This window comes from Schistocerca piceifrons, chromosome 6 (assembly GCF_021461385.2).
Source record: "Schistocerca piceifrons isolate TAMUIC-IGC-003096 chromosome 6, iqSchPice1.1, whole genome shotgun sequence".
Taxonomy (NCBI): Eukaryota; Metazoa; Arthropoda; class Insecta; order Orthoptera; family Acrididae; genus Schistocerca; species Schistocerca piceifrons.
The window spans coordinates 187,315,743-187,367,987 of record NC_060143.1 but is presented as its reverse complement, the minus strand read 5'-3'; the positions used below and the strand labels follow the sequence as shown (position 1 = coordinate 187,367,987).

Here is a 52,245-nt window from a genome sequence, read left to right as displayed (position 1 = left end):
CTGTGTGAGAGTGGACGCAACAGTTCCACGGAAAATTTGGGGCAGAGAAAGTCTAAAGTTAGAATTTTTGTAAATCGCAAAGGGGTATGCAACGTTTTGGCACATGATGCGCCGAACTTTATAAATGTATATAACTATATCTATACACACGGATACATCAAAGGAATAAACACAGACAAACACAAAAAAAACCTACAAAACAACAACAAAAAAAATGATTATAGAAGAGAGAGAGAGAGACAGAGAGAGAGAGAGAGAGAGAGAGAGAGAGAGAGAGGGGAAAAAAAAACGTACCTTGAATGGAGATGGCGAGAGTACACATTAATTACATGAAATACACTGTTTGACATTTCGCTGTTACCTTGGAACACGTCTTGTATCCTTTGCACTAAATTAAAAACTGATCATTTCCTTTTGCCTGCTTTATTTGGCTATTGGGCACTGGACACTGTATGGCTATGATTGGCACACGTCACTCTCACTTTGGCACTGCTACACGTACCCACTTTCACTCTGCGCGCATTTTCACAACACTTTCGCAATGCACCACTCTTGCCGTCGGGGCTTTGGAGGGATTGGTGGGCGAAGTCCTCAGCGACTGGGGTGTGGGTGTTGTGGGAGGGCGTCGGTCACGTCGTGTTGAAGGCGTCTCGGAAGGCGGCGTCCAGCGGGACCTGCAGGAAGTTCTGGAAGGTCTCTCGGTACTTGGAGCGTTGTTTGGCCCTCCTGTGTTCCTCCCACAGGTCCGTGAGGAACTGCGCCTTGTCGGTCTGCCGTTTCGTGACGATGGCGTGTGCCGTCATGGCGATGATCCACATTGTGGCCAGGCGTTTCGCTTTGGGGAAAGGCTTCGCGTCCGGGACAGTGACAGCTGAGACATGTATCGCCCTCCTCGTCGGTTCTGTTGATGTGGGCGATCATTTTTCTCGCTGCCGCCCATATTTCCCCGCTCTCTCTGCAGCCAAAACGATGCTCGATGGTGTCGGTCTGGTTGCAGAGCTCGCAGTTTGGGGATTCCCGCATTTTTATGCGTGCCAGTTTTTCGTTTGTCGGCACTGTTTTGTGGATGATTTTATACCACGTGTCCCTGGCGTGCTCAGGAAGTGTCCGTTCCGAGACATTCTTCCAGACCTGTGGCCAGTCATGGTCTGGAAAACTCGTCTCTATTTTGGACTTTCTTGCCTTCCCCCTCAGAGCGCTGTAGATGTTCCTCGCCGTTCTTTGCTGTGGGTTGGCAACGACCGCGGTGATGTAACTCTTGTCGATTGCCATCTGTTTTATGTGCCGCAACTTGAATGGTATGTTCGTAGTGTCTACAGGAGCCTCTTCAGATTCAGGTTTATATTGGTTTATCAGGCTGGACGTTATACTGTTGTTGTTCTGGTTTGCCATTTTCATCGCACGGTGTAGAAGCAGTGCCGCGCATTTCGTCTTAACGTCAGTCAGACCAAGTCCGCCTTCGTCCCTTGACAGGAAACACGTCGCCTGGGAGACCTTGAAGATTTCCCGCCTCCACAGCAAGTAGTACGCCGCACTTCCTATCGCTCGCGCAATTTCCGTCGGAGCACATAGTATTTGCGCCATGTACCACGCTTTCGACAGGATTGTTTCGTTTACTAACTGCACTCTTTGGCTCAGCGTCAGGTTCCGGTTCGCGTGTATCCTCACGAGCCCTCTCGTTGTGTTCAAGACGCCTGCGCCAGTTTTGTGCTGCCATTTTCAAAGGGCACTGCTGTAGTTCCACTCCGAGTGCCCTATGGTTGTTTGTCACTCGGTACCACTGTCTCGCTGGTCGCAGTCTGCCGTTGCCTATTGGTAGTAGCACTGTCTTCGTCGGATTCGTTTTGGCACCTGAAGCCTTTTCGAAGGATTCCATGATAGGCTGGATTATTCCTAGTTCTTCTTCGTTTTGGATGAATATGCCCATGTCGTCAGCATAGGCCGTGCATACGATGTTTGTTGCACCCATTGTGTATCCTCCGATTTCGGCTGTTAGTTTTCGTAGTAGTGGGTCGAGGGCTATTGTGAAAAGTGCCATCGATAATGGACATCCTTGCCTGACGGATCTTCCCAGTCTTATTGACTTGGAAGTCCATCCGTTTACTGTTATTTTTGAGGTGGCATTTGTAATGACGTTCTTGATTGTTCTTCCGAATTTTGGTCCGAATCCGAGGCGTGCGAGCACCCGGTGTTCCCAGGCGGTCACCCATCCAAGTACTAACCGGGCCCGATGTTGCTTAACTTCGGTGATCGGACGAGAACCGGTGTATTCAACATGGTATGGCCGTTGGCGCCCTTATACTGTAGCCGCACGACAGAAGACGCCTCTGCCTCTTCTCCCAACACACACAATCGCAGTTTTCGGTGACACATTTGACGCAGAGCACGTCCTTCCGCAACAGCTGGAGCCTCGAAGGCGGCGCCGAGTGCGCGTCCGGCGTCTCAGAGGCGTCTGCCGGACTGGCGGGCGCGCCGCGCCGCCACTTGCGTGAGACACGCGGCTGCTCGGTGCGCCGCCCGTCATTCGTTTCGCTTGGTGCGTGCGGCGTCCGACACTCGCGGGCGACGCATCTTGTTCCCGTTATCCGGCGGGGGGCTGTGCGGGGTGTAGCAGTGTCCCTGCTGGAGGGCGCCCCCGGCAGCTTCCTCACCTGACACACGCCGCGCGGCTCGCGTCCAGGTATTTGCGTGATCTGTGCAGTGCATTCGCACCTCTCCCCTTCCGTCCCGACTTGTCCCGACTTTGCTCGACTGCCGCTCGCTGCCGCTCGGGTCGTGGCCCATATGACAGCACAAGCACGAGAAACATCTGCGAGACGGCCGTGGGCCTAACGGGCGTGTCCGAGACGCCGTTTGCGGCCAGTAGACCTGTGCAAAGGTGCGAAAACAGGGACACAAGGCACAGGAGGGTCGCCAAAGCATCCTTCTCTTCTAGCGACGAAAGATACATTTTTGTTTACAAGTTTGCAGTCGTACGCTGCTACAAAACAATAAGCAGCCCTGACGTATTTCAGAACATATCTGTCGGTTCATACCGTTTTGTTATCTTCAGGCACTTTTAAGAAATCTTCCTTGGCACATTCTTCTTCCAACTGAGGCCATTCATATCGTATGTTATGTTTATTACAGTCATTTATTTTCATTTTTTTTTTTTTTTTTCCTTCAGTGGAGTTTTGCACTGCTACGAAACAGTAGGTGGCCCTGACTCATTTCAGGTCACATCTGTCGATTCGTAGTGTTTCGTTATTTTCAAGGCATTCCTAGCACGTTGAAAATGCTTAAGGAAGCACGTTTGTCGCAAAAGAAAGGTAGTATGAAAAGAGGGCTGGCAGGGATAGCGGCGTAAAAAGGAGAAAATGAAGGGGAGCCAACAGCACCTTTTTTTTTTTTTTTTTTTAAACGTATATAAACTTTTATTTACAATTTTTAACAATTACATATCTTTACATGAAATTGTATATTTTCTCGTTTTCAGTTCTGATTGTTCTTTTAGTAGTCTCTTGGCTTAGTTACAACACTTTTATTCACTGAGTGTCCTTTATATAAGTTTTTCCCTTCAATGTTTATGGTTTTTTATACATAAAAAAGAAACTGCATTACTTTGATTTTTTTTATAAATTGAATTTAAATTAATTTTAAGTTTTGTTTTTTTTTTTCCCCCGTATGGTATTTGAATACACCTATTTTGGCATGTTCGCTATGTGTTTGCCAAAGGCTAAAGGAGAATATGGGCCAGAACATCTATGTGCATAAATGATGAATGGGGAAGTTATTTAGTGTACTGTGTGAGAGTGGACGCAACAGTTCCACGGAAAATTTGGGGCAGAGAAAGTCTAAAGTTAGAATTTTTGTAAATCGCAAAGGGGTATGCAACGTTTTGGCACATGATGCGCCGAACTTTATAAAATGTATATAACTATATCTATACACACGGATACATCAAAGGAATAAACACAGACAAACACAAAAAAAACCTACAAAACAACAACAAAAAAAATGATTATAGAAGAGAGAGAGAGAGACAGAGAGAGAGAGAGAGAGAGAGAGAGAGAGAGAGAGGGAAAAAAAAACGTACCCTTGAATGGAGATGGCGAGAGTACACATTAATTACATGAAATACACCTGTTTGACATTTCGCTGTTACCTTGGAACACGTCTTGTATCCTTTGCACTAAATTAAAAACTGATCATTTCCTTTTGCCTGCCTGCTTTATTTGGCTATTGGGCACTGGACACTGTATGGCTATGATTGGCACACGTCACTCTCACTTTGGCACTGCTACACGTACCCACTTTCACTCTGCGCGCATTTTCACAACACTTTCGCAATGCACCACTCTTGCCGTCGGGGCTTTGGAGGGATTGGTGGGCGAAGTCCTCAGCGACTGGGGTGTGGGTGTTGTGGGAGGGCGTCGGTCACGTCGTGTTGAAGGCGTCTCGGAAGGCGGCGTCCAGCGGGACCTGCAGGAAGTTCTGGAAGGTCTCTCGGTACTTGGAGCGTTGTTTGGCCCTCCTGTGTTCCTCCCACAGGTCCGTGAGGAACTGCGCCTTGTCGGTCTGCCGTTTCGTGACGATGGCGTGTGCCGTCATGGCGATGATCCACATTGTGGCCAGGCGTTTCGCTTTGGGGAAAGGCTTCGCGTCCGGGACAGTGACAGCTGAGACATGTATCGCCCTCTCGTCGGTTCTGTTGATGTGGGCGATCATTTTTCTCGCTGCCGCCCATATTTCCCCGCTCTCTCTGCAGCCAAAACGATGCTCGATGGTGTCGGTCTGGTTGCAGAGCTCGCAGTTTGGGGATTCCCGCATTTTTATGCGTGCCAGTTTTTCGTTTGTCGGCACTGTTTTGTGGATGATTTTATACCACGTGTCCCTGGCGTGCTCAGGAAGTGTCCGTTCCGAGACATTCTTCCAGACCTGTGGCCAGTCATGGTCTGGAAAACTCGTCTCTATTTTGGACTTTCTTGCCTTCCCCCTCAGAGCGCTGTAGATGTTCCTCGCCGTTCTTTGCTGTGGGTTGGCAACGACCGCGGTGATGTAACTCTTGTCGATTGCCATCTGTTTTATGTGCCGCAACTTGAATGGTATGTTCGTAGTGTCTACAGGAGCCTCTTCAGATTCAGGTTTATATTGGTTTATCAGGCTGGACGTTATACTGTTGTTGTTCTGGTTTGCCATTTTCATCGCACGGTGTAGAAGCAGTGCCGCGCATTTCGTCTTAACGTCAGTCAGACCAAGTCCGCCTTCGTCCCTTGACAGGAAACACGTCGCCTGGGAGACCTTGAAGATTTCCCGCCTCCACAGCAAGTAGTACGCCGCACTTCCTATCGCTCGCGCAATTTCCGTCGGAGCACATAGTATTTGCGCCATGTACCACGCTTTCGACAGGATTGTTTCGTTTACTAACTGCACTCTTTGGCTCAGCGTCAGGTTCCGGTTCGCGTGTATCCTCACGAGCCCTCTCGTTGTGTTCAAGACGCTGCGCCAGTTTTGTGCTGCCATTTTCAAAGGGCACTGCTGTAGTTCCACTCCGAGTGCCCTATGGTTGTTTGTCACTCGGTACCACTGTCTCGCTGGTCGCAGTCTGCCGTTGCCTATTGGTAGTAGCACTGTCTTCGTCGGATTCGTTTTGGCACCTGAAGCCTTTTCGAAGGATTCCATGATAGGCTGGATTATTCCTAGTTCTTCTTCGTTTTGGATGAATATGCCCATGTCGTCAGCATAGGCCGTGCATACGATGTTTGTTGCACCCATTGTGTATCCTCCGATTTCGGCTGTTAGTTTTCGTAGTAGTGGGTCGAGGGCTATTGTGAAAAGTGCCATCGATAATGGACATCCTTGCCTGACGGATCTTCCCAGTCTTATTGACTTGGAAGTCCATCCGTTTACTGTTATTTTTGAGGTGGCATTTGTAATGACGTTCTTGATTGTTCTTCCGAATTTTGGTCCGAATCCGAGGCGTGCGAGCACCCGGTGTTCCCAGGCGGTCACCCATCCAAGTACTAACCGGGCCCGATGTTGCTTAACTTCGGTGATCGGACGAGAACCGGTGTATTCAACATGGTATGGCCGTTGGCGCCCTTATACTGTAGCCGCACGACAGAAGACGCCTCTGCCTCTTCTCCCAACACACACAATCGCAGTTTTCGGTGACACATTTGACGCAGAGCACGTCCTTCCGCAACAGCTGGAGCCTCGAAGGCGGCGCCGAGTGCGCGTCCGGCGTCTCAGAGGCGTCTGCCGGACTGGCGGGCGCGCCGCGCCGCCACTTGCGTGAGACACGCGGCTGCTCGGTGCGCCGCCCGTCATTCGTTTCGCTTGGTGCGTGCGGCGTCCGACACTCGCGGGCGACGCATCTTGTTCCCGTTATCCGGCGGGGGGCTGTGCGGGGTGTAGCAGTGTCCTGCTGGAGGGCGCCCCCGGCAGCTTCCTCACCTGACACACGCCGCGCGGCTCGCGTCCAGGTATTTGCGTGATCTGTGCAGTGCATTCGCACCTCTCCCCTTCCGTCCCGACTTGTCCCGACTTTGCTCGACTGCCGCTCGCTGCCGCTCGGGTCGTGGCCCATATGACAGCACAAGCACGAGAAACATCTGCGAGACGGCCGTGGGCCTAACGGGCGTGTCCGAGACGCCGTTTGCGGCCAGTAGACCTGTGCAAAGGTGCGAAAACAGGGACACAAGGCACAGGAGGGTCGCCAAAGCATCCTTCTCTTCTAGCGACGAAAGATACATTTTTGTTTACAAGTTTGCAGTCGTACGCTGCTACAAAACAATAAGCAGCCCTGACGTATTTCAGAACATATCTGTCGGTTCATACCGTTTTGTTATCTTCAGGCACTTTTAAGAAATCTTCCTTGGCACATTCTTCTTCCAACTGAGGCCATTCATATCGTATGTTATGTTTATTACAGTCATTTATTTTCATTTTTTTTTTTTTTTTTCCTTCAGTGGAGTTTTGCACTGCTACGAAACAGTAGGTGGCCCTGACTCATTTCAGGTCACATCTGTCGATTCGTAGTGTTTCGTTATTTTCAAGGCATTCCTAGCACGTTGAAAATGCTTAAGGAAGCACGTTTGTCGCAAAAGAAAGGTAGTATGAAAAGAGGGCTGGCAGGGATAGCGGCGTAAAAAGGAGAAAATGAAGGGGAGCCAACAGCACCTTTTTTTTTTTTTTTTTTTAAACGTATATAAACTTTTATTTACAATTTTTAACAATTACATATCTTTACATGAAATTGTATATTTTCTCGTTTTCAGTTCTGATTGTTCTTTTAGTAGTCTCTTGGCTTAGTTACAACACTTTTATTCACTGAGTGTCCTTTATATAAGTTTTTCCCTTCAATGTTTATGGTTTTTTATACATAAAAAAGAAACTGCATTACTTTGATTTTTTTTATAAATTGAATTTAAATTAATTTTAAGTTTTGTTTTTTTTTTTCCCCCGTATGGTATTTGAATACACCTATTTTGGCATGTTCGCTATGTGTTTGCCAAAGGCTAAAGGAGAATATGGGCCAGAACATCTATGTGCATAAATGATGAATGGGGAAGTTATTTAGTGTACTGTGTGAGAGTGGACGCAACAGTTCCACGGAAAATTTGGGGCAGAGAAAGTCTAAAGTTAGAATTTTTGTAAATCGCAAAGGGGTATGCAACGTTTTGGCACATGATGCGCCGAACTTTATAAATGTATATAACTATATCTATACACACGGATACATCAAAGGAATAAACACAGACAAACACAAAAAAAACCTACAAAACAACAACAAAAAAAATGATTATAGAAGAGAGAGAGAGAGACAGAGAGAGAGAGAGAGAGAGAGAGAGAGAGAGAGAGGGGAAAAAAAAACGTACCTTGAATGGAGATGGCGAGAGTACACATTAATTACATGAAATACACTGTTTGACATTTCGCTGTTACCTTGGAACACGTCTTGTATCCTTTGCACTAAATTAAAAACTGATCATTTCCTTTTGCCTGCTTTATTTGGCTATTGGGCACTGGACACTGTATGGCTATGATTGGCACACGTCACTCTCACTTTGGCACTGCTACACGTACCCACTTTCACTCTGCGCGCATTTTCACAACACTTTCGCAATGCACCACTCTTGCCGTCGGGGCTTTGGAGGGATTGGTGGGCGAAGTCCTCAGCGACTGGGGTGTGGGTGTTGTGGGAGGGCGTCGGTCACGTCGTGTTGAAGGCGTCTCGGAAGGCGGCGTCCAGCGGGACCTGCAGGAAGTTCTGGAAGGTCTCTCGGTACTTGGAGCGTTGTTTGGCCCTCCTGTGTTCCTCCCACAGGTCCGTGAGGAACTGCGCCTTGTCGGTCTGCCGTTTCGTGACGATGGCGTGTGCCGTCATGGCGATGATCCACATTGTGGCCAGGCGTTTCGCTTTGGGGAAAGGCTTCGCGTCCGGGACAGTGACAGCTGAGACATGTATCGCCCTCTCGTCGGTTCTGTTGATGTGGGCGATCATTTTTCTCGCTGCCGCCCATATTTCCCCGCTCTCTCTGCAGCCAAAACGATGCTCGATGGTGTCGGTCTGGTTGCAGAGCTCGCAGTTTGGGGATTCCCGCATTTTTATGCGTGCCAGTTTTTCGTTTGTCGGCACTGTTTTGTGGATGATTTTATACCACGTGTCCCTGGCGTGCTCAGGAAGTGTCCGTTCCGAGACATTCTTCCAGACCTGTGGCCAGTCATGGTCTGGAAAACTCGTCTCTATTTTGGACTTTCTTGCCTTCCCCCTCAGAGCGCTGTAGATGTTCCTCGCCGTTCTTTGCTGTGGGTTGGCAACGACCGCGGTGATGTAACTCTTGTCGATTGCCATCTGTTTTATGTGCCGCAACTTGAATGGTATGTTCGTAGTGTCTACAGGAGCCTCTTCAGATTCAGGTTTATATTGGTTTATCAGGCTGGACGTTATACTGTTGTTGTTCTGGTTTGCCATTTTCATCGCACGGTGTAGAAGCAGTGCCGCGCATTTCGTCTTAACGTCAGTCAGACCAAGTCCGCCTTCGTCCCTTGACAGGAAACACGTCGCCTGGGAGACCTTGAAGATTTCCCGCCTCCACAGCAAGTAGTACGCCGCACTTCCTATCGCTCGCGCAATTTCCGTCGGAGCACATAGTATTTGCGCCATGTACCACGCTTTCGACAGGATTGTTTCGTTTACTAACTGCACTCTTTGGCTCAGCGTCAGGTTCCGGTTCGCGTGTATCCTCACGAGCCCTCTCGTTGTGTTCAAGACGCTGCGCCAGTTTTGTGCTGCCATTTTCAAAGGGCACTGCTGTAGTTCCACTCCGAGTGCCCTATGGTTGTTTGTCACTCGGTACCACTGTCTCGCTGGTCGCAGTCTGCCGTTGCCTATTGGTAGTAGCACTGTCTTCGTCGGATTCGTTTTGGCACCTGAAGCCTTTTCGAAGGATTCCATGATAGGCTGGATTATTCCTAGTTCTTCTTCGTTTTGGATGAATATGCCCATGTCGTCAGCATAGGCCGTGCATACGATGTTTGTTGCACCCATTGTGTATCCTCCGATTTCGGCTGTTAGTTTTCGTAGTAGTGGGTCGAGGGCTATTGTGAAAAGTGCCATCGATAATGGACATCCTTGCCTGACGGATCTTCCCAGTCTTATTGACTTGGAAGTCCATCCGTTTACTGTTATTTTTGAGGTGGCATTTGTAATGACGTTCTTGATTGTTCTTCCGAATTTTGGTCCGAATCCGAGGCGTGCGAGCACCCGGTGTTCCCAGGCGGTCACCCATCCAAGTACTAACCGGGCCCGATGTTGCTTAACTTCGGTGATCGGACGAGAACCGGTGTATTCAACATGGTATGGCCGTTGGCGCCCTTATACTGTAGCCGCACGACAGAAGACGCCTCTGCCTCTTCTCCCAACACACACAATCGCAGTTTTCGGTGACACATTTGACGCAGAGCACGTCCTTCCGCAACAGCTGGAGCCTCGAAGGCGGCGCCGAGTGCGCGTCCGGCGTCTCAGAGGCGTCTGCCGGACTGGCGGGCGCGCCGCGCCGCCACTTGCGTGAGACACGCGGCTGCTCGGTGCGCCGCCCGTCATTCGTTTCGCTTGGTGCGTGCGGCGTCCGACACTCGCGGGCGACGCATCTTGTTCCCGTTATCCGGCGGGGGGCTGTGCGGGGTGTAGCAGTGTCCTGCTGGAGGGCGCCCCCGGCAGCTTCCTCACCTGACACACGCCGCGCGGCTCGCGTCCAGGTATTTGCGTGATCTGTGCAGTGCATTCGCACCTCTCCCCTTCCGTCCCGACTTGTCCCGACTTTGCTCGACTGCCGCTCGCTGCCGCTCGGGTCGTGGCCCATATGACAGCACAAGCACGAGAAACATCTGCGAGACGGCCGTGGGCCTAACGGGCGTGTCCGAGACGCCGTTTGCGGCCAGTAGACCTGTGCAAAGGTGCGAAAACAGGGACACAAGGCACAGGAGGGTCGCCAAAGCATCCTTCTCTTCTAGCGACGAAAGATACATTTTTGTTTACAAGTTTGCAGTCGTACGCTGCTACAAAACAATAAGCAGCCCTGACGTATTTCAGAACATATCTGTCGGTTCATACCGTTTTGTTATCTTCAGGCACTTTTAAGAAATCTTCCTTGGCACATTCTTCTTCCAACTGAGGCCATTCATATCGTATGTTATGTTTATTACAGTCATTTATTTTCATTTTTTTTTTTTTTTTTCCTTCTGTGGAGTTTTGCACTGCTACGAAACAGTAGGTGGCCCTGACTCATTTCAGGTCACATCTGTCGATTCGTAGTGTTTCGTTATTTTCAAGGCATTCCTAGCACGTTGAAAATGCTTAAGGAAGCACGTTTGTCGCAAAAGAAAGGTAGTATGAAAAGAGGGCTGGCAGGGATAGCGGCGTAAAAAGGAGAAAATGAAGGGGAGCCAACAGCACCTTTTTTTTTTTTTTTTTTTTTAAACGTATATAAACTTTTATTTACAATTTTTAACAATTACATATCTTTACATGAAATTGTATATTTTCTCGTTTTCAGTTCTGATTGTTCTTTTAGTAGTCTCTTGGCTTAGTTACAACACTTTTATTCACTGAGTGTCCTTTATATAAGTTTTTCCCTTCAATGTTTATGGTTTTTTATACATAAAAAAGAAACTGCATTACTTTGATTTTTTTTATAAATTGAATTTAAATTAATTTTAAGTTTTTTTTTTTTTTTTCCCCCGTATGGTATTTGAATACACCTATTTTGGCATGTTCGCTATGTGTTTGCCAAAGGCTAAAGGAGAATATGGGCCAGAACATCTATGTGCATAAATGATGAATGGGGAAGTTATTTAGTGTACTGTGTGAGAGTGGACGCAACAGTTCCACGGAAAATTTGGGGCAGAGAAAGTCTAAAGTTAGAATTTTTGTAAATCGCAAAGGGGTATGCAACGTTTTGGCACATGATGCGCCGAACTTTATAAATGTATATAACTATATCTATACACACGGATACATCAAAGGAATAAACACAGACAAACACAAAAAAAACCTACAAAACAACAACAAAAAAAATGATTATAGAAGAGAGAGAGAGAGACAGAGAGAGAGAGAGAGAGAGAGAGAGAGAGAGAGAGGGGAAAAAAAAACGTACCTTGAATGGAGATGGCGAGAGTACACATTAATTACATGAAATACACTGTTTGACATTTCGCTGTTACCTTGGAACACGTCTTGTATCCTTTGCACTAAATTAAAAACTGATCATTTCCTTTTGCCTGCTTTATTTGGCTATTGGGCACTGGACACTGTATGGCTATGATTGGCACACGTCACTCTCACTTTGGCACTGCTACACGTACCCACTTTCACTCTGCGCGCATTTTCACAACACTTTCGCAATGCACCACTCTTGCCGTCGGGGCTTTGGAGGGATTGGTGGGCGAAGTCCTCAGCGACTGGGGTGTGGGTGTTGTGGGAGGGCGTCGGTCACGTCGTGTTGAAGGCGTCTCGGAAGGCGGCGTCCAGCGGGACCTGCAGGAAGTTCTGGAAGGTCTCTCGGTACTTGGAGCGTTGTTTGGCCCTCCTGTGTTCCTCCCACAGGTCCGTGAGGAACTGCGCCTTGTCGGTCTGCCGTTTCGTGACGATGGCGTGTGCCGTCATGGCGATGATCCACATTGTGGCCAGGCGTTTCGCTTTGGGGAAAGGCTTCGCGTCCGGGACAGTGACAGCTGAGACATGTATCGCCCTCTCGTCGGTTCTGTTGATGTGGGCGATCATTTTTCTCGCTGCCGCCCATATTTCCCCGCTCTCTCTGCAGCCAAAACGATGCTCGATGGTGTCGGTCTGGTTGCAGAGCTCGCAGTTTGGGGATTCCCGCATTTTTATGCGTGCCAGTTTTTCGTTTGTCGGCACTGTTTTGTGGATGATTTTATACCACGTGTCCCTGGCGTGCTCAGGAAGTGTCCGTTCCGAGACATTCTTCCAGACCTGTGGCCAGTCATGGTCTGGAAAACTCGTCTCTATTTTGGACTTTCTTGCCTTCCCCCTCAGAGCGCTGTAGATGTTCCTCGCCGTTCTTTGCTGTGGGTTGGCAACGACCGCGGTGATGTAACTCTTGTCGATTGCCATCTGTTTTATGTGCCGCAACTTGAATGGTATGTTCGTAGTGTCTACAGGAGCCTCTTCAGATTCAGGTTTATATTGGTTTATCAGGCTGGACGTTATACTGTTGTTGTTCTGGTTTGCCATTTTCATCGCACGGTGTAGAAGCAGTGCCGCGCATTTCGTCTTAACGTCAGTCAGACCAAGTCCGCCTTCGTCCCTTGACAGGAAACACGTCGCCTGGGAGACCTTGAAGATTTCCCGCCTCCACAGCAAGTAGTACGCCGCACTTCCTATCGCTCGCGCAATTTCCGTCGGAGCACATAGTATTTGCGCCATGTACCACGCTTTCGACAGGATTGTTTCGTTTACTAACTGCACTCTTTGGCTCAGCGTCAGGTTCCGGTTCGCGTGTATCCTCACGAGCCCTCTCGTTGTGTTCAAGACGCTGCGCCAGTTTTGTGCTGCCATTTTCAAAGGGCACTGCTGTAGTTCCACTCCGAGTGCCCTATGGTTGTTTGTCACTCGGTACCACTGTCTCGCTGGTCGCAGTCTGCCGTTGCCTATTGGTAGTAGCACTGTCTTCGTCGGATTCGTTTTGGCACCTGAAGCCTTTTCGAAGGATTCCATGATAGGCTGGATTATTCCTAGTTCTTCTTCGTTTTGGATGAATATGCCCATGTCGTCAGCATAGGCCGTGCATACGATGTTTGTTGCACCCATTGTGTATCCTCCGATTTCGGCTGTTAGTTTTCGTAGTAGTGGGTCGAGGGCTATTGTGAAAAGTGCCATCGATAATGGACATCCTTGCCTGACGGATCTTCCCAGTCTTATTGACTTGGAAGTCCATCCGTTTACTGTTATTTTTGAGGTGGCATTTGTAATGACGTTCTTGATTGTTCTTCCGAATTTTGGTCCGAATCCGAGGCGTGCGAGCACCCGGTGTTCCCAGGCGGTCACCCATCCAAGTACTAACCGGGCCCGATGTTGCTTAACTTCGGTGATCGGACGAGAACCGGTGTATTCAACATGGTATGGCCGTTGGCGCCCTTATACTGTAGCCGCACGACAGAAGACGCCTCTGCCTCTTCTCCCAACACACACAATCGCAGTTTTCGGTGACACATTTGACGCAGAGCACGTCCTTCCGCAACAGCTGGAGCCTCGAAGGCGGCGCCGAGTGCGCGTCCGGCGTCTCAGAGGCGTCTGCCGGACTGGCGGGCGCGCCGCGCCGCCACTTGCGTGAGACACGCGGCTGCTCGGTGCGCCGCCCGTCATTCGTTTCGCTTGGTGCGTGCGGCGTCCGACACTCGCGGGCGACGCATCTTGTTCCCGTTATCCGGCGGGGGGCTGTGCGGGGTGTAGCAGTGTCCTGCTGGAGGGCGCCCCCGGCAGCTTCCTCACCTGACACACGCCGCGCGGCTCGCGTCCAGGTATTTGCGTGATCTGTGCAGTGCATTCGCACCTCTCCCCTTCCGTCCCGACTTGTCCCGACTTTGCTCGACTGCCGCTCGCTGCCGCTCGGGTCGTGGCCCATATGACAGCACAAGCACGAGAAACATCTGCGAGACGGCCGTGGGCCTAACGGGCGTGTCCGAGACGCCGTTTGCGGCCAGTAGACCTGTGCAAAGGTGCGAAAACAGGGACACAAGGCACAGGAGGGTCGCCAAAGCATCCTTCTCTTCTAGCGACGAAAGATACATTTTTGTTTACAAGTTTGCAGTCGTACGCTGCTACAAAACAATAAGCAGCCCTGACGTATTTCAGAACATATCTGTCGGTTCATACCGTTTTGTTATCTTCAGGCACTTTTAAGAAATCTTCCTTGGCACATTCTTCTTCCAACTGAGGCCATTCATATCGTATGTTATGTTTATTACAGTCATTTATTTTCATTTTTTTTTTTTTTTTTTTCCTTCTGTGGAGTTTTGCACTGCTACGAAACAGTAGGTGGCCCTGACTCATTTCAGGTCACATCTGTCGATTCGTAGTGTTTCGTTATTTTCAAGGCATTCCTAGCACGTTGAAAATGCTTAAGGAAGCACGTTTGTCGCAAAAGAAAGGTAGTATGAAAAGAGGGCTGGCAGGGATAGCGGCGTAAAAAGGAGAAAATGAAGGGGAGCCAACAGCACCTTTTTTTTTTTTTTTTTTTTTAAACGTATATAAACTTTTATTTACAATTTTTAACAATTACATATCTTTACATGAAATTGTATATTTTCTCGTTTTCAGTTCTGATTGTTCTTTTAGTAGTCTCTTGGCTTAGTTACAACACTTTTATTCACTGAGTGTCCTTTATATAAGTTTTTCCCTTCAATGTTTATGGTTTTTTATACATAAAAAAGAAACTGCATTACTTTGATTTTTTTTATAAATTGAATTTAAATTAATTTTAAGTTTTTTTTTTTTTTTTCCCCCGTATGGTATTTGAATACACCTATTTTGGCATGTTCGCTATGTGTTTGCCAAAGGCTAAAGGAGAATATGGGCCAGAACATCTATGTGCATAAATGATGAATGGGGAAGTTATTTAGTGTACTGTGTGAGAGTGGACGCAACAGTTCCACGGAAAATTTGGGGCAGAGAAAGTCTAAAGTTAGAATTTTTGTAAATCGCAAAGGGGTATGCAACGTTTTGGCACATGATGCGCCGAACTTTATAAATGTATATAACTATATCTATACACACGGATACATCAAAGGAATAAACACAGACAAACACAAAAAAAACCTACAAAACAACAACAAAAAAAATGATTATAGAAGAGAGAGAGAGAGACAGAGAGAGAGAGAGAGAGAGAGAGAGAGAGAGGGGAAAAAAAAACGTACCTTGAATGGAGATGGCGAGAGTACACATTAATTACATGAAATACACTGTTTGACATTTCGCTGTTACCTTGGAACACGTCTTGTATCCTTTGCACTAAATTAAAAACTGATCATTTCCTTTTGCCTGCTTTATTTGGCTATTGGGCACTGGACACTGTATGGCTATGATTGGCACACGTCACTCTCACTTTGGCACTGCTACACGTACCCACTTTCACTCTGCGCGCATTTTCACAACACTTTCGCAATGCACCACTCTTGCCGTCGGGGCTTTGGAGGGATTGGTGGGCGAAGTCCTCAGCGACTGGGGTGTGGGTGTTGTGGGAGGGCGTCGGTCACGTCGTGTTGAAGGCGTCTCGGAAGGCGGCGTCCAGCGGGACCTGCAGGAAGTTCTGGAAGGTCTCTCGGTACTTGGAGCGTTGTTTGGCCCTCCTGTGTTCCTCCCACAGGTCCGTGAGGAACTGCGCCTTGTCGGTCTGCCGTTTCGTGACGATGGCGTGTGCCGTCATGGCGATGATCCACATTGTGGCCAGGCGTTTCGCTTTGGGGAAAGGCTTCGCGTCCGGGACAGTGACAGCTGAGACATGTATCGCCCTCTCGTCGGTTCTGTTGATGTGGGCGATCATTTTTCTCGCTGCCGCCCATATTTCCCCGCTCTCTCTGCAGCCAAAACGATGCTCGATGGTGTCGGTCTGGTTGCAGAGCTCGCAGTTTGGGGATTCCCGCATTTTTATGCGTGCCAGTTTTTCGTTTGTCGGCACTGTTTTGTGGATGATTTTATACCACGTGTCCCTGGCGTGCTCAGGAAGTGTCCGTTCCGAGACATTCTTCCAGACCTGTGGCCAGTCATGGTCTGGAAAACTCGTCTCTATTTTGGACTTTCTTGCCTTCCCCCTCAGAGCGCTGTAGATGTTCCTCGCCGTTCTTTGCTGTGGGTTGGCAACGACCGCGGTGATGTAACTCTTGTCGATTGCCATCTGTTTTATGTGCCGCAACTTGAATGGTATGTTCGTAGTGTCTACAGGAGCCTCTTCAGATTCAGGTTTATATTGGTTTATCAGGCTGGACGTTATACTGTTGTTGTTCTGGTTTGCCATTTTCATCGCACGGTGTAGAAGCAGTGCCGCGCATTTCGTCTTAACGTCAGTCAGACCAAGTCCGCCTTCGTCCCTTGACAGGAAACACGTCGCCTGGGAGACCTTGAAGATTTCCCGCCTCCACAGCAAGTAGTACGCCGCACTTCCTATCGCTCGCGCAATTTCCGTCGGAGCACATAGTATTTGCGCCATGTACCACGCTTTCGACAGGATTGTTTCGTTTACTAACTGCACTCTTTGGCTCAGCGTCAGGTTCCGGTTCGCGTGTATCCTCACGAGCCCTCTCGTTGTGTTCAAGACGCTGCGCCAGTTTTGTGCTGCCATTTTCAAAGGGCACTGCTGTAGTTCCACTCCGAGTGCCCTATGGTTGTTTGTCACTCGGTACCACTGTCTCGCTGGTCGCAGTCTGCCGTTGCCTATTGGTAGTAGCACTGTCTTCGTCGGATTCGTTTTGGCACCTGAAGCCTTTTCGAAGGATTCCATGATAGGCTGGATTATTCCTAGTTCTTCTTCGTTTTGGATGAATATGCCCATGTCGTCAGCATAGGCCGTGCATACGATGTTTGTTGCACCCATTGTGTATCCTCCGATTTCGGCTGTTAGTTTTCGTAGTAGTGGGTCGAGGGCTATTGTGAAAAGTGCCATCGATAATGGACATCCTTGCCTGACGGATCTTCCCAGTCTTATTGACTTGGAAGTCCATCCGTTTACTGTTATTTTTGAGGTGGCATTTGTAATGACGTTCTTGATTGTTCTTCCGAATTTTGGTCCGAATCCGAGGCGTGCGAGCACCCGGTGTTCCCAGGCGGTCACCCATCCAAGTACTAACCGGGCCCGATGTTGCTTAACTTCGGTGATCGGACGAGAACCGGTGTATTCAACATGGTATGGCCGTTGGCGCCCTTATACTGTAGCCGCACGACAGAAGACGCCTCTGCCTCTTCTCCCAACACACACAATCGCAGTTTTCGGTGACACATTTGACGCAGAGCACGTCCTTCCGCAACAGCTGGAGCCTCGAAGGCGGCGCCGAGTGCGCGTCCGGCGTCTCAGAGGCGTCTGCCGGACTGGCGGGCGCGCCGCGCCGCCACTTGCGTGAGACACGCGGCTGCTCGGTGCGCCGCCCGTCATTCGTTTCGCTTGGTGCGTGCGGCGTCCGACACTCGCGGGCGACGCATCTTGTTCCCGTTATCCGGCGGGGGGCTGTGCGGGGTGTAGCAGTGTCCTGCTGGAGGGCGCCCCCGGCAGCTTCCTCACCTGACACACGCCGCGCGGCTCGCGTCCAGGTATTTGCGTGATCTGTGCAGTGCATTCGCACCTCTCCCCTTCCGTCCCGACTTGTCCCGACTTTGCTCGACTGCCGCTCGCTGCCGCTCGGGTCGTGGCCCATATGACAGCACAAGCACGAGAAACATCTGCGAGACGGCCGTGGGCCTAACGGGCGTGTCCGAGACGCCGTTTGCGGCCAGTAGACCTGTGCAAAGGTGCGAAAACAGGGACACAAGGCACAGGAGGGTCGCCAAAGCATCCTTCTCTTCTAGCGACGAAAGATACATTTTTGTTTACAAGTTTGCAGTCGTACGCTGCTACAAAACAATAAGCAGCCCTGACGTATTTCAGAACATATCTGTCGGTTCATACCGTTTTGTTATCTTCAGGCACTTTTAAGAAATCTTCCTTGGCACATTCTTCTTCCAACTGAGGCCATTCATATCGTATGTTATGTTTATTACAGTCATTTATTTTCATTTTTTTTTTTTTTTTCCTTCAGTGGAGTTTTGCACTGCTACGAAACAGTAGGTGGCCCTGACTCATTTCAGGTCACATCTGTCGATTCGTAGTGTTTCGTTATTTTCAAGGCATTCCTAGCACGTTGAAAATGCTTAAGGAAGCACGTTTGTCGCAAAAGAAAGGTAGTATGAAAAGAGGGCTGGCAGGGATAGCGGCGTAAAAAGGAGAAAATGAAGGGGAGCCAACAGCACCTTTTTTTTTTTTTTTTTAAACGTATATAAACTTTTATTTACAATTTTTAACAATTACATATCTTTACATGAAATTGTATATTTTCTCGTTTTCAGTTCTGATTGTTCTTTTAGTAGTCTCTTGGCTTAGTTACAACACTTTTATTCACTGAGTGTCCTTTATATAAGTTTTTCCCTTCAATGTTTATGGTTTTTTATACATAAAAAAGAAACTGCATTACTTTGATTTTTTTTATAAATTGAATTTAAATTAATTTTAAGTTTTGTTTTTTTTTTTCCCCCGTATGGTATTTGAATACACCTATTTTGGCATGTTCGCTATGTGTTTGCCAAAGGCTAAAGGAGAATATGGGCCAGAACATCTATGTGCATAAATGATGAATGGGGAAGTTATTTAGTGTACTGTGTGAGAGTGGACGCAACAGTTCCACGGAAAATTTGGGGCAGAGAAAGTCTAAAGTTAGAATTTTTGTAAATCGCAAAGGGGTATGCAACGTTTTGGCACATGATGCGCCGAACTTTATAAATGTATATAACTATATCTATACACACGGATACATCAAAGGAATAAACACAGACAAACACAAAAAAAACCTACAAAACAACAACAAAAAAAATGATTATAGAAGAGAGAGAGAGAGACAGAGAGAGAGAGAGAGAGAGAGAGAGAGAGAGAGAGGGGAAAAAAAAATGTACCTTGAATGGAGATGGCGAGAGTACACATTAATTACATGAAATACACTGTTTGACATTTCGCTGTTACCTTGGAACACGTCTTGTATCCTTTGCACTAAATTAAAAACTGATCATTTCCTTTTGCCTGCTTTATTTGGCTATTGGGCACTGGACACTGTATGGCTATGATTGGCACACGTCACTCTCACTTTGGCACTGCTACACGTACCCACTTTCACTCTGCGCGCATTTTCACAACACTTTCGCAATGCACCACTCTTGCCGTCGGGGCTTTGGAGGGATTGGTGGGCGAAGTCCTCAGCGACTGGGGTGTGGGTGTTGTGGGAGGGCGTCGGTCACGTCGTGTTGAAGGCGTCTCGGAAGGCGGCGTCCAGCGGGACCTGCAGGAAGTTCTGGAAGGTCTCTCGGTACTTGGAGCGTTGTTTGGCCCTCCTGTGTTCCTCCCACAGGTCCGTGAGGAACTGCGCCTTGTCGGTCTGCCGTTTCGTGACGATGGCGTGTGCCGTCATGGCGATGATCCACATTGTGGCCAGGCGTTTCGCTTTGGGGAAAGGCTTCGCGTCCGGGACAGTGACAGCTGAGACATGTATCGCCCTCTCGTCGGTTCTGTTGATGTGGGCGATCATTTTTCTCGCTGCCGCCCATATTTCCCCGCTCTCTCTGCAGCCAAAACGATGCTCGATGGTGTCGGTCTGGTTGCAGAGCTCGCAGTTTGGGGATTCCCGCATTTTTATGCGTGCCAGTTTTTCGTTTGTCGGCACTGTTTTGTGGATGATTTTATACCACGTGTCCCTGGCGTGCTCAGGAAGTGTCCGTTCCGAGACATTCTTCCAGACCTGTGGCCAGTCATGGTCTGGAAAACTCGTCTCTATTTTGGACTTTCTTGCCTTCCCCCTCAGAGCGCTGTAGATGTTCCTCGCCGTTCTTTGCTGTGGGTTGGCAACGACCGCGGTGATGTAACTCTTGTCGATTGCCATCTGTTTTATGTGCCGCAACTTGAATGGTATGTTCGTAGTGTCTACAGGAGCCTCTTCAGATTCAGGTTTATATTGGTTTATCAGGCTGGACGTTATACTGTTGTTGTTCTGGTTTGCCATTTTCATCGCACGGTGTAGAAGCAGTGCCGCGCATTTCGTCTTAACGTCAGTCAGACCAAGTCCGCCTTCGTCCCTTGACAGGAAACACGTCGCCTGGGAGACCTTGAAGATTTCCCGCCTCCACAGCAAGTAGTACGCCGCACTTCCTATCGCTCGCGCAATTTCCGTCGGAGCACATAGTATTTGCGCCATGTACCACGCTTTCGACAGGATTGTTTCGTTTACTAACTGCACTCTTTGGCTCAGCGTCAGGTTCCGGTTCGCGTGTATCCTCACGAGCCCTCTCGTTGTGTTCAAGACGCTGCGCCAGTTTTGTGCTGCCATTTTCAAAGGGCACTGCTGTAGTTCCACTCCGAGTGCCCTATGGTTGTTTGTCACTCGGTACCACTGTCTCGCTGGTCGCAGTCTGCCGTTGCCTATTGGTAGTAGCACTGTCTTCGTCGGATTCGTTTTGGCACCTGAAGCCTTTTCGAAGGATTCCATGATAGGCTGGATTATTCCTAGTTCTTCTTCGTTTTGGATGAATATGCCCATGTCGTCAGCATAGGCCGTGCATACGATGTTTGTTGCACCCATTGTGTATCCTCCGATTTCGGCTGTTAGTTTTCGTAGTAGTGGGTCGAGGGCTATTGTGAAAAGTGCCATCGATAATGGACATCCTTGCCTGACGGATCTTCCCAGTCTTATTGACTTGGAAGTCCATCCGTTTACTGTTATTTTTGAGGTGGCATTTGTAATGACGTTCTTGATTGTTCTTCCGAATTTTGGTCCGAATCCGAGGCGTGCGAGCACCCGGTGTTCCCAGGCGGTCACCCATCCAAGTACTAACCGGGCCCGATGTTGCTTAACTTCGGTGATCGGACGAGAACCGGTGTATTCAACATGGTATGGCCGTTGGCGCCCTTATACTGTAGCCGCACGACAGAAGACGCCTCTGCCTCTTCTCCCAACACACACAATCGCAGTTTTCGGTGACACATTTGACGCAGAGCACGTCCTTCCGCAACAGCTGGAGCCTCGAAGGCGGCGCCGAGTGCGCGTCCGGCGTCTCAGAGGCGTCTGCCGGACTGGCGGGCGCGCCGCGCCGCCACTTGCGTGAGACACGCGGCTGCTCGGTGCGCCGCCCGTCATTCGTTTCGCTTGGTGCGTGCGGCGTCCGACACTCGCGGGCGACGCATCTTGTTCCCGTTATCCGGCGGGGGGCTGTGCGGGGTGTAGCAGTGTCCTGCTGGAGGGCGCCCCCGGCAGCTTCCTCACCTGACACACGCCGCGCGGCTCGCGTCCAGGTATTTGCGTGATCTGTGCAGTGCATTCGCACCTCTCCCCTTCCGTCCCGACTTGTCCCGACTTGTCCCGACTGCCGCTCGCTGCCGCTCGGGTCGTGGCCCATATGACAGCACAAGCACGAGAAACATCTGCGAGACGGCCGTGGGCCTAACGGGCGTGTCCGAGACGCCGTTTGCGGCCAGTAGACCTGTGCAAAGGTGCGAAAACAGGGACACAAGGCACAGGAGGGTCGCCAAAGCATCCTTCTCTTCTAGCGACGAAAGATACATTTTTGTTTACAAGTTTGCAGTCGTACGCTGCTACAAAACAATAAGCAGCCCTGACGTATTTCAGAACATATCTGTCGGTTCATACCGTTTTGTTATCTTCAGGCACTTTTAAGAAATCTTCCTTGGCACATTCTTCTTCCAACTGAGGCCATTCATATCGTATGTTATGTTTATTACAGTCATTTATTTTCATTTTTTTTTTTTTTTTCCTTCTGTGGAGTTTTGCACTGCTACGAAACAGTAGGTGGCCCTGACTCATTTCAGGTCACATCTGTCGATTCGTAGTGTTTCGTTATTTTCAAGGCATTCCTAGCACGTTGAAAATGCTTAAGGAAGCACGTATGTCGCAAAAGAAAGGTAGTATGAAAAGAGGGCTGGCAGGGATAGCGGCGTAAAAAGGAGAAAATGAAGGGGAGCCAACAGCACCTTTTTTTTTTTTTTTTTTTTAAACGTATATAAACTTTTATTTACAATTTTTAACAATTACATATCTTTACATGAAATTGTATATTTTCTCGTTTTCAGTTCTGATTGTTCTTTTAGTAGTCTCTTGGCTTAGTTACAACACTTTTATTCACTGAGTGTCCTTTATATAAGTTTTTCCCTTCAATGTTTATGGTTTTTTATACATAAAAAAGAAACTGCATTACTTTGATTTTTTTTATAAATTGAATTTAAATTAATTTTAAGTTTTTTTTTTTTTTTCCCCCGTATGGTATTTGAATACACCTATTTTGGCATGTTCGCTATGTGTTTGCCAAAGGCTAAAGGAGAATATGGGCCAGAACATCTATGTGCATAAATGATGAATGGGGAAGTTATTTAGTGTACTGTGTGAGAGTGGACGCAACAGTTCCACGGAAAATTTGGGGCAGAGAAAGTCTAAAGTTAGAATTTTTGTAAATCGCAAAGGGGTATGCAACGTTTTGGCACATGATGCGCCGAACTTTATAAATGTATATAACTATATCTATACACACGGATACATCAAAGGAATAAACACAGACAAACACAAAAAAAACCTACAAAACAACAACAAAAAAAATGATTATAGAAGAGAGAGAGAGAGACAGAGAGAGAGAGAGAGAGAGAGAGAGAGAGGGGAAAAAAAAACGTACCTTGAATGGAGATGGCGAGAGTACACATTAATTACATGAAATACACTGTTTGACATTTCGCTGTTACCTTGGAACACGTCTTGTATCCTTTGCACTAAATTAAAAACTGATCATTTCCTTTTGCCTGCTTTATTTGGCTATTGGGCACTGGACACTGTATGGCTATGATTGGCACACGTCACTCTCACTTTGGCACTGCTACACGTACCCACTTTCACTCTGCGCGCATTTTCACAACACTTTCGCAATGCACCACTCTTGCCGTCGGGGCTTTGGAGGGATTGGTGGGCGAAGTCCTCAGCGACTGGGGTGTGGGTGTTGTGGGAGGGCGTCGGTCACGTCGTGTTGAAGGCGTCTCGGAAGGCGGCGTCCAGCGGGACCTGCAGGAAGTTCTGGAAGGTCTCTCGGTACTTGGAGCGTTGTTTGGCCCTCCTGTGTTCCTCCCACAGGTCCGTGAGGAACTGCGCCTTGTCGGTCTGCCGTTTCGTGACGATGGCGTGTGCCGTCATGGCGATGATCCACATTGTGGCCAGGCGTTTCGCTTTGGGGAAAGGCTTCGCGTCCGGGACAGTGACAGCTGAGACATGTATCGCCCTCTCGTCGGTTCTGTTGATGTGGGCGATCATTTTTCTCGCTGCCGCCCATATTTCCCCGCTCTCTCTGCAGCCAAAACGATGCTCGATGGTGTCGGTCTGGTTGCAGAGCTCGCAGTTTGGGGATTCCCGCATTTTTATGCGTGCCAGTTTTTCGTTTGTCGGCACTGTTTTGTGGATGATTTTATACCACGTGTCCCTGGCGTGCTCAGGAAGTGTCCGTTCCGAGACATTCTTCCAGACCTGTGGCCAGTCATGGTCTGGAAAACTCGTCTCTATTTTGGACTTTCTTGCCTTCCCCCTCAGAGCGCTGTAGATGTTCCTCGCCGTTCTTTGCTGTGGGTTGGCAACGACCGCGGTGATGTAACTCTTGTCGATTGCCATCTGTTTTATGTGCCGCAACTTGAATGGTATGTTCGTAGTGTCTACAGGAGCCTCTTCAGATTCAGGTTTATATTGGTTTATCAGGCTGGACGTTATACTGTTGTTGTTCTGGTTTGCCATTTTCATCGCACGGTGTAGAAGCAGTGCCGCGCATTTCGTCTTAACGTCAGTCAGACCAAGTCCGCCTTCGTCCCTTGACAGGAAACACGTCGCCTGGGAGACCTTGAAGATTTCCCGCCTCCACAGCAAGTAGTACGCCGCACTTCCTATCGCTCGCGCAATTTCCGTCGGAGCACATAGTATTTGCGCCATGTACCACGCTTTCGACAGGATTGTTTCGTTTACTAACTGCACTCTTTGGCTCAGCGTCAGGTTCCGGTTCGCGTGTATCCTCACGAGCCCTCTCGTTGTGTTCAAGACGCTGCGCCAGTTTTGTGCTGCCATTTTCAAAGGGCACTGCTGTAGTTCCACTCCGAGTGCCCTATGGTTGTTTGTCACTCGGTACCACTGTCTCGCTGGTCGCAGTCTGCCGTTGCCTATTGGTAGTAGCACTGTCTTCGTCGGATTCGTTTTGGCACCTGAAGCCTTTTCGAAGGATTCCATGATAGGCTGGATTATTCCTAGTTCTTCTTCGTTTTGGATGAATATGCCCATGTCGTCAGCATAGGCCGTGCATACGATGTTTGTTGCACCCATTGTGTATCCTCCGATTTCGGCTGTTAGTTTTCGTAGTAGTGGGTCGAGGGCTATTGTGAAAAGTGCCATCGATAATGGACATCCTTGCCTGACGGATCTTCCCAGTCTTATTGACTTGGAAGTCCATCCGTTTACTGTTATTTTTGAGGTGGCATTTGTAATGACGTTCTTGATTGTTCTTCCGAATTTTGGTCCGAATCCGAGGCGTGCGAGCACCCGGTGTTCCCAGGCGGTCACCCATCCAAGTACTAACCGGGCCCGATGTTGCTTAACTTCGGTGATCGGACGAGAACCGGTGTATTCAACATGGTATGGCCGTTGGCGCCCTTATACTGTAGCCGCACGACAGAAGACGCCTCTGCCTCTTCTCCCAACACACACAATCGCAGTTTTCGGTGACACATTTGACGCAGAGCACGTCCTTCCGCAACAGCTGGAGCCTCGAAGGCGGCGCCGAGTGCGCGTCCGGCGTCTCAGAGGCGTCTGCCGGACTGGCGGGCGCGCCGCGCCGCCACTTGCGTGAGACACGCGGCTGCTCGGTGCGCCGCCCGTCATTCGTTTCGCTTGGTGCGTGCGGCGTCCGACACTCGCGGGCGACGCATCTTGTTCCCGTTATCCGGCGGGGGGCTGTGCGGGGTGTAGCAGTGTCCTGCTGGAGGGCGCCCCCGGCAGCTTCCTCACCTGACACACGCCGCGCGGCTCGCGTCCAGGTATTTGCGTGATCTGTGCAGTGCATTCGCACCTCTCCCCTTCCGTCCCGACTTGTCCCGACTTTGCTCGACTGCCGCTCGCTGCCGCTCGGGTCGTGGCCCATATGACAGCACAAGCACGAGAAACATCTGCGAGACGGCCGTGGGCCTAACGGGCGTGTCCGAGACGCCGTTTGCGGCCAGTAGACCTGTGCAAAGGTGCGAAAACAGGGACACAAGGCACAGGAGGGTCGCCAAAGCATCCTTCTCTTCTAGCGACGAAAGATACATTTTTGTTTACAAGTTTGCAGTCGTACGCTGCTACAAAACAATAAGCAGCCCTGACGTATTTCAGAACATATCTGTCGGTTCATACCGTTTTGTTATCTTCAGGCACTTTTAAGAAATCTTCCTTGGCACATTCTTCTTCCAACTGAGGCCATTCATATCGTATGTTATGTTTATTACAGTCATTTATTTTCATTTTTTTTTTTTTTTTTTCCTTCTGTGGAGTTTTGCACTGCTACGAAACAGTAGGTGGCCCTGACTCATTTCAGGTCACATCTGTCGATTCGTAGTGTTTCGTTATTTTCAAGGCATTCCTAGCACGTTGAAAATGCTTAAGGAAGCACGTTTGTCGCAAAAGAAAGGTAGTATGAAAAGAGGGCTGGCAGGGATAGCGGCGTAAAAAGGAGAAAATGAAGGGGAGCCAACAGCACCTTTTTTTTTTTTTTTTTTTTAAACGTATATAAACTTTTATTTACAATTTTTAACAATTACATATCTTTACATGAAATTGTATATTTTCTCGTTTTCAGTTCTGATTGTTCTTTTAGTAGTCTCTTGGCTTAGTTACAACACTTTTATTCACTGAGTGTCCTTTATATAAGTTTTTCCCTTCAATGTTTATGGTTTTTTATACATAAAAAAGAAACTGCATTACTTTGATTTTTTTTATAAATTGAATTTAAATTAATTTTAAGTTTTTTTTTTTTTTTCCCCCGTATGGTATTTGAATACACCTATTTTGGCATGTTCGCTATGTGTTTGCCAAAGGCTAAAGGAGAATATGGGCCAGAACATCTATGTGCATAAATGATGAATGGGGAAGTTATTTAGTGTACTGTGTGAGAGTGGACGCAACAGTTCCACGGAAAATTTGGGGCAGAGAAAGTCTAAAGTTAGAATTTTTGTAAATCGCAAAGGGGTATGCAACGTTTTGGCACATGATGCGCCGAACTTTATAAATGTATATAACTATATCTATACACACGGATACATCAAAGGAATAAACACAGACAAACACAAAAAAAACCTACAAAACAACAACAAAAAAAATGATTATAGAAGAGAGAGAGAGAGACAGAGAGAGAGAGAGAGAGAGAGAGAGAGAGAGAGAGGGGAAAAAAAAACGTACCTTGAATGGAGATGGCGAGAGTACACATTAATTACATGAAATACACTGTTTGACATTTCGCTGTTACCTTGGAACACGTCTTGTATCCTTTGCACTAAATTAAAAACTGATCATTTCCTTTTGCCTGCTTTATTTGGCTATTGGGCACTGGACACTGTATGGCTATGATTGGCACACGTCACTCTCACTTTGGCACTGCTACACGTACCCACTTTCACTCTGCGCGCATTTTCACAACACTTTCGCAATGCACCACTCTTGCCGTCGGGGCTTTGGAGGGATTGGTGGGCGAAGTCCTCAGCGACTGGGGTGTGGGTGTTGTGGGAGGGCGTCGGTCACGTCGTGTTGAAGGCGTCTCGGAAGGCGGCGTCCAGCGGGACCTGCAGGAAGTTCTGGAAGGTCTCTCGGTACTTGGAGCGTTGTTTGGCCCTCCTGTGTTCCTCCCACAGGTCCGTGAGGAACTGCGCCTTGTCGGTCTGCCGTTTCGTGACGATGGCGTGTGCCGTCATGGCGATGATCCACATTGTGGCCAGGCGTTTCGCTTTGGGGAAAGGCTTCGCGTCCGGGACAGTGACAGCTGAGACATGTATCGCCCTCTCGTCGGTTCTGTTGATGTGGGCGATCATTTTTCTCGCTGCCGCCCATATTTCCCCGCTCTCTCTGCAGCCAAAACGATGCTCGATGGTGTCGGTCTGGTTGCAGAGCTCGCAGTTTGGGGATTCCCGCATTTTTATGCGTGCCAGTTTTTCGTTTGTCGGCACTGTTTTGTGGATGATTTTATACCACGTGTCCCTGGCGTGCTCAGGAAGTGTCCGTTCCGAGACATTCTTCCAGACCTGTGGCCAGTCATGGTCTGGAAAACTCGTCTCTATTTTGGACTTTCTTGCCTTCCCCCTCAGAGCGCTGTAGATGTTCCTCGCCGTTCTTTGCTGTGGGTTGGCAACGACCGCGGTGATGTAACTCTTGTCGATTGCCATCTGTTTTATGTGCCGCAACTTGAATGGTATGTTCGTAGTGTCTACAGGAGCCTCTTCAGATTCAGGTTTATATTGGTTTATCAGGCTGGACGTTATACTGTTGTTGTTCTGGTTTGCCATTTTCATCGCACGGTGTAGAAGCAGTGCCGCGCATTTCGTCTTAACGTCAGTCAGACCAAGTCCGCCTTCGTCCCTTGACAGGAAACACGTCGCCTGGGAGACCTTGAAGATTTCCCGCCTCCACAGCAAGTAGTACGCCGCACTTCCTATCGCTCGCGCAATTTCCGTCGGAGCACATAGTATTTGCGCCATGTACCACGCTTTCGACAGGATTGTTTCGTTTACTAACTGCACTCTTTGGCTCAGCGTCAGGTTCCGGTTCGCGTGTATCCTCACGAGCCCTCTCGTTGTGTTCAAGACGCTGCGCCAGTTTTGTGCTGCCATTTTCAAAGGGCACTGCTGTAGTTCCACTCCGAGTGCCCTATGGTTGTTTGTCACTCGGTACCACTGTCTCGCTGGTCGCAGTCTGCCGTTGCCTATTGGTAGTAGCACTGTCTTCGTCGGATTCGTTTTGGCACCTGAAGCCTTTTCGAAGGATTCCATGATAGGCTGGATTATTCCTAGTTCTTCTTCGTTTTGGATGAATATGCCCATGTCGTCAGCATAGGCCGTGCATACGATGTTTGTTGCACCCATTGTGTATCCTCCGATTTCGGCTGTTAGTTTTCGTAGTAGTGGGTCGAGGGCTATTGTGAAAAGTGCCATCGATAATGGACATCCTTGCCTGACGGATCTTCCCAGTCTTATTGACTTGGAAGTCCATCCGTTTACTGTTATTTTTGAGGTGGCATTTGTAATGACGTTCTTGATTGTTCTTCCGAATTTTGGTCCGAATCCGAGGCGTGCGAGCACCCGGTGTTCCCAGGCGGTCACCCATCCAAGTACTAACCGGGCCCGATGTTGCTTAACTTCGGTGATCGGACGAGAACCGGTGTATTCAACATGGTATGGCCGTTGGCGCCCTTATACTGTAGCCGCACGACAGAAGACGCCTCTGCCTCTTCTCCCAACACACACAATCGCAGTTTTCGGTGACACATTTGACGCAGAGCACGTCCTTCCGCAACAGCTGGAGCCTCGAAGGCGGCGCCGAGTGCGCGTCCGGCGTCTCAGAGGCGTCTGCCGGACTGGCGGGCGCGCCGCGCCGCCACTTGCGTGAGACACGCGGCTGCTCGGTGCGCCGCCCGTCATTCGTTTCGCTTGGTGCGTGCGGCGTCCGACACTCGCGGGCGACGCATCTTGTTCCCGTTATCCGGCGGGGGGCTGTGCGGGGTGTAGCAGTGTCCTGCTGGAGGGCGCCCCCGGCAGCTTCCTCACCTGACACACGCCGCGCGGCTCGCGTCCAGGTATTTGCGTGATCTGTGCAGTGCATTCGCACCTCTCCCCTTCCGTCCCGACTTGTCCCGACTTTGCTCGACTGCCGCTCGCTGCCGCTCGGGTCGTGGCCCATATGACAGCACAAGCACGAGAAACATCTGCGAGACGGCCGTGGGCCTAACGGGCGTGTCCGAGACGCCGTTTGCGGCCAGTAGACCTGTGCAAAGGTGCGAAAACAGGGACACAAGGCACAGGAGGGTCGCCAAAGCATCCTTCTCTTCTAGCGACGAAAGATACATTTTTGTTTACAAGTTTGCAGTCGTACGCTGCTACAAAACAATAAGCAGCCCTGACGTATTTCAGAACATATCTGTCGGTTCATACCGTTTTGTTATCTTCAGGCACTTTTAAGAAATCTTCCTTGGCACATTCTTCTTCCAACTGAGGCCATTCATATCGTATGTTATGTTTATTACAGTCATTTATTTTCATTTTTTTTTTTTTTTTCCTTCAGTGGAGTTTTGCACTGCTACGAAACAGTAGGTGGCCCTGACTCATTTCAGGTCACATCTGTCGATTCGTAGTGTTTCGTTATTTTCAAGGCATTCCTAGCACGTTGAAAATGCTTAAGGAAGCACGTTTGTCGCAAAAGAAAGGTAGTATGAAAAGAGGGCTGGCAGGGATAGCGGCGTAAAAAGGAGAAAATGAAGGGGAGCCAACAGCACCTTTTTTTTTTTTTTTTTAAACGTATATAAACTTTTATTTACAATTTTTAACAATTACATATCTTTACATGAAATTGTATATTTTCTCGTTTTCAGTTCTGATTGTTCTTTTAGTAGTCTCTTGGCTTAGTTACAACACTTTTATTCACTGAGTGTCCTTTATATAAGTTTTTCCCTTCAATGTTTATGGTTTTTTATACATAAAAAAGAAACTGCATTACTTTGATTTTTTTTATAAATTGAATTTAAATTAATTTTAAGTTTTGTTTTTTTTTTTCCCCCGTATGGTATTTGAATACACCTATTTTGGCATGTTCGCTATGTGTTTGCCAAAGGCTAAAGGAGAATATGGGCCAGAACATCTATGTGCATAAATGATGAATGGGGAAGTTATTTAGTGTACTGTGTGAGAGTGGACGCAACAGTTCCACGGAAAATTTGGGGCAGAGAAAGTCTAAAGTTAGAATTTTTGTAAATCGCAAAGGGGTATGCAACGTTTTGGCACATGATGCGCCGAACTTTATAAATGTATATAACTATATCTATACACACGGATACATCAAAGGAATAAACACAGACAAACACAAAAAAAACCTACAAAACAACAACAAAAAAAATGATTATAGAAGAGAGAGAGAGAGACAGAGAGAGAGAGAGAGAGAGAGAGAGAGAGAGAGAGGGGAAAAAAAAACGTACCTTGAATGGAGATGGCGAGAGTACACATTAATTACATGAAATACACTGTTTGACATTTCGCTGTTACCTTGGAACACGTCTTGTATCCTTTGCACTAAATTAAAAACTGATCATTTCCTTTTGCCTGCTTTATTTGGCTATTGGGCACTGGACACTGTATGGCTATGATTGGCACACGTCACTCTCACTTTGGCACTGCTACACGTACCCACTTTCACTCTGCGCGCATTTTCACAACACTTTCGCAATGCACCACTCTTGCCGTCGGGGCTTTGGAGGGATTGGTGGGCGAAGTCCTCAGCGACTGGGGTGTGGGTGTTGTGGGAGGGCGTCGGTCACGTCGTGTTGAAGGCGTCTCGGAAGGCGGCGTCCAGCGGGACCTGCAGGAAGTTCTGGAAGGTCTCTCGGTACTTGGAGCGTTGTTTGGCCCTCCTGTGTTCCTCCCACAGGTCCGTGAGGAACTGCGCCTTGTCGGTCTGCCGTTTCGTGACGATGGCGTGTGCCGTCATGGCGATGATCCACATTGTGGCCAGGCGTTTCGCTTTGGGGAAAGGCTTCGCGTCCGGGACAGTGACAGCTGAGACATGTATCGCCCTCTCGTCGGTTCTGTTGATGTGGGCGATCATTTTTCTCGCTGCCGCCCATATTTCCCCGCTCTCTCTGCAGCCAAAACGATGCTCGATGGTGTCGGTCTGGTTGCAGAGCTCGCAGTTTGGGGATTCCCGCATTTTTATGCGTGCCAGTTTTTCGTTTGTCGGCACTGTTTTGTGGATGATTTTATACCACGTGTCCCTGGCGTGCTCAGGAAGTGTCCGTTCCGAGACATTCTTCCAGACCTGTGGCCAGTCATGGTCTGGAAAACTCGTCTCTATTTTGGACTTTCTTGCCTTCCCCCTCAGAGCGCTGTAGATGTTCCTCGCCGTTCTTTGCTGTGGGTTGGCAACGACCGCGGTGATGTAACTCTTGTCGATTGCCATCTGTTTTATGTGCCGCAACTTGAATGGTATGTTCGTAGTGTCTACAGGAGCCTCTTCAGATTCAGGTTTATATTGGTTTATCAGGCTGGACGTTATACTGTTGTTGTTCTGGTTTGCCATTTTCATCGCACGGTGTAGAAGCAGTGCCGCGCATTTCGTCTTAACGTCAGTCAGACCAAGTCCGCCTTCGTCCCTTGACAGGAAACACGTCGCCTGGGAGACCTTGAAGATTTCCCGCCTCCACAGCAAGTAGTACGCCGCACTTCCTATCGCTCGCGCAATTTCCGTCGGAGCACATAGTATTTGCGCCATGTACCACGCTTTCGACAGGATTGTTTCGTTTACTAACTGCACTCTTTGGCTCAGCGTCAGGTTCCGGTTCGCGTGTATCCTCACGAGCCCTCTCGTTGTGTTCAAGACGCTGCGCCAGTTTTGTGCTGCCATTTTCAAAGGGCACTGCTGTAGTTCCACTCCGAGTGCCCTATGGTTGTTTGTCACTCGGTACCACTGTCTCGCTGGTCGCAGTCTGCCGTTGCCTATTGGTAGTAGCACTGTCTTCGTCGGATTCGTTTTGGCACCTGAAGCCTTTTCGAAGGATTCCATGATAGGCTGGATTATTCCTAGTTCTTCTTCGTTTTGGATGAATATGCCCATGTCGTCAGCATAGGCCGTGCATACGATGTTTGTTGCACCCATTGTGTATCCTCCGATTTCGGCTGTTAGTTTTCGTAGTAGTGGGTCGAGGGCTATTGTGAAAAGTGCCATCGATAATGGACATCCTTGCCTGACGGATCTTCCCAGTCTTATTGACTTGGAAGTCCATCCGTTTACTGTTATTTTTGAGGTGGCATTTGTAATGACGTTCTTGATTGTTCTTCCGAATTTTGGTCCGAATCCGAGGCGTGCGAGCACCCGGTGTTCCCAGGCGGTCACCCATCCAAGTACTAACCGGGCCCGATGTTGCTTAACTTCGGTGATCGGACGAGAACCGGTGTATTCAACATGGTATGGCCGTTGGCGCCCTTATACTGTAGCCGCACGACAGAAGACGCCTCTGCCTCTTCTCCCAACACACACAATCGCAGTTTTCGGTGACACATTTGACGCAGAGCACGTCCTTCCGCAACAGCTGGAGCCTCGAAGGCGGCGCCGAGTGCGCGTCCGGCGTCTCAGAGGCGTCTGCCGGACTGGCGGGCGCGCCGCGCCGCCACTTGCGTGAGACACGCGGCTGCTCGGTGCGCCGCCCGTCATTCGTTTCGCTTGGTGCGTGCGGCGTCCGACACTCGCGGGCGACGCATCTTGTTCCCGTTATCCGGCGGGGGGCTGTGCGGGGTGTAGCAGTGTCCTGCTGGAGGGCGCCCCCGGCAGCTTCCTCACCTGACACACGCCGCGCGGCTCGCGTCCAGGTATTTGCGTGATCTGTGCAGTGCATTCGCACCTCTCCCCTTCCGTCCCGACTTGTCCCGACTTTGCTCGACTGCCGCTCGCTGCCGCTCGGGTCGTGGCCCATATGACAGCACAAGCACGAGAAACATCTGCGAGACGGCCGTGGGCCTAACGGGCGTGTCCGAGACGCCGTTTGCGGCCAGTAGACCTGTGCAAAGGTGCGAAAACAGGGACACAAGGCACAGGAGGGTCGCCAAAGCATCCTTCTCTTCTAGCGACGAAAGATACATTTTTGTTTACAAGTTTGCAGTCGTACGCTGCTACAAAACAATAAGCAGCCCTGACGTATTTCAGAACATATCTGTCGGTTCATACCGTTTTGTTATCTTCAGGCACTTTTAAGAAATCTTCCTTGGCACATTCTTCTTCCAACTGAGGCCATTCATATCGTATGTTATGTTTATTACAGTCATTTATTTTCATTTTTTTTTTTTTTTTTTCCTTCTGTGGAGTTTTGCACTGCTACGAAACAGTAGGTGGCCCTGACTCATTTCAGGTCACATCTGTCGATTCGTAGTGTTTCGTTATTTTCAAGGCATTCCTAGCACGTTGAAAATGCTTAAGGAAGCACGTTTGTCGCAAAAGAAAGGTAGTATGAAAAGAGGGCTGGCAGGGATAGCGGCGTAAAAAGGAGAAAATGAAGGGGAGCCAACAGCACCTTTTTTTTTTTTTTTTTTTTAAACGTATATAAACTTTTATTTACAATTTTTAACAATTACATATCTTTACATGAAATTGTATATTTTCTCGTTTTCAGTTCTGATTGTTCTTTTAGTAGTCTCTTGGCTTAGTTACAACACTTTTATTCACTGAGTGTCCTTTATATAAGTTTTTCCCTTCAATGTTTATGGTTTTTTATACATAAAAAAGAAACTGCATTACTTTGATTTTTTTTATAAATTGAATTTAAATTAATTTTAAGTTTTTTTTTTTTTTTTCCCCCGTATGGTATTTGAATACACCTATTTTGGCATGTTCGCTATGTGTTTGCCAAAGGCTAAAGGAGAATATGGGCCAGAACATCTATGTGCATAAATGATGAATGGGGAAGTTATTTAGTGTACTGTGTGAGAGTGGACGCAACAGTTCCACGGAAAATTTGGGGCAGAGAAAGTCTAAAGTTAGAATTTTTGTAAATCGCAAAGGGGTATGCAACGTTTTGGCACATGATGCGCCGAACTTTATAAATGTATATAACTATATCTATACACACGGATACATCAAAGGAATAAACACAGACAAACACAAAAAAAACCTACAAAACAACAACAAAAAAAATGATTATAGAAGAGAGAGAGAGAGACAGAGAGAGAGAGAGAGAGAGAGAGAGAGAGAGAGAGAGGGGAAAAAAAAACGTACCTTGAATGGAGATGGCGAGAGTACACATTAATTACATGAAATACACTGTTTGACATTTCGCTGTTACCTTGGAACACGTCTTGTATCCTTTGCACTAAATTAAAAACTGATCATTTCCTTTTGCCTGCTTTATTTGGCTATTGGGCACTGGACACTGTATGGCTATGATTGGCACACGTCACTCTCACTTTGGCACTGCTACACGTACCCACTTTCACTCTGCGCGCATTTTCACAACACTTTCGCAATGCACCACTCTTGCCGTCGGGGCTTTGGAGGGATTGGTGGGCGAAGTCCTCAGCGACTGGGGTGTGGGTGTTGTGGGAGGGCGTCGGTCACGTCGTGTTGAAGGCGTCTCGGAAGGCGGCGTCCAGCGGGACCTGCAGGAAGTTCTGGAAGGTCTCTCGGTACTTGGAGCGTTGTTTGGCCCTCCTGTGTTCCTCCCACAGGTCCGTGAGGAACTGCGCCTTGTCGGTCTGCCGTTTCGTGACGATGGCGTGTGCCGTCATGGCGATGATCCACATTGTGGCCAGGCGTTTCGCTTTGGGGAAAGGCTTCGCGTCCGGGACAGTGACAGCTGAGACATGTATCGCCCTCTCGTCGGTTCTGTTGATGTGGGCGATCATTTTTCTCGCTGCCGCCCATATTTCCCCGCTCTCTCTGCAGCCAAAACGATGCTCGATGGTGTCGGTCTGGTTGCAGAGCTCGCAGTTTGGGGATTCCCGCATTTTTATGCGTGCCAGTTTTTCGTTTGTCGGCACTGTTTTGTGGATGATTTTATACCACGTGTCCCTGGCGTGCTCAGGAAGTGTCCGTTCCGAGACATTCTTCCAGACCTGTGGCCAGTCATGGTCTGGAAAACTCGTCTCTATTTTGGACTTTCTTGCCTTCCCCCTCAGAGCGCTGTAGATGTTCCTCGCCGTTCTTTGCTGTGGGTTGGCAACGACCGCGGTGATGTAACTCTTGTCGATTGCCATCTGTTTTATGTGCCGCAACTTGAATGGTATGTTCGTAGTGTCTACAGGAGCCTCTTCAGATTCAGGTTTATATTGGTTTATCAGGCTGGACGTTATACTGTTGTTGTTCTGGTTTGCCATTTTCATCGCACGGTGTAGAAGCAGTGCCGCGCATTTCGTCTTAACGTCAGTCAGACCAAGTCCGCCTTCGTCCCTTGACAGGAAACACGTCGCCTGGGAGACCTTGAAGATTTCCCGCCTCCACAGCAAGTAGTACGCCGCACTTCCTATCGCTCGCGCAATTTCCGTCGGAGCACATAGTATTTGCGCCATGTACCACGCTTTCGACAGGATTGTTTCGTTTACTAACTGCACTCTTTGGCTCAGCGTCAGGTTCCGGTTCGCGTGTATCCTCACGAGCCCTCTCGTTGTGTTCAAGACGCTGCGCCAGTTTTGTGCTGCCATTTTCAAAGGGCACTGCTGTAGTTCCACTCCGAGTGCCCTATGGTTGTTTGTCACTCGGTACCACTGTCTCGCTGGTCGCAGTCTGCCGTTGCCTATTGGTAGTAGCACTGTCTTCGTCGGATTCGTTTTGGCACCTGAAGCCTTTTCGAAGGATTCCATGATAGGCTGGATTATTCCTAGTTCTTCTTCGTTTTGGATGAATATGCCCATGTCGTCAGCATAGGCCGTGCATACGATGTTTGTTGCACCCATTGTGTATCCTCCGATTTCGGCTGTTAGTTTTCGTAGTAGTGGGTCGAGGGCTATTGTGAAAAGTGCCATCGATAATGGACATCCTTGCCTGACGGATCTTCCCAGTCTTATTGACTTGGAAGTCCATCCGTTTACTGTTATTTTTGAGGTGGCATTTGTAATGACGTTCTTGATTGTTCTTCCGAATTTTGGTCCGAATCCGAGGCGTGCGAGCACCCGGTGTTCCCAGGCGGTCACCCATCCAAGTACTAACCGGGCCCGATGTTGCTTAACTTCGGTGATCGGACGAGAACCGGTGTATTCAACATGGTATGGCCGTTGGCGCCCTTATACTGTAGCCGCACGACAGAAGACGCCTCTGCCTCTTCTCCCAACACACACAATCGCAGTTTTCGGTGACACATTTGACGCAGAGCACGTCCTTCCGCAACAGCTGGAGCCTCGAAGGCGGCGCCGAGTGCGCGTCCGGCGTCTCAGAGGCGTCTGCCGGACTGGCGGGCGCGCCGCGCCGCCACTTGCGTGAGACACGCGGCTGCTCGGTGCGCCGCCCGTCATTCGTTTCGCTTGGTGCGTGCGGCGTCCGACACTCGCGGGCGACGCATCTTGTTCCCGTTATCCGGCGGGGGGCTGTGCGGGGTGTAGCAGTGTCCTGCTGGAGGGCGCCCCCGGCAGCTTCCTCACCTGACACACGCCGCGCGGCTCGCGTCCAGGTATTTGCGTGATCTGTGCAGTGCATTCGCACCTCTCCCCTTCCGTCCCGACTTGTCCCGACTTTGCTCGACTGCCGCTCGCTGCCGCTCGGGTCGTGGCCCATATGACAGCACAAGCACGAGAAACATCTGCGAGACGGCCGTGGGCCTAACGGGCGTGTCCGAGACGCCGTTTGCGGCCAGTAGACCTGTGCAAAGGTGCGAAAACAGGGACACAAGGCACAGGAGGGTCGCCAAAGCATCCTTCTCTTCTAGCGACGAAAGATACATTTTTGTTTACAAGTTTGCAGTCGTACGCTGCTACAAAACAATAAGCAGCCCTGACGTATTTCAGAACATATCTGTCGGTTCATACCGTTTTGTTATCTTCAGGCACTTTTAAGAAATCTTCCTTGGCACATTCTTCTTCCAACTGAGGCCATTCATATCGTATGTTATGTTTATTACAGTCATTTATTTTCATTTTTTTTTTTTTTTTTTCCTTCTGTGGAGTTTTGCACTGCTACGAAACAGTAGGTGGCCCTGACTCATTTCAGGTCACATCTGTCGATTCGTAGTGTTTCGTTATTTTCAAGGCATTCCTAGCACGTTGAAAATGCTTAAGGAAGCACGTTTGTCGCAAAAGAAAGGTAGTATGAAAAGAGGGCTGGCAGGGATAGCGGCGTAAAAAGGAGAAAATGAAGGGGAGCCAACAGCACCTTTTTTTTTTTTTTTTTTTTAAACGTATATAAACTTTTATTTACAATTTTTAACAATTACATATCTTTACATGAAATTGTATATTTTCTCGTTTTCAGTTCTGATTGTTCTTTTAGTAGTCTCTTGGCTTAGTTACAACACTTTTATTCACTGAGTGTCCTTTATATAAGTTTTTCCCTTCAATGTTTATGGTTTTTTATACATAAAAAAGAAACTGCATTACTTTGATTTTTTTTATAAATTGAATTTAAATTAATTTTAAGTTTTTTTTTTTTTTTTCCCCCGTATGGTATTTGAATACACCTATTTTGGCATGTTCGCTATGTGTTTGCCAAAGGCTAAAGGAGAATATGGGCCAGAACATCTATGTGCATAAATGATGAATGGGGAAGTTATTTAGTGTACTGTGTGAGAGTGGACGCAACAGTTCCACGGAAAATTTGGGGCAGAGAAAGTCTAAAGTTAGAATTTTTGTAAATCGCAAAGGGGTATGCAACGTTTTGGCACATGATGCGCCGAACTTTATAAATGTATATAACTATATCTATACACACGGATACATCAAAGGAATAAACACAGACAAACACAAAAAAAACCTACAAAACAACAACAAAAAAAATGATTATAGAAGAGAGAGAGAGAGACAGAGAGAGAGAGAGAGAGAGAGAGAGAGAGAGAGAGAGGGGAAAAAAAAACGTACCTTGAATGGAGATGGCGAGAGTACACATTAATTACATGAAATACACTGTTTGACATTTCGCTGTTACCTTGGAACACGTCTTGTATCCTTTGCACTAAATTAAAAACTGATCATTTCCTTTTGCCTGCTTTATTTGGCTATTGGGCACTGGACACTGTATGGCTATGATTGGCACACGTCACTCTCACTTTGGCACTGCTACACGTACCCACTTTCACTCTGCGCGCATTTTCACAACACTTTCGCAATGCACCACTCTTGCCGTCGGGGCTTTGGAGGGATTGGTGGGCGAAGTCCTCAGCGACTGGGGTGTGGGTGTTGTGGGAGGGCGTCGGTCACGTCGTGTTGAAGGCGTCTCGGAAGGCGGCGTCCAGCGGGACCTGCAGGAAGTTCTGGAAGGTCTCTCGGTACTTGGAGCGTTGTTTGGCCCTCCTGTGTTCCTCCCACAGGTCCGTGAGGAACTGCGCCTTGTCGGTCTGCCGTTTCGTGACGATGGCGTGTGCCGTCATGGCGATGATCCACATTGTGGCCAGGCGTTTCGCTTTGGGGAAAGGCTTCGCGTCCGGGACAGTGACAGCTGAGACATGTATCGCCCTCTCGTCGGTTCTGTTGATGTGGGCGATCATTTTTCTCGCTGCCGCCCATATTTCCCCGCTCTCTCTGCAGCCAAAACGATGCTCGATGGTGTCGGTCTGGTTGCAGAGCTCGCAGTTTGGGGATTCCCGCATTTTTATGCGTGCCAGTTTTTCGTTTGTCGGCACTGTTTTGTGGATGATTTTATACCACGTGTCCCTGGCGTGCTCAGGAAGTGTCCGTTCCGAGACATTCTTCCAGACCTGTGGCCAGTCATGGTCTGGAAAACTCGTCTCTATTTTGGACTTTCTTGCCTTCCCCCTCAGAGCGCTGTAGATGTTCCTCGCCGTTCTTTGCTGTGGGTTGGCAACGACCGCGGTGATGTAACTCTTGTCGATTGCCATCTGTTTTATGTGCCGCAACTTGAATGGTATGTTCGTAGTGTCTACAGGAGCCTCTTCAGATTCAGGTTTATATTGGTTTATCAGGCTGGACGTTATACTGTTGTTGTTCTGGTTTGCCATTTTCATCGCACGGTGTAGAAGCAGTGCCGCGCATTTCGTCTTAACGTCAGTCAGACCAAGTCCGCCTTCGTCCCTTGACAGGAAACACGTCGCCTGGGAGACCTTGAAGATTTCCCGCCTCCACAGCAAGTAGTACGCCGCACTTCCTATCGCTCGCGCAATTTCCGTCGGAGCACATAGTATTTGCGCCATGTACCACGCTTTCGACAGGATTGTTTCGTTTACTAACTGCACTCTTTGGCTCAGCGTCAGGTTCCGGTTCGCGTGTATCCTCACGAGCCCTCTCGTTGTGTTCAAGACGCTGCGCCAGTTTTGTGCTGCCATTTTCAAAGGGCACTGCTGTAGTTCCACTCCGAGTGCCCTATGGTTGTTTGTCACTCGGTACCACTGTCTCGCTGGTCGCAGTCTGCCGTTGCCTATTGGTAGTAGCACTGTCTTCGTCGGATTCGTTTTGGCACCTGAAGCCTTTTCGAAGGATTCCATGATAGGCTGGATTATTCCTAGTTCTTCTTCGTTTTGGATGAATATGCCCATGTCGTCAGCATAGGCCGTGCATACGATGTTTGTTGCACCCATTGTGTATCCTCCGATTTCGGCTGTTAGTTTTCGTAGTAGTGGGTCGAGGGCTATTGTGAAAAGTGCCATCGATAATGGACATCCTTGCCTGACGGATCTTCCCAGTCTTATTGACTTGGAAGTCCATCCGTTTACTGTTATTTTTGAGGTGGCATTTGTAATGACGTTCTTGATTGTTCTTCCGAATTTTGGTCCGAATCCGAGGCGTGCGAGCACCCGGTGTTCCCAGGCGGTCACCCATCCAAGTACTAACCGGGCCCGATGTTGCTTAACTTCGGTGATCGGACGAGAACCGGTGTATTCAACATGGTATGGCCGTTGGCGCCCTTATACTGTAGCCGCACGACAGAAGACGCCTCTGCCTCTTCTCCCAACACACACAATCGCAGTTTTCGGTGACACATTTGACGCAGAGCACGTCCTTCCGCAACAGCTGGAGCCTCGAAGGCGGCGCCGAGTGCGCGTCCGGCGTCTCAGAGGCGTCTGCCGGACTGGCGGGCGCGCCGCGCCGCCACTTGCGTGAGACACGCGGCTGCTCGGTGCGCCGCCCGTCATTCGTTTCGCTTGGTGCGTGCGGCGTCCGACACTCGCGGGCGACGCATCTTGTTCCCGTTATCCGGCGGGGGGCTGTGCGGGGTGTAGCAGTGTCCTGCTGGAGGGCGCCCCCGGCAGCTTCCTCACCTGACACACGCCGCGCGGCTCGCGTCCAGGTATTTGCGTGATCTGTGCAGTGCATTCGCACCTCTCCCCTTCCGTCCCGACTTGTCCCGACTTTGCTCGACTGCCGCTCGCTGCCGCTCGGGTCGTGGCCCATATGACAGCACAAGCACGAGAAACATCTGCGAGACGGCCGTGGGCCTAACGGGCGTGTCCGAGACGCCGTTTGCGGCCAGTAGACCTGTGCAAAGGTGCGAAAACAGGGACACAAGGCACAGGAGGGTCGCCAAAGCATCCTTCTCTTCTAGCGACGAAAGATACATTTTTGTTTACAAGTTTGCAGTCGTACGCTGCTACAAAACAATAAGCAGCCCTGACGTATTTCAGAACATATCTGTCGGTTCATACCGTTTTGTTATCTTCAGGCACTTTTAAGAAATCTTCCTTGGCACATTCTTCTTCCAACTGAGGCCATTCATATCGTATGTTATGTTTATTACAGTCATTTATTTTCATTTTTTTTTTTTTTTTCCTTCTGTGGAGTTTTGCACTGCTACGAAACAGTAGGTGGCCCTGACTCATTTCAGGTCACATCTGTCGATTCGTAGTGTTTCGTTATTTTCAAGGCATTCCTAGCACGTTGAAAATGCTTAAGGAAGCACGTTTGTCGCAAAAGAAAGGTAGTATGAAAAGAGGGCTGGCAGGGATAGCGGCGTAAAAAGGAGAAAATGAAGGGGAGCCAACAGCACCTTTTTTTTTTTTTTTTTTTTAAACGTATATAAACTTTTATTTACAATTTTTAACAATTACATATCTTTACATGAAATTGTATATTTTCTCGTTTTCAGTTCTGATTGTTCTTTTAGTAGTCTCTTGGCTTAGTTACAACACTTTTATTCACTGAGTGTCCTTTATATAAGTTTTTCCCTTCAATGTTTATGGTTTTTTATACATAAAAAAGAAACTGCATTACTTTGATTTTTTTTATAAATTGAATTTAAATTAATTTTAAGTTTTTTTTTTTTTTTTCCCCCGTATGGTATTTGAATACACCTATTTTGGCATGTTCGCTATGTGTTTGCCAAAGGCTAAAGGAGAATATGGGCCAGAACATCTATGTGCATAAATGATGAATGGGGAAGTTATTTAGTGTACTGTGTGAGAGTGGACGCAACAGTTCCACGGAAAATTTGGGGCAGAGAAAGTCTAAAGTTAGAATTTTTGTAAATCGCAAAGGGGTATGCAACGTTTTGGCACATGATGCGCCGAACTTTATAAATGTATATAACTATATCTATACACACGGATACATCAAAGGAATAAACACAGACAAACACAAAAAAAACCTACAAAACAACAACAAAAAAAATGATTATAGAAGAGAGAGAGAGAGACAGAGAGAGAGAGAGAGAGAGAGAGAGAGAGGGGAAAAAAAAACGTACCTTGAATGGAGATGGCGAGAGTACACATTAATTACATGAAATACACTGTTTGACATTTCGCTGTTACCTTGGAACACGTCTTGTATCCTTTGCACTAAATTAAAAACTGATCATTTCCTTTTGCCTGCTTTATTTGGCTATTGGGCACTGGACACTGTATGGCTATGATTGGCACACGTCACTCTCACTTTGGCACTGCTACACGTACCCACTTTCACTCTGCGCGCATTTTCACAACACTTTCGCAATGCACCACTCTTGCCGTCGGGGCTTTGGAGGGATTGGTGGGCGAAGTCCTCAGCGACTGGGGTGTGGGTGTTGTGGGAGGGCGTCGGTCACGTCGTGTTGAAGGCGTCTCGGAAGGCGGCGTCCAGCGGGACCTGCAGGAAGTTCTGGAAGGTCTCTCGGTACTTGGAGCGTTGTTTGGCCCTCCTGTGTTCCTCCCACAGGTCCGTGAGGAACTGCGCCTTGTCGGTCTGCCGTTTCGTGACGATGGCGTGTGCCGTCATGGCGATGATCCACATTGTGGCCAGGCGTTTCGCTTTGGGGAAAGGCTTCGCGTCCGGGACAGTGACAGCTGAGACATGTATCGCCCTCTCGTCGGTTCTGTTGATGTGGGCGATCATTTTTCTCGCTGCCGCCCATATTTCCCCGCTCTCTCTGCAGCCAAAACGATGCTCGATGGTGTCGGTCTGGTTGCAGAGCTCGCAGTTTGGGGATTCCCGCATTTTTATGCGTGCCAGTTTTTCGTTTGTCGGCACTGTTTTGTGGATGATTTTATACCACGTGTCCCTGGCGTGCTCAGGAAGTGTCCGTTCCGAGACATTCTTCCAGACCTGTGGCCAGTCATGGTCTGGAAAACTCGTCTCTATTTTGGACTTTCTTGCCTTCCCCCTCAGAGCGCTGTAGATGTTCCTCGCCGTTCTTTGCTGTGGGTTGGCAACGACCGCGGTGATGTAACTCTTGTCGATTGCCATCTGTTTTATGTGCCGCAACTTGAATGGTATGTTCGTAGTGTCTACAGGAGCCTCTTCAGATTCAGGTTTATATTGGTTTATCAGGCTGGACGTTATACTGTTGTTGTTCTGGTTTGCCATTTTCATCGCACGGTGTAGAAGCAGTGCCGCGCATTTCGTCTTAACGTCAGTCAGACCAAGTCCGCCTTCGTCCCTTGACAGGAAACACGTCGCCTGGGAGACCTTGAAGATTTCCCGCCTCCACAGCAAGTAGTACGCCGCACTTCCTATCGCTCGCGCAATTTCCGTCGGAGCACATAGTATTTGCGCCATGTACCACGCTTTCGACAGGATTGTTTCGTTTACTAACTGCACTCTTTGGCTCAGCGTCAGGTTCCGGTTCGCGTGTATCCTCACGAGCCCTCTCGTTGTGTTCAAGACGCTGCGCCAGTTTTGTGCTGCCATTTTCAAAGGGCACTGCTGTAGTTCCACTCCGAGTGCCCTATGGTTGTTTGTCACTCGGTACCACTGTCTCGCTGGTCGCAGTCTGCCGTTGCCTATTGGTAGTAGCACTGTCTTCGTCGGATTCGTTTTGGCACCTGAAGCCTTTTCGAAGGATTCCATGATAGGCTGGATTATTCCTAGTTCTTCTTCGTTTTGGATGAATATGCCCATGTCGTCAGCATAGGCCGTGCATACGATGTTTGTTGCACCCATTGTGTATCCTCCGATTTCGGCTGTTAGTTTTCGTAGTAGTGGGTCGAGGGCTATTGTGAAAAGTGCCATCGATAATGGACATCCTTGCCTGACGGATCTTCCCAGTCTTATTGACTTGGAAGTCCATCCGTTTACTGTTATTTTTGAGGTGGCATTTGTAATGACGTTCTTGATTGTTCTTCCGAATTTTGGTCCGAATCCGAGGCGTGCGAGCACCCGGTGTTCCCAGGCGGTCACCCATCCAAGTACTAACCGGGCCCGATGTTGCTTAACTTCGGTGATCGGACGAGAACCGGTGTATTCAACATGGTATGGCCGTTGGCGCCCTTATACTGTAGCCGCACGACAGAAGACGCCTCTGCCTCTTCTCCCAACACACACAATCGCAGTTTTCGGTGACACATTTGACGCAGAGCACGTCCTTCCGCAACAGCTGGAGCCTCGAAGGCGGCGCCGAGTGCGCGTCCGGCGTCTCAGAGGCGTCTGCCGGACTGGCGGGCGCGCCGCGCCGCCACTTGCGTGAGACACGCGGCTGCTCGGTGCGCCGCCCGTCATTCGTTTCGCTTGGTGCGTGCGGCGTCCGACACTCGCGGGCGACGCATCTTGTTCCCGTTATCCGGCGGGGGGCTGTGCGGGGTGTAGCAGTGTCCTGCTGGAGGGCGCCCCCGGCAGCTTCCTCACCTGACACACGCCGCGCGGCTCGCGTCCAGGTATTTGCGTGATCTGTGCAGTGCATTCGCACCTCTCCCCTTCCGTCCCGACTTGTCCCGACTTTGCTCGACTGCCGCTCGCTGCCGCTCGGGTCGTGGCCCATATGACAGCACAAGCACGAGAAACATCTGCGAGACGGCCGTGGGCCTAACGGGCGTGTCCGAGACGCCGTTTGCGGCCAGTAGACCTGTGCAAAGGTGCGAAAACAGGGACACAAGGCACAGGAGGGTCGCCAAAGCATCCTTCTCTTCTAGCGACGAAAGATACATTTTTGTTTACAAGTTTGCAGTCGTACGCTGCTACAAAACAATAAGCAGCCCTGACGTATTTCAGAACATATCTGTCGGTTCATACCGTTTTGTTATCTTCAGGCACTTTTAAGAAATCTTCCTTGGCACATTCTTCTTCCAACTGAGGCCATTCATATCGTATGTTATGTTTATTACAGTCATTTATTTTCATTTTTTTTTTTTTTTTCCTTCTGTGGAGTTTTGCACTGCTACGAAACAGTAGGTGGCCCTGACTCATTTCAGGTCACATCTGTCGATTCGTAGTGTTTCGTTATTTTCAAGGCATTCCTAGCACGTTGAAAATGCTTAAGGAAGCACGTTTGTCGCAAAAGAAAGGTAGTATGAAAAGAGGGCTGGCAGGGATAGCGGCGTAAAAAGGAGAAAATGAAGGGGAGCCAACAGCACCTTTTTTTTTTTTTTTTTTTTTAAACGTATATAAACTTTTATTTACAATTTTTAACAATTACATATCTTTACATGAAATTGTATATTTTCTCGTTTTCAGTTCTGATTGTTCTTTTAGTAGTCTCTTGGCTTAGTTACAACACTTTTATTCACTGAGTGTCCTTTATATAAGTTTTTCCCTTCAATGTTTATGGTTTTTTATACATAAAAAAGAAACTGCATTACTTTGATTTTTTTTATAAATTGAATTTAAATTAATTTTAAGTTTTTTCTTTTTTTTCCCCCGTATGGTATTTGAATACACCTATTTTGGCATGTTCGCTATGTGTTTGCCAAAGGCTAAAGGAGAATATGGGCCAGAACATCTATGTGCATAAATGATGAATGGGGAAGTTATTTAGTGTACTGTGTGAGAGTGGACGCAACAGTTCCACGGAAAATTTGGGGCAGAGAAAGTCTAAAGTTAGAATTTTTGTAAATCGCAAAGGGGTATGCAACGTTTTGGCACATGATGCGCCGAACTTTATAAATGTATATAACTATATCTATACACACGGATACATCAAAGGAATAAACACAGACAAACACAAAAAAAACCTACAAAACAACAACAAAAAAAATGATTATAGAAGAGAGAGAGAGAGACAGAGAGAGAGAGAGAGAGAGAGAGAGAGAGGGGAAAAAAAAACGTACCTTGAATGGAGATGGCGAGAGTACACATTAATTACATGAAATACACTGTTTGACATTTCGCTGTTACCTTGGAACACGTCTTGTATCCTTTGCACTAAATTAAAAACTGATCATTTCCTTTTGCCTGCTTTATTTGGCTATTGGGCACTGGACACTGTATGGCTATGATTGGCACACGTCACTCTCACTTTGGCACTGCTACACGTACCCACTTTCACTCTGCGCGCATTTTCACAACACTTTCGCAATGCACCACTCTTGCCGTCGGGGCTTTGGAGGGATTGGTGGGCGAAGTCCTCAGCGACTGGGGTGTGGGTGTTGTGGGAGGGCGTCGGTCACGTCGTGTTGAAGGCGTCTCGGAAGGCGGCGTCCAGCGGGACCTGCAGGAAGTTCTGGAAGGTCTCTCGGTACTTGGAGCGTTGTTTGGCCCTCCTGTGTTCCTCCCACAGGTCCGTGAGGAACTGCGCCTTGTCGGTCTGCCGTTTCGTGACGATGGCGTGTGCCGTCATGGCGATGATCCACATTGTGGCCAGGCGTTTCGCTTTGGGGAAAGGCTTCGCGTCCGGGACAGTGACAGCTGAGACATGTATCGCCCTCTCGTCGGTTCTGTTGATGTGGGCGATCATTTTTCTCGCTGCCGCCCATATTTCCCCGCTCTCTCTGCAGCCAAAACGATGCTCGATGGTGTCGGTCTGGTTGCAGAGCTCGCAGTTTGGGGATTCCCGCATTTTTATGCGTGCCAGTTTTTCGTTTGTCGGCACTGTTTTGTGGATGATTTTATACCACGTGTCCCTGGCGTGCTCAGGAAGTGTCCGTTCCGAGACATTCTTCCAGACCTGTGGCCAGTCATGGTCTGGAAAACTCGTCTCTATTTTGGACTTTCTTGCCTTCCCCCTCAGAGCGCTGTAGATGTTCCTCGCCGTTCTTTGCTGTGGGTTGGCAACGACCGCGGTGATGTAACTCTTGTCGATTGCCATCTGTTTTATGTGCCGCAACTTGAATGGTATGTTCGTAGTGTCTACAGGAGCCTCTTCAGATTCAGGTTTATATTGGTTTATCAGGCTGGACGTTATACTGTTGTTGTTCTGGTTTGCCATTTTCATCGCACGGTGTAGAAGCAGTGCCGCGCATTTCGTCTTAACGTCAGTCAGACCAAGTCCGCCTTCGTCCCTTGACAGGAAACACGTCGCCTGGGAGACCTTGAAGATTTCCCGCCTCCACAGCAAGTAGTACGCCGCACTTCCTATCGCTCGCGCAATTTCCGTCGGAGCACATAGTATTTGCGCCATGTACCACGCTTTCGACAGGATTGTTTCGTTTACTAACTGCACTCTTTGGCTCAGCGTCAGGTTCCGGTTCGCGTGTATCCTCACGAGCCCTCTCGTTGTGTTCAAGACGCTGCGCCAGTTTTGTGCTGCCATTTTCAAAGGGCACTGCTGTAGTTCCACTCCGAGTGCCCTATGGTTGTTTGTCACTCGGTACCACTGTCTCGCTGGTCGCAGTCTGCCGTTGCCTATTGGTAGTAGCACTGTCTTCGTCGGATTCGTTTTGGCACCTGAAGCCTTTTCGAAGGATTCCATGATAGGCTGGATTATTCCTAGTTCTTCTTCGTTTTGGATGAATATGCCCATGTCGTCAGCATAGGCCGTGCATACGATGTTTGTTGCACCCATTGTGTATCCTCCGATTTCGGCTGTTAGTTTTCGTAGTAGTGGGTCGAGGGCTATTGTGAAAAGTGCCATCGATAATGGACATCCTTGCCTGACGGATCTTCCCAGTCTTATTGACTTGGAAGTCCATCCGTTTACTGTTATTTTTGAGGTGGCATTTGTAATGACGTTCTTGATTGTTCTTCCGAATTTTGGTCCGAATCCGAGGCGTGCGAGCACCCGGTGTTCCCAGGCGGTCACCCATCCAAGTACTAACCGGGCCCGATGTTGCTTAACTTCGGTGATCGGACGAGAACCGGTGTATTCAACATGGTATGGCCGTTGGCGCCCTTATACTGTAGCCGCACGACAGAAGACGCCTCTGCCTCTTCTCCCAACACACACAATCGCAGTTTTCGGTGACACATTTGACGCAGAGCACGTCCTTCCGCAACAGCTGGAGCCTCGAAGGCGGCGCCGAGTGCGCGTCCGGCGTCTCAGAGGCGTCTGCCGGACTGGCGGGCGCGCCGCGCCGCCACTTGCGTGAGACACGCGGCTGCTCGGTGCGCCGCCCGTCATTCGTTTCGCTTGGTGCGTGCGGCGTCCGACACTCGCGGGCGACGCATCTTGTTCCCGTTATCCGGCGGGGGGCTGTGCGGGGTGTAGCAGTGTCCTGCTGGAGGGCGCCCCCGGCAGCTTCCTCACCTGACACACGCCGCGCGGCTCGCGTCCAGGTATTTGCGTGATCTGTGCAGTGCATTCGCACCTCTCCCCTTCCGTCCCGACTTGTCCCGACTTTGCTCGACTGCCGCTCGCTGCCGCTCGGGTCGTGGCCCATATGACAGCACAAGCACGAGAAACATCTGCGAGACGGCCGTGGGCCTAACGGGCGTGTCCGAGACGCCGTTTGCGGCCAGTAGACCTGTGCAAAGGTGCGAAAACAGGGACACAAGGCACAGGAGGGTCGCCAAAGCATCCTTCTCTTCTAGCGACGAAAGATACATTTTTGTTTACAAGTTTGCAGTCGTACGCTGCTACAAAACAATAAGCAGCCCTGACGTATTTCAGAACATATCTGTCGGTTCATACCGTTTTGTTATCTTCAGGCACTTTTAAGAAATCTTCCTTGGCACATTCTTCTTCCAACTGAGGCCATTCATATCGTATGTTATGTTTATTACAGTCATTTATTTTCATTTTTTTTTTTTTTTTTCCTTCTGTGGAGTTTTGCACTGCTACGAAACAGTAGGTGGCCCTGACTCATTTCAGGTCACATCTGTCGATTCGTAGTGTTTCGTTATTTTCAAGGCATTCCTAGCACGTTGAAAATGCTTAAGGAAGCACGTTTGTCGCAAAAGAAAGGTAGTATGAAAAGAGGGCTGGCAGGGATAGCGGCGTAAAAAGGAGAAAATGAAGGGGAGCCAACAGCACCTTTTTTTTTTTTTTTTTTTTTTTAAACGTATATAAACTTTTATTTACAATTTTTAACAATTACATATCTTTACATGAAATTGTATATTTTCTCGTTTTCAGTTCTGATTGTTCTTTTAGTAGTCTCTTGGCTTAGTTACAACACTTTTATTCACTGAGTGTCCTTTATATAAGTTTTTCCCTTCAATGTTTATGGTTTTTTATACATAAAAAAGAAACTGCATTACTTTGATTTTTTTTATAAATTGAATTTAAATTAATTTTAAGTTTTTTCTTTTTTTTCCCCCGTATGGTATTTGAATACACCTATTTTGGCATGTTCGCTATGTGTTTGCCAAAGGCTAAAGGAGAATATGGGCCAGAACATCTATGTGCATAAATGATGAATGGGGAAGTTATTTAGTGTACTGTGTGAGAGTGGACGCAACAGTTCCACGGAAAATTTGGGGCAGAGAAAGTCTAAAGTTAGAATTTTTGTAAATCGCAAAGGGGTATGCAACGTTTTGGCACATGATGCGCCGAACTTTATAAATGTATATAACTATATCTATACACACGGATACATCAAAGGAATAAACACAGACAAACACAAAAAAAACCTACAAAACAACAACAAAAAAAATGATTATAGAAGAGAGAGAGAGAGACAGAGAGAGAGAGAGAGAGAGAGAGAGAGAGGGGAAAAAAAAACGTACCTTGAATGGAGATGGCGAGAGTACACATTAATTACATGAAATACACTGTTTGACATTTCGCTGTTACCTTGGAACACGTCTTGTATCCTTTGCACTAAATTAAAAACTGATCATTTCCTTTTGCCTGCTTTATTTGGCTATTGGGCACTGGACACTGTATGGCTATGATTGGCACACGTCACTCTCACTTTGGCACTGCTACACGTACCCACTTTCACTCTGCGCGCATTTTCACAACACTTTCGCAATGCACCACTCTTGCCGTCGGGGCTTTGGAGGGATTGGTGGGCGAAGTCCTCAGCGACTGGGGTGTGGGTGTTGTGGGAGGGCGTCGGTCACGTCGTGTTGAAGGCGTCTCGGAAGGCGGCGTCCAGCGGGACCTGCAGGAAGTTCTGGAAGGTCTCTCGGTACTTGGAGCGTTGTTTGGCCCTCCTGTGTTCCTCCCACAGGTCCGTGAGGAACTGCGCCTTGTCGGTCTGCCGTTTCGTGACGATGGCGTGTGCCGTCATGGCGATGATCCACATTGTGGCCAGGCGTTTCGCTTTGGGGAAAGGCTTCGCGTCCGGGACAGTGACAGCTGAGACATGTATCGCCCTCTCGTCGGTTCTGTTGATGTGGGCGATCATTTTTCTCGCTGCCGCCCATATTTCCCCGCTCTCTCTGCAGCCAAAACGATGCTCGATGGTGTCGGTCTGGTTGCAGAGCTCGCAGTTTGGGGATTCCCGCATTTTTATGCGTGCCAGTTTTTCGTTTGTCGGCACTGTTTTGTGGATGATTTTATACCACGTGTCCCTGGCGTGCTCAGGAAGTGTCCGTTCCGAGACATTCTTCCAGACCTGTGGCCAGTCATGGTCTGGAAAACTCGTCTCTATTTTGGACTTTCTTGCCTTCCCCCTCAGAGCGCTGTAGATGTTCCTCGCCGTTCTTTGCTGTGGGTTGGCAACGACCGCGGTGATGTAACTCTTGTCGATTGCCATCTGTTTTATGTGCCGCAACTTGAATGGTATGTTCGTAGTGTCTACAGGAGCCTCTTCAGATTCAGGTTTATATTGGTTTATCAGGCTGGACGTTATACTGTTGTTGTTCTGGTTTGCCATTTTCATCGCACGGTGTAGAAGCAGTGCCGCGCATTTCGTCTTAACGTCAGTCAGACCAAGTCCGCCTTCGTCCCTTGACAGGAAACACGTCGCCTGGGAGACCTTGAAGATTTCCCGCCTCCACAGCAAGTAGTACGCCGCACTTCCTATCGCTCGCGCAATTTCCGTCGGAGCACATAGTATTTGCGCCATGTACCACGCTTTCGACAGGATTGTTTCGTTTACTAACTGCACTCTTTGGCTCAGCGTCAGGTTCCGGTTCGCGTGTATCCTCACGAGCCCTCTCGTTGTGTTCAAGACGCTGCGCCAGTTTTGTGCTGCCATTTTCAAAGGGCACTGCTGTAGTTCCACTCCGAGTGCCCTATGGTTGTTTGTCACTCGGTACCACTGTCTCGCTGGTCGCAGTCTGCCGTTGCCTATTGGTAGTAGCACTGTCTTCGTCGGATTCGTTTTGGCACCTGAAGCCTTTTCGAAGGATTCCATGATAGGCTGGATTATTCCTAGTTCTTCTTCGTTTTGGATGAATATGCCCATGTCGTCAGCATAGGCCGTGCATACGATGTTTGTTGCACCCATTGTGTATCCTCCGATTTCGGCTGTTAGTTTTCGTAGTAGTGGGTCGAGGGCTATTGTGAAAAGTGCCATCGATAATGGACATCCTTGCCTGACGGATCTTCCCAGTCTTATTGACTTGGAAGTCCATCCGTTTACTGTTATTTTTGAGGTGGCATTTGTAATGACGTTCTTGATTGTTCTTCCGAATTTTGGTCCGAATCCGAGGCGTGCGAGCACCCGGTGTTCCCAGGCGGTCACCCATCCAAGTACTAACCGGGCCCGATGTTGCTTAACTTCGGTGATCGGACGAGAACCGGTGTATTCAACATGGTATGGCCGTTGGCGCCCTTATACTGTAGCCGCACGACAGAAGACGCCTCTGCCTCTTCTCCCAACACACACAATCGCAGTTTTCGGTGACACATTTGACGCAGAGCACGTCCTTCCGCAACAGCTGGAGCCTCGAAGGCGGCGCCGAGTGCGCGTCCGGCGTCTCAGAGGCGTCTGCCGGACTGGCGGGCGCGCCGCGCCGCCACTTGCGTGAGACACGCGGCTGCTCGGTGCGCCGCCCGTCATTCGTTTCGCTTGGTGCGTGCGGCGTCCGACACTCGCGGGCGACGCATCTTGTTCCCGTTATCCGGCGGGGGGCTGTGCGGGGTGTAGCAGTGTCCTGCTGGAGGGCGCCCCCGGCAGCTTCCTCACCTGACACACGCCGCGCGGCTCGCGTCCAGGTATTTGCGTGATCTGTGCAGTGCATTCGCACCTCTCCCCTTCCGTCCCGACTTGTCCCGACTTTGCTCGACTGCCGCTCGCTGCCGCTCGGGTCGTGGCCCATATGACAGCACAAGCACGAGAAACATCTGCGAGACGGCCGTGGGCCTAACGGGCGTGTCCGAGACGCCGTTTGCGGCCAGTAGACCTGTGCAAAGGTGCGAAAACAGGGACACAAGGCACAGGAGGGTCGCCAAAGCATCCTTCTCTTCTAGCGACGAAAGATACATTTTTGTTTACAAGTTTGCAGTCGTACGCTGCTACAAAACAATAAGCAGCCCTGACGTATTTCAGAACATATCTGTCGGTTCATACCGTTTTGTTATCTTCAGGCACTTTTAAGAAATCTTCCTTGGCACATTCTTCTTCCAACTGAGGCCATTAATATCGTATGTTATGTTTATTACAGTCATTTATTTTCA

At 48.8% G+C, this 52,245-nt stretch overlaps 14 non-coding genes across 14 annotated transcripts; all 14 read right to left on the bottom strand.

Moving 5' to 3' along the window:
* Window positions 1-2,172: 2,172 nt before the first annotated feature.
* LOC124803915 lies at window positions 2,173-2,292 on the bottom strand. Its single transcript, XR_007017334.1, has one exon. It is a non-coding gene; the product is annotated as a 5S ribosomal RNA (ribosomal RNA).
* Window positions 2,293-5,957: 3,665 nt separating this feature from the next.
* On the bottom strand, window positions 5,958-6,077 carry LOC124803904. The gene has a single exon (XR_007017333.1). It is a non-coding gene; the product is annotated as a 5S ribosomal RNA (ribosomal RNA).
* A 3,658-nt stretch (window positions 6,078-9,735) lies between these two features.
* On the bottom strand, window positions 9,736-9,855 carry LOC124803892. Its single transcript, XR_007017332.1, has one exon. It is a non-coding gene; the product is annotated as a 5S ribosomal RNA (ribosomal RNA).
* A 3,660-nt stretch (window positions 9,856-13,515) lies between these two features.
* LOC124803880 lies at window positions 13,516-13,635 on the bottom strand. The gene has a single exon (XR_007017331.1). It is a non-coding gene; the product is annotated as a 5S ribosomal RNA (ribosomal RNA).
* Window positions 13,636-17,293: 3,658 nt separating this feature from the next.
* On the bottom strand, window positions 17,294-17,413 carry LOC124803833. The gene has a single exon (XR_007017307.1). It is a non-coding gene; the product is annotated as a 5S ribosomal RNA (ribosomal RNA).
* A 3,655-nt stretch (window positions 17,414-21,068) lies between these two features.
* LOC124803737 lies at window positions 21,069-21,188 on the bottom strand. The gene has a single exon (XR_007017237.1). It is a non-coding gene; the product is annotated as a 5S ribosomal RNA (ribosomal RNA).
* Window positions 21,189-24,839: 3,651 nt separating this feature from the next.
* Window positions 24,840-24,959, bottom strand: LOC124803726. Its single transcript, XR_007017236.1, has one exon. It is a non-coding gene; the product is annotated as a 5S ribosomal RNA (ribosomal RNA).
* Window positions 24,960-28,618: 3,659 nt separating this feature from the next.
* Window positions 28,619-28,738, bottom strand: LOC124803713. Its single transcript, XR_007017234.1, has one exon. It is a non-coding gene; the product is annotated as a 5S ribosomal RNA (ribosomal RNA).
* A 3,655-nt stretch (window positions 28,739-32,393) lies between these two features.
* Window positions 32,394-32,513, bottom strand: LOC124803701. The gene has a single exon (XR_007017233.1). It is a non-coding gene; the product is annotated as a 5S ribosomal RNA (ribosomal RNA).
* A 3,662-nt stretch (window positions 32,514-36,175) lies between these two features.
* LOC124803688 lies at window positions 36,176-36,295 on the bottom strand. The gene has a single exon (XR_007017231.1). It is a non-coding gene; the product is annotated as a 5S ribosomal RNA (ribosomal RNA).
* A 3,662-nt stretch (window positions 36,296-39,957) lies between these two features.
* On the bottom strand, window positions 39,958-40,077 carry LOC124803676. The gene has a single exon (XR_007017230.1). It is a non-coding gene; the product is annotated as a 5S ribosomal RNA (ribosomal RNA).
* Window positions 40,078-43,729: 3,652 nt separating this feature from the next.
* Window positions 43,730-43,849, bottom strand: LOC124803665. Its single transcript, XR_007017229.1, has one exon. It is a non-coding gene; the product is annotated as a 5S ribosomal RNA (ribosomal RNA).
* Window positions 43,850-47,501: 3,652 nt separating this feature from the next.
* LOC124803654 lies at window positions 47,502-47,621 on the bottom strand. The gene has a single exon (XR_007017228.1). It is a non-coding gene; the product is annotated as a 5S ribosomal RNA (ribosomal RNA).
* A 3,655-nt stretch (window positions 47,622-51,276) lies between these two features.
* LOC124803642 lies at window positions 51,277-51,396 on the bottom strand. Its single transcript, XR_007017226.1, has one exon. It is a non-coding gene; the product is annotated as a 5S ribosomal RNA (ribosomal RNA).
* Between the last annotated feature and the right edge of the window lie 849 nt (window positions 51,397-52,245).